The sequence below is a fragment of the Diadema antillarum genome, unplaced genomic scaffold (genome assembly GCF_040938485.1).
Source record: "Diadema antillarum isolate AM-2024a unplaced genomic scaffold, OU_Dant_1.0 seq00000908_RagTag, whole genome shotgun sequence".
Lineage (NCBI taxonomy): Eukaryota > Metazoa > Echinodermata > Echinoidea > Diadematoida > Diadematidae > Diadema > Diadema antillarum.
The window spans coordinates 6,865-67,812 of record NW_027271765.1 but is presented as its reverse complement, the minus strand read 5'-3'; the positions used below and the strand labels follow the sequence as shown (position 1 = coordinate 67,812).

Below are 60,948 nucleotides of genomic sequence, written 5' to 3'. Positions count from 1 at the left end.
TTCTGCTAAATTGCAGAATTTCTGCGCCTCTCCACCAACACTTATGTGTGTAATTTCATCGGCATATAATTATTATAAGCATAGATATTATAAAAGAAAAACTTCATCAAATCATATAGTAACATGCAGAAAACGCAGCATTACACAAAATGATCCATCATTCATCCGCATTTATACAATGAAGTCCAAATATTTTCAGATAGCTATACCTCTAGTTGTTGTAGGTGCCTTTTTTTGCCAACAGTGAAACGAATTCTCTTCTTTTCGTGCATAAAAGTTATATTGCACTCCTCTCAAAAATAAACGAACAGTTCTATCACTGTTATTAAGAATAACTTATGGGGGCAATTCTTCCCGTTTTCGTTCACACGGACATAATATGCAAGGCCTACCATGACTGTTTACATGCTAAATAAATTTCATTTATTTCCACACTTTGTCATAACAACCCTTTTAGATAACTTCAATCATACTATAAAAAGAGGACGTCCATTAAGATCACTCAGATCACCACGAAAATGTATGTTTTTTTTTCTTTATGTAGATGCATTGTGTGGCACTTTGTTACTCGACATACAACATACGCCAATCCCAGACATCTTATTAACAGGGTGGTGTGTTAGCTTTGTAGTCTTCAAACGCATCTTGCCAGGCAACCATGTCTACCGTCTTCCATTGTTCATAGTCTTCCCGCCACTGCTGTTCCAATTCCGGCATGTCCACTGAAACAAACAGACAGTATAAATGAAGCATTTTTCTCTCTGATCGTTGTTCAAGTCGTGAACTGCTAAAACTCGACAAAAGAACACAAACAAAGAAAACTGAAACACTAAAAAACAAAAATCACGCAAGATATCAATGAAAAAACAAACAAACGAACGAACGAACGAACGCACAGGTGATCGAACGAACGCACAGGTGATCATTACTGTTCAGGTCTCGGCACACCGAGCATGGTAACGGCAACAGTCCGTTTTTGTTTTTTGTTTGTTTGTTGTTGTTGTTTTTTGCTATATATATGATGCGCCAAAAGGAACTAGGTCTTAACAAACAAACAATAATTTGATACAAAATCACCACAAAAATTATTCTTATGTCAAAATCGAGAACAACAAAATCACCAGTTGAAGATTATTCCGTAACAAAGTTTTAAGCGGGGAAGTGATATTTTAACAGAACCAAACATGGTTTCTTTTGGCGCACCATAGCAACAAACCGGACCGTTGCCGTTACCGTGCTCGGTGTGCCGAGGCCTTTCCCCTGGTTTCAGTCATTACATTACCATTAGTGAAGGAAGTAGTCAGTGGAATATGACATTAGTTAAATCGTTTTTCACGAGTTAACTTGGCTTATTTTGGGATTGCTCTTTAATGCTTTCTTATCTAACTCGGAGAATGGCACGACATTGGAATGATGGATTTGTTTGTTATTTTTGTTTTATTTTCCATCTTACAAGATGGCTGGATAGTCCATACCAAGCTCCACTCATGGAGTCAATTGTTTTTAAGCTAAAAGATCAGACTGATCATTTTCACCATGATTAACGGTATACCCAGTATATAAGAAGAAATAAAACAAAGAAACTAAGATGCATTAGCAAGTCTGGATGGATTATCTTTCCAGACTAATTCGTTTCCTTTTGTTTGTTTTGTTTCAAGAGATATTGTCACTCTCGTACTTGTATGGCTAACTAGGCTCGGCAGGTATTCATTCCAGAAGTGGCACGTCTCAGCTTTCAAGGCGCGGCCATTGCTGAGGTTCAGGTCCAGGATCTTATACTCAAGGTCTGGGAGAGTAAACGCGGGCCAGGACTTGGAGGAGGTATCTGGTGTGCCGCCAGACATGTTAAGATTCGGGTTCCTTTAATGACAAGAAGAAAAAAAATCATCATGGAATTAAAGGTATGCATCTTGATAATGTACATTTAGAAAATGACGATTGAGCTTAGCTTTCAAAATTGAACTTTTTTTACTACCAGAAGCTCACTACCATCAAAACACTTTTTTATAGGATTCAGAAATCACAGTCATATACCACAGGCATTTAATGGATTTAAAAGAAATTATGTACGTGTGTCTCTTTGTGCTTATGTTTATACATTAATTGTACAGAGCGAAATGTTCTACGAATAATTAATATAAAGTGATGTAGGCCTATGCTCATAGAACAGACATTATGTAAATTGCTTTTCTCCAGCTATCATTGTAACGGGAACATAACAAAAGTTAAAAACAAAAGAAAACAAAGCCAAACCACTTAAAAGCGAAAACACGTTGAAAATGACGACGGACAGGTCAGGAGAGCCTCACCCAGTCTTGGCAAAGTTTGCGTAGTATCGGATGATGTCCAATGATAGCTCAATCTCCTTCTGTGGCATGTCGTCCCATCTATCGTATGCAGGGTTGAAGTGAAAACCAAATATGAATTGTAAGTCCTCTCCATGAGCCACACCCTTCCACGGCCACCCATCCCCACTCCAGGCGGATGTGTTCGGGTAATGGGTGAACTGGTAGTAGTACACGTCCTGGCCGATCTCGGCGTACGCCCTGGCCCAGCCATCGGCCGGGCAGGCGAAAGCCTCGTCTGTCTCGGCGTCCATGTAGTAGTAGAAGAAGTTTGCCTCGGGGTCGTCAGCAACGGTCCAGTCCACGTACTGCTGCATCATGGCGTCCACGATGACGTCATTGGAGTACGTGTAGGTGAATTGTAGAAATGACTCTCTCAACTCTGCCTCATCGATGGAGGGATCTTCGAAGGGGACCTTCGCCGGAAATGCCCTAGAGGCAACGAGGCTTCCGTCGTCTTTCGTCGTGCCCACCATGATCGGGCACATGTTAAACTCTCTCCGTCTGACGAGCTCGACGGGGTCGTCTGGCAGGAAAGCGCCATCAACGGTAGGCACCAATGGAATGACGTGAGTCGTCGTGAGCATGACCTGCGGAAACAAAATACGAGCAAGAGTACTGCCTGAATAGACGACTTTATAGTCCTATCTAAAGTTGTTGTAGCGCTGTGACATATTCTTATAAGCAATCAATGTTAGTGACCACAATATGATCCAATACAAAGAACGTACATTAAACTAATGAGTGAGGGAACTACCACGGTTCAAAATTTTACTCATGTACAGTGCTACTCGTATCCGCGTAATATTCTACACTATAACACGCGGTGAATTTTTGATAGCTAATACAGATAAGTCTCATACAGATAAGTTATGTAATATCGTTTTGATTCCCATAATCATCAACTTGGTGATTTGATCGCAAGCACACTTTTTCGAAGAACTCAATTCAGTAATGTAACATAACCAAGATCATTAAAAGGCATTAATATTGCGATGACAAGACTGATAACTATGATGACGGATGTTACGTAATTCTATTATGAATTGCAATAACAATAGTGATATTGATTATGACAATTATAAAACACAGACCATTATATGAATATGGAAAGGTGTCGTTACAATTGAAATACATCAGAATTAGAATTTTTCTATAAACCTTCCCTTCCACTCCTCTACAGGATCAAGTGGTAAATGGTAATTGTGAGTTCACTATGTTCAGGGTATTTTTCAGAGTTGTCGTGTCCGGATGGTTTGATTTGGTTTCGTACCGCGTTCATAGCCAGAACGAGATCCTCCTCCGGAACACCCCGTAGGCAGGTGACAAGCTCCTGGCTAGAAGACACGTCTCCGCAGTCCGCCCACCGTGACCTGCCGACAGCAAAGGCATCGTCCCGCGCCTTCTGCCCGTCGGTCTCAACCGCCCAAGGACTGGTAGCCGTACCGCTCTGAAAGAACCCGAGGAACAGCTCTTTGTCATATTTTCTTCTTTTTATATTATTGTTCATTGTCCCATATTCCACATTTCATAAAGGTATTTTACCTTCCATTTGATTTCATAGGAGAAGTATAGTTCAGTGACCCGCACCTCGTCATAGTTAATGTTTATGCATGTTTAAATCACATTATGTCACTGAAATTCTATGAAATCCCACTTAAGTACAGGAAAAATGCTGAAGATTCCAATGGACCGACAAGTTCGGTGATAGATACCGGTAATTTTTAGCTATCGTCGCCAAACGCGAACGATGCGGAATAGTTGTGCGCGAAGGAAGGGGCCCGTCTCGTCACCCCGCGCTCCCATAGACAAAGCACGTAAAAGACGTGTGCGGGTAGCCGTGATGATACTTATAACACGTATTCCCTATGTAAATTTAAGATTTTCAAGAAAAAGTCTTCGGTTTTCACCTCAGTTTGCATGGTTGTGGCAACCCTGCAAAGTTTCAAGTGTACTGAACACAGTCCCGGGCGTACTTTTGTTCAGTGCGCTTGTAGCAATTTTACGCAGGGTGACGGTATTAGGGCCCCTGATGAGGTGCGGGCACCTCACTATATACTAGTATGACACAAAATAGCCAATTTGAGATGGATATAAACAAATAAGCAAATATGAATACGCCTAATATGAGAAACCTTTATATTAAAACTATACAGGAGCTTGTAGAGTGTATAGGCTCCATAGTAATGACTTGTAATGAACCAAGTTTTGGTTTCAAGAATCCTGCTCACATGGTAGGGTGTGCACATGTCCCCCCCCCCCCCATGCTTGACCAGACATAGGGGAGGTCTCAAATTCCCACCCTCCTTGAATGTTGGTTGACAGATCTTCAAGCAGAAAGTTTCATAGTTTATCCGTCAGCATTAGAAGATAATTTACTTCACTGGCTTATTAGAACTTTCTTTTATGCGTTGATTTACATCTAAATTGAGATTCATCCCTGCTTCTCTGACAGCAATCGTATTTAAGAAGCGATGATTGCTTCCGAACATGATGAAAGCAAATTAACACAACAACAGCAACAACAACAACAACAACAACAACAACAACAACAACAACAACAACAACATGCAGCATTGGGATAACTTGCATGATTATAGAGATGCAATTGGAAACGAAATCAATGTCTGGGCCATTTAACATCACCAGATTTAGGTTCATGTTAGATTGATATAATCTTCCTTGTCTTAAGTTATCTTTATGACTGCATCCTAATGTATAATTACACAAAAGTCATGCCTTGTCAATCTTTTCCCGACATTAGTTGTTTGTAGTCGTATGTTTTGCTGTGTTCCCCATCAAGTTTTATTTACGTGCACTAAAAATTGGACTTTATCAGATCCCTAGACACGCAGGCACACACACACACACACACACACAGAAAGGTAGCAATAAACTCCGACTGATAACAATGTTACACTCGAATAAAACCTTATCAACATGCACTTTAGTTGATTGAGCATGGTTATCTAGATTCAAACACTTCTAATTGAGCACAGTTATCGATGAACAAGAAGTGGTGATCACAATCCGTGACCCAGTCTACTAATGACAATGTCCCGAACTTTTTTGCCGACACACCCTCCAGTCGCCCTTCAAATTTGGGAGAAATGATTGAATTATAAACTCATTTATTTGCGCTGCAGAATTCGAAACCCAATGAAATTAGCCACTTTCTTCTATGGTTGCATCGCCAAATTTCGATTTGGATGTCAATTTTCTATTTTTCAAATTTCGGAAGAAATTTTTTTTTCTGCAATGTATGGTAAAGATATAAATATGACAATACATTGAAATAATAGGAAAAGATACGCACAAATCAAAATTTGGGAAGGGTAATACGATCATGAAAATCTATATCATGCGATACCAAAATGACAAAAAATGGTATGTGATTTCTTTTAATCTTTGTCTATAGATGCTGTTTCTGTCAATATCCCGTGTTAGCAGAGGGGCATGTGTGCAATACCATTATTCAGCATCATATTTCATGCTCTCAGACAGTTGCAATTAAAAGAGAGAAAAAGGGGAATACAATTCATTTCTGACATAATATACTGTTATCAGCAATGCCACAGTCTCCTTATACATTGACATTTAAAAGTTAAACTTGAACGAGACTAATTTTATTTACGAACATACGATTAGGATTGCTCGGTTGAAGTATTCCGCGCTCTCAGGCGACAGCAAGTGCAGACCCACGCTGCCGCCACCGGCGCTCTGTCCAAAAATAGTCACCTCGTCGGGATTACCGCCAAAAGCTAGAAGTGAAGAATCGGGGCATGTCTTTGGATTATCTTTGTCAAGCACCTATTGCTTTTGGCATTGCTCTTGTGGATTTCTATTACACTTAGATTTGTTTGATTTGTCTCTTCAACGGCAGGTACGTGAAATTTTATAATGCATAAAAATGACACCTGCACGTCTTCATTTTTTATTATCAAAAAAAAAAAAAAAAACCAATGCTGTACATTTAAGTCAATCATTTACCTGTTTCCAAGTGCTTCCACTACTATAGATTCAAATATTTCTCAATACATTTGTTCAACTGACTTTGTGTTTTATTCTTATATGAAAAAGGAATGCAGCAATGATATCAACAAAAAAGCGCACATCCAGATTCAAGAATCCTTAAGTGACACCGTTGGCGAATTTAAAATGTATATACAAAGTTAAAATATTCTTCCCTGATGACTGTAAAAAGCTCTTAAAAACAACAACACTTTCTTACTGGACACAATACATGGATTACTTGCCGACAGTTTGTTGTTGCTGTGTGTGAAAAAACAAAACAAAACCTTGAGCAAGTTTTTTTTTTTTTCCATTGACGGGAACAACATTTGTCTTCAAAGTATACAAACAGATACAATTTGCATGATGTGATAGCAAACATAATTATTCTACAGACTAATGTCGGTGAGGAAGTCAATACACGCAATTGGATTTTGTAAAGTAATCAAATCTATGCCAGAGCAGAGGACATTTTTTTTTTATTCCTGCAACCACGAAGCACGCCCATCCTTGTCCACTACCTAGTAACAACCAGTGGACTCAAGTTGGATCAGACGCAGGTTCCAACTACAGATTTGCTAGAAAATTTACAAACAAGCGTAAAAACAAAAGAAAAACATCGGAGCATCTATAAAGGGTGCAAGTCACGAGTTCGACACCCACAAATCATATGATACAGCCCATGAATCATCAATACAGCCTATGAATTCGACACTGAGCAAACATGGCCCAGTACCTGACGAGACAGACACATTAAGCCCCGTGTTATAATGTCGAACTCGTGGGCTGTTTTTACCTAGTGTCGAACTCATGGTCCATTTTTACTTAAAGTGTCGAATTCATTGGTATAGTGTAGAACTCATGGGTTGTTTATGTGACTCGTCTGCTGTATGACTCATGGACCTTTTCTTTTCAATGTCGAACTCATGGGCTACATGACTCGTGGGTGTCGGTCTCGTGGGATGACTCCTCCATAAAACGCGAACGGATGAGGAGTGAAAGTGAGCAAGCATGCAAAGTGAAATAGAAAACAAAAACGAACTATACAAAACACAGAATTACAAAGGAGAAATTTGTTCTCACCGTGAATGTTGCGTTTCACCCACTTCAACGCCTCCAGCTGGTCGAACATACCGTACATACCAGGAAGAACAGCATCACCTGCAGCAAATAGGAAGACAACGACAGTAGCGTAATAAAGAGCAAAGTATATAATATTGATAAACGCGGTATTAATCATTCTAATAGCAACCGTCATCAACACACATAATGTGATATCAAAGGAAACTTAGAATGATAACATGTTGCATGTAATCATGCTGTTCTCATATAGGCCTACTGTTGAAAAATTAATATTTCAGTGCATTCCAAAGATTAACGAAGATAACAAATCATATTCAACATAGAGATCTAGTCTTGTGACAAATGATGAAACAAATGGGGATACTTGAAGTAGTGGCAAATACAGCGTAGTAATTTAAGTGAAGTCAATTTGGTATCGTCGATAAGATTGTAAACGTTTTAACAAGAAATCATTAGTTCGAATCGCTCACACCTTTCAAACAAATACCGGGTAAATTTGATGTCCCTCTGGATCTGGGTGTAGTCAGTGGCTACCCTGCAATTCTAGATTAGTCACACCGGTCGTTAGGAGTGACGATATGCTAAGACTGAAGAGGCAACCATGTTATCACTGTAGTAAGAGCTCGACATTTAATGGTGGCCCGGTCACTCGGGGCCACTAAGAATTGATGTCGGGTCACCAAAGATCCAAAAAGGTTATCTCATGATGGCGCGATCGGTCATTTAGAATTCAAAATGAAATTATGTCCTTTTATTTCGGGCTACCTCATTTCTTTTTTCGGGCCACCAACATGTCAACTTCAAAGATTCGGGCCCCTGAAGGAAAAGAGGATAGTTTAGATTCCAGCTATAACTATAATAGTTTTACTGTTTTGTTACATTCTTTTTTACCATCATTACTATCGCAACAGACACTAATCTGAAGATATGAAAACACAAACAAAGAAACAAGAGCAAAGGGTATAATATACCAGTAGAGAGGAAACCGAAACCGTTAAGTCTGTAATTGATGGCGACGAAGATAATGCCATGTTCGGCACAGTACATGTGACCGTCATAACCAGTACTGGAACCAGAACCAAAGAGGAAGGCACCACCGTGAATCCACACCATGACAGGTGCGTCGGTTGGCTATCCAGTGAAAGAGCAAAGGAGGAAGGGGGGAGGGGAGAGAAATGTATATTAAATATATATAAATATATATATTATACATGTACATGTATATGCAGGGGCGGATCCAGGAATTCCGTAAAGGGGGGGGGGGGGGCAAAGAGGGGCTCCCGTGCAATTTTGTCGTCACTTCCGGGTTTCAATTCAATTCAATTCAGATGATTTCATTCGAAATTTTCTGCATTAAATATATGTTACAAATGAAATACAGTCATTTGTTTTTGTTTTCAAGACAATAAAACATACAGTGTGTACATCCGAACGTAACTGAGATATACGTGTACAGATTAAAGAAAAGAATTGAGAACACGTCAATTGGGAACCACTCGGGACAAAGTGAATCAACTGATCTGACTGAATTATGGCGCATGTATTGGGAGTGTGAATGCAGAAGCATATAGCTTGAAGATACGACAGCCAATAGGCCTGACAAGCAAAAAAAAAAAAAAGAAAAAAGAAAAAGAAAAATGATTCTGGGCAATTTTCCTCTTTACGAAAGTTAAAGGGGTGTGCACGCGCCCCTTTCATTTTTAATTTTAGTTTCTTTTATTGAAAAAAAGGGGGCGCCCCATCGCCCCCTCCCCCCCGATCGGCCACTGATATGTGGTTTGGGTGAATACAGCAATATCAGTATAGATCCTTGAACTGCACCAGGTCCATGCTAGGACATATCCGTGAAGTTTGAGGAACATTTGACAAACCATTCGAAAGTTATGCAGTCTTTTAAGCCCCGGTCACACAGCACTCCACGTCTAAATCACGTACATAAAGTTATGAAAATCTGGTGGACGTGGTCGTAAGTGGTATTTATTTGGTCAATTTTGGTTTGACCGTGCTTTGTACGGGGTATGGCCGTTGGCGGCTGTTCCACTGCTGAAGCACTGCCTATAAAGCACGGCTAATCACGTCCAGCCACGTGTATGTACGCGGAAAAATCCATTTGTCAGTGATAAGCCGCTAAACACGCGCTATTTCCCGTGATACCAACGCGGAACACGCGTCAGATGACCGTGCTCTGCCCGTGACAGACCGCTAAACTTTCGCGTCTTACCGTATCTCTCTAAGTTTTAATTACTGCCAGAACACGGATTATCATGTATGTTTCACGTGTGTTGCACGTCTTTATCACGTGTGCCGCCCGTGGTTGTCCGCAGAATAAAATTTTGAGCAGTTCAAAACTTTTTACCGCGTCCGACGCCGTTCCGATTTTTTCCCCGCATCCTGCCACGTCTATAAATCGACCGTAGCTCGTCTTAAACTCGACATCAACGCGAACAACATCGTCTGCTTCACGGGAGACCACTTTTTGACGTGTTTTGGCCGTGATTAAGCCGTAAAGCGCTGTGTGACCGGGCTTTTTAGTTTTGGTTAAATGAATTTGCCTCCATAACTGGATGACAAGACTACGACCTAGACTACGACACAGATAATTCCACAAGATTTCATATTTTATGAAAAACACATAATATTAATTCCTTTAACTTATTACTACAATAATGTGAAGGAGTAATGTCATTTCTCTCACTTTCTGAGAGGCAAGTAAAGTGCCCTTTCATTATGCTAAAAAATGAACATGTATTGAATTCATATTTTCTTCATGATTTATCATCATAATTTACACACTAATGACAGACAGACTATGTCAGAGTAGTTACCATTGCTTCTCTCTTTTCATATTCGGAATGGTATCGTTTAACAGTGCAAGGAAAGAATAAACAACTTCTGACTTTCAAGACTATACGAGAGTATACAAGAGTAAGTCAGAAGACTATCTTCATGACAATGAATTAAAACTGTGAAACAGTGTGACACACATTTTTAAAAATGCCATTCTGAATATACTTTTTTTTTGTATTTTGCGTTTCTTTTGTTACGAGCTTGATGAAATGATTAAACGATTACAAGACGCGTGTCGTTCTATACTTAATAAATCAGTATTTAATATCTACAGCACGGGTGATTTTCGTTATTCCGAAGGTTTGATATGCTGAAACACATCAAGTCCATATACCTAGATGTTCGTTAATCCGTAAGTGAAATAGGGTTCGTCAATCCGAACATTTGTCGCGTTATTCCAAAGATTCGTCATCCCCTAGGTTCGTTAGTCCGAAATTGAAATTTGGAGGTGGAATTTCCATCTCCCTGGTTATTCAAAGGATTTGTTAATCTGGACCTGTTATAAGGTTCTTTATTCCAAACCATCCTTAATCCGAGAATGAAATAAAGGTCGTTCTTCCGAAAATGAACACAAGAAGCAAATTAAGAACCTATTTCGTTTTCGGATGAACGAAATTTGGAAATCACGAACCTTCGGAATAACGAACTGTGTCTTAACATAAGTGAAAAAGCCCTCGAACAACACAGCGATTTACCTGAGGACTGGGAGTCCAGACATCTAGAAACAAGCAATCTTCGCTTTGACCCGGAGTAGTCATATCGGGAAGTTGCCAGCACATACTTCCGGAAGTCGTTGCGTTTAAGACGCCATCGTCGAGAGTCAGCTTGGGCTCCGGCCTCATGAATCGGTAGTTGGAGGCGTTTTTGGCGTAGGGGATACCGCGATAGATGTTGACGTTTGTGTCGATGTCGGGGTAATCGTGGCGGTAGGGGACAGACTCGCCGTAGATTGTTCCGAAATCAGGTACGTCCACATAAGGTTGATTACCCATGGTATGTGGAAGAAAGGCCAGGAAAAGGCCAGAAGTTACAGTAACTGAAATATAGCATCTGAACATTTTGCTTTTTGTATAAAAAGATGGATGCAGACAACGTTTCTCTCACCGTGGACGCATATGATGCAGTGAAGATTATATTAATAACCTCACGTGCGTGAGTTTATCAAGTGCTCACTACACCTGATACTTTTCTTGGCATCCTCGATAGCTTAACGTTCTAAAATGACAGTATGGTATCTATTTACATCAAAAACACGCATAAGTCGTCTTGGAGTGTTCAGGGTTCAATAGGGTGGATTCTTGATTTATGTGATAGTATTTATGCCTCAGGGATCAGATACCGTAATCTTCTGTGCACAAACTTCCTTCGTTTTAAGACACACCGGTGGAAGTTTGTAAATACTTGAGGCTGATAAAGTTTCTCCAAAATGTCTTACTGCTTTCGTCACTCATAAATTGTCGTCGCCATGCGCACTCTTTACACCCTCGTCAACAGTTAAGCAATGTTTACCTCCCAGTCCATGGGGTTGATTATTCTTTGTGTCTTCCAAGCAACGAGGAGTGAAAAAAAATTGATGTGATGTGAAAAAATTATCAACGAATACAGTACTATGCCACTTCTTACCCTCATTCATTTTCCTACCGATGGCAAGGACATAAATAATGCTCATATAGGACGATCTAACTTTTCATGTCCGATTTCTGAGAGTAGCACAGGAGGGATATTCATTGGATATTCAGTTTAACATCAGGACCCTTTCTTACAGCGATGTTCTGAATACATACGCTAACCTAGCGACGTAAGACCACGTTGTCACTGTATCATCGTCATTATTATTATTATTATTATTATTATCATTATTATTATTATTGCTATTATTATTATTACTATTATTATTATTATTATTATTATTATTATTATCATTATCATCACCATCATCATTATCATTATTATTATTTCTATTATCATTATTATTTCAATACAGATACTACTATAGTCGTACCAGTATAGTAGTTATAATTTATATGTACATTGTATTATTTGGTATAGTATTTCGTCATAATCTATGATATGAACATTTATTATAATTTCCGAATTCGAAGTACTTGAAGGGATCGTATAGTTTTGGTTGAGACCAAACTTCAGGTTTCTAACATTTGTGTGTTTTTTTTTTTTTGAGATAATGAGAAACCTCTTATGCAATACTATGAAGGAGCGCGTAATTCCGAGAGGCACTCAACGTTTGTTTAATGAAAATTGGTTATGAAATGGCTGAGATATCCAAAACATAGCAATCCTAATAAAAGGTGGAATCCTAATAAAAGGTGGGACCCACCTTTTATTAGGATCGCTTTGTTTTACTTTGATTTTTGGATGTCTCAACCATTTCGAAACCGATTTTCATCAAATAAACTTTGAATTCCTCTTAGAATGGTATGCTCTGTATTATTTCATATGTGGTTTCTTGGTATCTCGCAAAAAGTTAAAAGCCCAATCCTTATCTCCACCAGAACTATACCATCCCTTTAAAACGTGTAAAAGTTTTTTGATAACTCGTATTTTGTTAAAAAAATACTGACTTGGAGATCCACTGATTTCATACTAAGAACATCAAAAGCAAACAAGGAGCGGAATAGGGGGCGTGGGGGGGGGGGTGGTTGTTGAGTGGGCGTGGAAGTGGTTGTCAGTGATTGGTGGATTTGATGTCAATCAACACATTAACTTCCTGTGCCTACCACGTTTCAATGCACGTTTTAATCTAAATAACTTTTTTACAATGTTGATATTTCTATAGATATGTTATTAAGAAAATTACCTCTGAAATCATTCTTATGATTCATGATGTGAAAATAACTCGTGCACGTGATTATATTCTCATGTTTATATTGCTCTATTCCACTAATTCTGCTGGTTCTAATTATCTCTTTTTATGCCACTAGAGCATAGACCTACAAGCCATATAGACTTTCTTGTGTACATTTCATTCTCATCATTTTTATTGTCAGCTATAATGATATTGAGTAATTTGCACTGGTTTTTATAATATTATCAATATCTTGTGTCATTCTATCCATTCATTCTATTCGTTTTGCTTGTCATAAATGTCTGTGGGTTTCGTCTTTGTTCTTCTTGAATGTTCAAAATGACACAAATGAAATTGAATGAAATGATAAGTTTAAAAACTTACCATAATATCCCCCTCCGAAAAAAGAGAACACCCCCCCCCCCAAAAAAAAATGACATAAACTAGAGAGGAAAAAGATAAGTGCAGCAGATCAACAGAGAGACAAAAGGCAAAACGATACACATAATATAATGATTAAATACCCGAAAGTCATGGTAATATAATGATTAAATACCCTTAAGTCATGGTAATATATCGTGTAAACTTCTGAAAAAATAATGTATCAATGTATCTTCATTAGTGTCTTCTGGGTTATAAGAGAAGGGGAGAAAGTTATTGAACGTCACTTTCCAGGAGTTCTTCGGAAAAGCAAACATGTCCTACGTTAACGTTGCATGAAAATGTGATATTGACCTGAAACGTTATCAAAATCATGCTGAAAATTGTATTACAAATAAACCTAATAATGTATATGTGACCGTGAATCACAAAACGAACACAAAGTCGCAGCACTATATTTTGCGTGAGGACCTCAAAAGGGTGAAACAGGTCAACCGAGTCAATCATGAGTTTTTCATACTTTCTGTAAGAGCTATTCTTCGTCTACATTATTCATAAGTTTGGGGTCACAAAACAAACAGGAAAGTGTGTTTTCAACAGTTTCTCTACAACCATTTTTTTATTTGTAGAGTAGTGCGATTAGGTACGTCTTCAGAGGTCCCTTTTCATTTCTCTAAAATCCTTTACACACCCTTCAGCTTCAGCTTCAGCTCTAATAAATTTTGAATAGATAGTGCTACCACCTTGAAAGTTGGCATTTATTATGGACAGAATGTGATACTTGAGCATGCTTGATTTCAGCTTAAACTAATAATCCCTTCATTGTTGTTGCTACGGTGGTTTACATCTTGTTTTTTGTCCCATTCATTGCACAGCCAGTACGGTTTCTAAAGATTAAGCGCTTGAATAGACCCTTTACTTCAGAGCCTCTTTTCTCAGTTGACACTTTCCAGAGTGTGTGCTTTCTTTCCAATATTTAGATAGGTTAGGAGAGTCCATTTGAATTGAGTTATACATCATTTTAAAGCTTAGAACCTGCTCTTTTAATATCAGCCCTTAACTAAAAATCCATGTCTGGCGACTTTTTGTTGGTTTTGTGATGCAGGGTCTCATATATATATATATATATATATATATATATATACATACATATATATATATATATATATATATATATATATATACATTTCTACAATAGAAAATACAATACACTATTGTGATAATGCTGATATTGATAACAGTGATAATTTTGGTTATTGTCGTCATTGCTGCTTTCGTTTCATATAAGGTCCTAACGAAGAAAAATGGTACGCGAAGTAGGCAGCTTAGGACATAAATTTCACATTAGTTAGAATTTATTCCACTTTCAAAACAACCGCGACAACGTTTTATGACAACAAAATACAATAAAGAAAAACAACACACAAATATTTAACCAACTATCATATTTTTTTTTGTTCTAAAACAAACGGACAATAGAATTTCAAGATTTAGAATGTTGATGTTGACAATACGTTTACGCTGTCTGCGCATCTTCTTTTTTCACGGCTGTGTGTGTATAAGGGTCCACTCGATTCGAAGTTAAGTGTCTAAAATCGCCGTGCGAATTCGAAACATGAACATGGACAAAAATGTCAGTGAAGACAGTCTTTTAATAAAAATTCTGTATCAGAATATCATAAAATCGGAGCTTGTGTGACTGCCAAATATGCTTATGTGATATGTATCATATATATATATATATATATATATGCAATACGTATATGCGATACGTATATACATATGTATTATATACATGTACATATATATATATATATATATATATATATATGCAATACGTATATGCGATACGTATATACATATGTATTATATACATGTACATATATATATATATATTATATATATATATATATATATATATATATATATATATATATACTACATGTATATACGTATTGCATATTGCAAAATTTCATATGTATATTGCAAAATTTCATATGCATTGATTAAAACAGTATTAAAAATTGACCTGCTGTGTTCTCGAAATTTTCGAGTTTCCAATCGTTTTTCGCTAAGTCTTGTGAATTTTCGTCGACCATAACGCTTTTTACTCGTCTAACAAACCATGGTATGTCATTCCTTTCGCGCTTTGATAAGCAGTTTGGACGTATTCCACGTAAACATCACTTTTCTTTGTGTTTCCAAATTTCACATGGGCAAGTTCAAATCAACTTATTACAACAAAAAAATTGCTTAAAACAAATACACACAAACAAATTGACCATGATCACATTTTTTTTAATAGTCTCGTAGCACTCTTAAAATGAAATACACTTGTATCTAATCGCAAGGTTGTGTCGTCTGCTTGTAGTCGTCGAAAGCCGCCTGCCAAGCGACCATGTCCTCAGTCTTCCATTGATTGTAGTCTTCCCGCCATTGCTCTTCTAGGTCAGACATGTCCACTGTAAAACAAAAGGTGTAAGACAAGAAATATAATATGCTGTTAACGATATTTCAGTCAACTTTAGAGCCATCACGCCACATCCCATTTTCACTGCAATTCAACACCATGTACAGACTAGCTGTTATAAAGAGCGTACTTTAAGACAAACAGAAAGGTGTAGTTGTTGAATCAAAATCGAACTTCAAATTAGCAAAATGTGGTAGAACATTTAAGTTTTTCCATGGTTTCACGAAACAGTGATATAAGTAAGAACAAACTCAGAAGGTGGCAAAGGGTATCATGTCATCACTGTACCATTAGTGTTTCATTGCACTGTACAAAAATCTTTACTAAATCTTCATTTTTCATATGACAGTAAGGAATATAAGGTTAGTAATTCATATGAAATCATTGTATTCTTGTAATAACCTCGTGACGATGACCTTCATGGGAAAGAAGTTACAGTCACCAAATTAGAGAGGAAAACATGATTTTCATTATGTGTTTTGTTTACAATACCCCAGACAATAGGACAGTTTTAGGTGAATACTTATTTATTCAACGTGGGTGTATTCTTTGTAAACATTCAAAGTATACATTTGAGTAAAAAAGATACATTTAGATTTAGTGTAAACTTTTAATACTTACTTTATTTTATGTCGGACTTTATGAGATGGTATTTCATTCTTCAAATCAAACTTTGATGAAAATGGAATTGCTTCATATTCTTCTATATGGCAGGAAGTTGTAAGATATATACAAGATACTTCGATATGAAAACGTAAATTTATTTCTGCACACTAGTGTTTCTTTTTCTGTAAGATATCTGTAGATAACATTCACTTCGGTTTTTCTTCCAAATCTTTCTTCAGCATGGAACGACAAACATTGCACAGACCATACAAAATAAAACGTTATGAGAATTCATGCTGTAGCTTACTGGTTCTTTGGACTAAAGACGGTAGGTATTCGTTCCAGAAATTGCACTCCCTCGATTTTAAAGCACGGCCATTTTCCATGGCGGGATCCATAATCTTGTACGCCAGTTCGGGAACCTCAAATTTTGGCCACGCCTTCTCCGATGTATCTGGCTGTCCGCCCGGTGTTTCTAGGTTTGGATTTCTGAATTTCATCCAGAGAAAAGTAAATGGTTATAGTTCGTTATTCCCAAGGTAAGTTGATCCCAAACTGAACTGAACTGAAATTCGGTTCGTTGGCACATACTATCTTTTTATTTTCTGATTATTGAACTTTCAGATTAACGAATCCTATTTCATTTTCGGCGCATTATATTCCTGTCAGCAGGTTCCTTGCGTGTGATTTGAGGGACTTACAGTTTAACAAAGTGTCTTGCAACAGGGTTTTTGTCAAAATGTAAAGAGACTCATGAAAAACCCGAACATTCCTTATATATCTTATATATAAGGGTTTAAAAGCATGGGCGCTGTCAATGATGTAAACATAAAGACGAAACAAACACTATTCTTTTTTTTGAAGGTTGTGCATAATTATGTTAAATGTTTGCGACTCTATACAGACACAACAAAACATTCCCTTTAATCCACTTCTACAGTTTCAAGAACATGGTATTCTTGCATGGGGGCGTTATTTGTAGCTGGAGAGAAAGAGAGAGAGAGAGAGAGAGAGAGAGAGAGAGAGGAGGAGGAGGAGGAGGAGTGCAGTTATCAGTATAGTATCATCAAATCGGTTGCGAGTAGCATTGATGACGCTGAGCTTACCCCGTCTTAGCAAAATTCGTGTAGTACTGCATAACGTCAAGAGTCAAGTCGACCTCCTCTCGCGGCATATCGTGCCATCGCGTCAAGGCCGGATTGAAGTGATAGCCGAAGATGAACTGCAAGTCTTCGGCGTGGGCCACCCCTTTCCAGGCCGGCGACAGGTTTTCCGACGTCCACACGGTCTGATTCGGCAAGTGCGTGAACTGGTAGAGATACACGTCTTGGTCACTTTCGGCGTAAACCCTGGCCCAGCCGTCGGTGGGACAGGCGAAGGCCTCGTCGGTCTCCAGAGCGATGTAGTTGTAGAAGTAGTTCGCATCAGGATCATCTGCGAGGGTCCAGTCGACGTATTCCTGCATCATAGCGTCGACGACGATGTCGTTGACGTACGTGTAAGTGAAGCGCTCCAGGGAATCGCGGAACTGCGTACTGTTGACATGTGGATCGTCGTCGGGAATGGCGCGGAGGAAGGCCCGGGCCGCTATGAGACTTCCGTCGTCTTTCGTAGAGCCCAACATCACCGGACATTTGTTGAAGCGCCCACTGGCGAGGAGCTCCAGAGGCTTGTCTGGGAGAAATTCGCCATCTACGGTAGGTACCAGTGGGATCACGTTCGTTGTCTCAAGCAGTACCTGCCAATAAGATTCAGCACGAAACTTTCAAATCTCGAAAACAGACTCCTTTTCACACACGCCCATCTCCTTCTCCTGGATCTTCTTCGGATTTCGATTATGAGCAAGAATATAAACTGTATTCGTTCCATTACATGTCTGCATGCAAGTGATACATTTTTACACGGGCAATTTTAGCCATACATAACACCAAGAGGTACCTCCTTGATTACACTGAACAATCATAGAGTAATGATAATGATAATGATAATGAATAACATTTATATAGCGCTTAATACTGATGTTTCTAGGCGCATAGTGTAACACTTTTACAAACAATAAAAAACCCCTAGAAAGCAATAACCTGATGTGTATCAGTTTTATGAACAAAGAGCAGTCTTCAGCCGTATATCAGTGGCATAACCATCAGCTTATCTACAAGGATATACTCAACACACTGTAACGCTATCATGGATACTCGGATAACTGAATGAATTAATGTAACCGTAGCATAATATGTTGTTAAATGACTAAACAACGATTATTTTTTCACCAAAGAGTTCAAGTTCGACATACTCTGTCGATGGCGAACGTCAGCTGTTGTTCGGGTAGTTCTCTCAGGCAGTCGGCCAGAGCTTGGCTGGTAGTGAGATCATCGCACCGGGCCGCCTCCCCGACGCCAAACGCATCGTCTCGAGCCTTTTGAGCGTCAGTTTCCACCGACCAAGGACTCGAAGCTGTCCCACTCTGGGATAAACAAACAAACAAGCAAACATTAACACCTTATTTCGACTACTCGTACTGTTAACTGAACAAGATTCAGCAGCTACTTTGTGTGGTTAGGTGCTGTACCTCCTGCTCAGCTACCTTGGAAGGCTGAGAATCACCTCAAGGTGAGTCAGTTATGAAACTGGTGTATCACTTTGCATATTTTAGGTTATGATGGCACGCATACTTTACGTCTCTCAGTTAATAATAAACACGCAGAAAGACTTCAAATGATCTATTACATACTTGGCTACTTAAGCCTATAACTCTTGAATTATGGGTCAGACATGGGGGTACATGATGGGCGACACTCGCAGAAAAAAAGAAAATGATAGAAACAATACTTTATAACAAAAAGTGCGCATGTTTAGAGCACTGCATGAAATTACACGCATGTGCCTGTATTATGTAGATGACAGGGGGAAACTGGTGACAGCCAAACCTCACATGAGTTGTTGTTGTTGTTGTTGTTATTTTAAAGATCAAAAGAAAAGAGAGAGAGAGAGAAATGGGGCAGTATACAAATAATTTGCCCCAGACAGCACATGAGTTCATGAATAAATCTTTTCGCAACAGTGAAATTTGCACTCGGTTATCTTCCATTACCAGTTGAAAAAAAAAAGTCGAAATTTGCTGGTTTTTTGTGTGGACATCAAATGCTATCAAATTTTTGCATAAGTAACTGATTGCAAATATGTTTAATTAGGGTTTTTTATGAGCATATCTTGGAGTATTGCAGCCCGTCACTTCGGTTTATGCTCGCAATCATTCTTTAAGTTTTTGAATGGTTTTTATCGGGACGTGATGCTTACTTGTATAATTTGTAGAAATGGTCAACCTATTACTCTGCTCGTGTTATGTAAGAATATGGACGCCAGGGAAAAAACAGCTGGGCCAAGTTGTTACAACTGATGCTGGGGCATATCCAGCTGTTTTCCCTTTCTAGCTTCTCGCTCGTTATATATGTTTATGTGCATTTTATTCTTTTTTACATTATGATATAGTGAGAAAATAAACGCTATTATTACTCGTGCTGCAACTGCTGCTACTAATTCAGCTTCAACTTTGCCAAACGCTTTACTCTATTCGCTCCTCCTCACGCCTCATTAAACCTACTTCATCTCCATGAAACATACTGATATATATATACATGAAGAGCTTTATTGCAACAAAAAAAAAATGAGCTAAGCGCCATTTTTAAACATTTCAAAGTAAGTCCATCATCAGATAGAGCAAAATAAAACATTTCCAGTAATACCTCACTAGTAACATGACAAGGGATCTTCTACATGTTCTAGAAGTTATGATTAAAAATATCCTGCATTTTTATTATTTTCTTTGTTTTTTACCAGCTTTAATCATTCGACGTAACAAGAATGGAGTTAGCTCGTTTTACGATAAAACTCTTTGTGTAGTCAAAATGTTTCCGTTCTGTTAATATATCTGTATTAGTTTTCTACCTCTCTCTTCTACCATTAGGCAACATCCAACAGAAACTGGCAGCCGCAATGATTAACAATATTGATTTAACCTTCGCTGAAACTAATCAAATCTATACGGTATCTTTCGGAGAGATAACGCGCACTCATTTACGAAGTGGAAAGCCAAACAAGTCAGTCAGTTATCACTACTTGCTGATAGCGTGTTAGTTTTGCCGTCTGCAGAAGTCATTAGCCAATCAGGAAGGCCACATAAGTTCATATTTCTCTTTTCTTTGAGAAATGATAATTATTCTTATCACGATCGATATTTCACCGAGTCACCCCCCAAAAATCGATTTGGACCTTTATCGGCACGGCATCCTCCGCGTACACATCAAAGGTATACTATTGAAAAAAACTGCTTAAACTTGGACTATGACAGAAGTTGAGTTTAGCGATATGATTATTATCTACAGAAATATTGCCCGAGAGAGCAAGGCGCCGTATATAATGAGAATGCTTCCGTGCAAAGGCATTTCAGCTTCATGAAGTCAAAGGTCCTCATTATGAATTTGATTTTGCATAAGAAACACATTTTCATATGCTCATGCCTCCCATTTATTCATTTATGTATTTATTGTTGTCGTCGTTGTTGACATGTTATTTATTACTAGCAAAGGATGCCATTGCAAACAAAAGAACGACAGCACAATATTACCAGGCTATCCCTGGTTTCCAGGTTCATCGTGTCACCGCCGGTAACCAGGGATATCCTGGTGGTAGTGTCGCTGCCCGGAAAGCAGCAGATGGCAGGTTCGAGTCCCATGGTTCCTTTTCTTCCCGACATGATTGTTAAATTACAGATCAGCAGTTGCGATATCTTACACATGTCATTTGCAGAAGGAGACAAATTGAAGAAAATTCAGACCTCAACCATCACCCCTCTGATTAATAATTTTCTCTTGCTTTCATTGATATCTTGTCCGCCTTGGCGACTACTTAACATAACAATAACGGAATTTCAGAGCTTGGGTATTTGTTCCGGGTTCATTGTGTCACTGCCAGTGACTGCCGGTAACCAGGGATAGTCAGGTGGTAGTTTCGCTGCCCGGAAAGCAGTAGATGACCGGTACGACTCCCGTAGTTCCTTTTTTCCCGACATGTTTGTTAAATTACTGATCAGCAGTTGCGATCTTGTAAATTTAATTTGTAGAGAGAGAGAAATTGAAGAAAACTCACACCTCAAAATGTCATAAGATTGTACAGTCCTTCAAAAAAGCACAAACATTATGATAAAAAAAAAATAAATTGCAAATTTGTGTGAACTCACAACGAGGATTGCTCTGTTGAAGTAGCCGGCACTCTCGGGCGACAGGAGATGAAGACCAACGCTACCTCCTCCTGCACTCTGCCCAAAGATCGTAACTTCGTTTGGATCGCCACCGAATGCTTGAATCAGAAGGGTAAAAATCAGGTCATCGTAGCTCACATTAAAAGATAAAGGAAGAATTCAGGTACAATTTCACCTAAAAGATAAATATCAGCAAGTTTTGACAGGTAGTTACATCAGAAATTGCTGCCTCTTGTCTGAGTATCCGCTCGGTCCTTTCCTCTTATGGAGCGCATAAATTCAAGAATGAAAAGAAAACCACACTTTAAAAATGCATCTTTCGATGTTTTTTGTAATGCGGCATCACCTCTACAGTGCCTATCAAAAAAAAAAAAAGGTTATCCAACTTTGGAGGGCTACTATATATTTCATAATTGTCAGCTATGGAGAGTGCAATGTTAGTCGTGAGTAAAGTGGAACTCTTCCTCTTTCCATTGTTACCTATTATGTTGACAAACATCATGCATGACTGAGCACACAAACTTTAAAGGCAACAATGACAAAATGCACTTTTTCCAAGTTGCGTGTTATTGTGAAGGAACAATGCATGTCTCACTGCGTGGATGAGATCTATCAATGAAAGTGGTCAAATCATCAGGCCAGCCAGCACGACTGCAGGTTCGTGTTTAGAGTTTCTTCTAATCTTATGTGGTTCATAACCTTCAACATGGCCACATTGTCGATAACTTGGTCCTTCCCATAAACGCTAAACCATCATCCATTTTCTCTCTTCATATTCAAGACATAGTTTGTCGCTGCGAGATATGTGTTGAATATGAACATAGAAAAATGGACTGTGTGGGTTGGCTTTGTGGGAGTGACCAATTTATTGAACTGGTGACCATGTTAAAGGTTACGAACCATAAAATGTTAGGAGAAAACCGAAACACAAACCCTAAACACAAACCTGCATTCATACAGGGTGGCCTATTTGGCCACTTTGTGACATAACAAATAAGATTGAAAATCATCTGATATAAAGATGCAATATGATTACTATCTTAAGTGCATCTCGATTTACTTCCTGCGACATTTGTACCAGATACATACACCACACAGTATAACAATATATTTACATATAATTCTGTATGATGTAATATAATATAATATGATATGATATAATATTATATAATGTAATAAAATATAATATAATATAATATAATATAATATAATATAATATGACATGATATAATATAACATAATATAATATAATACAATATCATATTATATTATATTATATCATATTATATTATATTATATTACATTATATATTATATTATATTATATTATATTATATTATATTACATTATATAGAATGATATTATATGATATAATGTAACGCAACACAATATCATATCATATAATACAATACGATATGATATGATATGATAAATATAATAATAGTACCTTGGATATTACGATTGACCCATTTCAGAGCCTCCAATTGATCGTACATCCCGTACATGCCCGGTAGTACATCATCTCCTGAATGATTTGAGGGGGTAGTGAAGCAGGGTGGAGGAGGAGGAGGAGGAGTAGGAGAGAGAGAGAGAGAGAGCAGTTGGTTGCATTGAACATGCAGTGTGCAGTAGTTGCTGGAGAATTAAACTTCTCTTTGTATTAAGTTCAAACATGTACTGCGATGGAGACCTACTAGGATACCGGTTCACTTTATCTCCCGCCAGCCGGTTTCCTAACTTAAAACTAACTAAAGTTAGATGAAAATTTGCTATACCTTGAAAACATTTTAGATGACAAAGGCATATTTGAAAAACATTTCGATTATTTTTGATATTCTCAATACAGTTAAGAATATCGTTAATAATGTATGATTAATCATTATGTTATATATATATATATATATATATATATATATAAGTAAACGAATCAGTAGAAAAAGAACGACGTAAAAAATAATAATAAATCCTAGATCTTGAAGATCTTAAAAACGGAGCATAGCTCTCAAATACATACATATATATATATATATATATATATGTGTGTGTGTGTGTGTGTGTGTGTAAGCGTATGTCTATACACACATATGTACAACTTTTTGTTGGCATATTTTGGCCTATATATTACAATTCATGAGTTATTTTTCTTTTGCAAGAAGCAAACTATGATGCTTTAACCACAATTTTTATATTTGAACTGTACCTTGGTAATATTGTCTTCATTGTCTTACTTTCCATTTGAAAGACAGGAAAATAAATAGAATAAAATGAAGTCATTTCACTTCAATTCAATTGAATTCGATTCTGTTTAGTTCGATTCAATTCAATCATCATTTAGATCCATCCCACAAAAGAGTGAAACAAAATACCATTTATACTCCATCACAAAAATCATAATCGTTTTATCAATTTGTAATAAATACATAATGCATAACTACATAAGTCAAATTTAATAAATCGACAGTTTTCTTTTGTTGTTTTTTTTTTTGTTTATTACTCTGACCTAGTCTTTTTTGTGCCTATGATAAGTTAATGTCATATCTACCCGTGGACAAGAATCCGAAGCCGTTCAGCCTGTAGTTGGCAGTCACGTGGACAACTCCATGGATGGCACACAGGGCGTGGCCCTCATAACTCCAAGACGACCCCGCCCCCAGAACAAATGCTCCGCCATGAAACCAAACCATGACCGGTGCATTTTGCGGCTGAGTAGCATTGAAAGGAACGTTCAAAACACAGCGAGTAGCCAAGATGTGATGTTTGTTTTGGGATTTTGTTGTTGTTGTTGCAGTATCCAATAATCAGAAATGTTTTGATCTTTCTACAGAAATCCATGTAACATGAGAATGACACTGTCATTAACGAGATGATCAGGTAGATGGATAACGGGCAACTACTAGTAGAAGGCAGATCGCATATTTTGACATTGTTGCCTTTTTATTTAAATATACACCAAAAAGTAAGCTGTCAGCGGTAACTGGTCACCCTGTCGATCTCCTTATTGCTCCTTTTCTCTCTCACTCTCTCTTTCTCTCTCTCTCTCTCTGGATATATATAATATACATATACATAAATACATACATACATAATGTTGATATTATCACGCGTAATATCTTCAAGAAGCGACAAATACAACCGTATGTCAGTGTATGGTAACGTTAGAAACCCGAAGAATGCCAATTTCTTGGACTTGACAACACTGTGCATGTGTATACATTGTGCTGACAGTGCCAATTGGGACTATGAAATTTGAAATGACATGACAAGCTTTCGACGGCTTCTGATCCAATATTTTAGTTTTTTAAGTCCTTGAAATCAGTCTATCACTTGAAACAAGGCAGTCCCAGAAAATTAGTAACAACAACAAACATGAGTAAAAGGATGGAGTAATGAACTACCACTTTGTCGATATGTGACAGTTTGTCGCTTTCTTTGTCAACGTTTAACCAAAGCACATTGAAGAAAGGTAGAATATCTCAAGAAGAACCTTACTCTCAATTCCATTTAATTCAATTCAATACTTTGAATCAATTCAATGGTATAATTGTAATTACAACAATTGGACACTGATGAGGTTGAACGTTCATCTTTGCTTTTACCTTCTCACTAATAAATTTTCCTTTCGTTATTCCGAAGTCAAACATCCAATTTGAGTATTGAAAAATACAGGTTGCACACTGAAAGCCCATTTCAAAGGGAAGAAAACATAAAAGATCGGGTAGATGTTATTTATACTTGTTGGCTCGCAGTAAAGCTCACCTGAGGATTTGGAGTCCACACATTGAGGTAGAGGCAATCCTCGCTCTGTTCCCGGCTCTCTAGTCTTTCCGGTAGCTGCCAGCAAATTGTTCTGTACTCGGTGGCATTGAGCACCCCGCCTTCGAGCTCCGTCATCGATTCGGGCTTCATGAACCTGTAGTTGGACGCGTTCTTGGCGAACGGTATTCCGCGGTACACGTTCACGCTCGTGTTATAGGACGGGTAATCGTGTTTGAACGGGATCGTCTCCCCGTAGATCTGTCCGAAGTTCGGCACGTCGACCACCGGCTGGTCACCTACGACGTCGACGACGAGAAGGACCAGACCCAGGAAAGAAGCCAGTGGGAAAAAATCAAACTTGTGCATCCTGCCTTGCATTCCCCCTTTCCCGCAACGACGAAATTTGAAATTAGTCTCCAGAAGTCCCCGCACTCAAATACAGAGTACTATACTTGAACGTCGCCAACGATAAGGGGCTCTGATTCGTTCACTTGTTCAAAATGTTAGTTCATCCTCGCACTGTTTATTAATAAACCAATTTTGATCGAAGAACTCTCAAGGTATGGAGAGCCCTTGATGAGATAAACGTTTATCAAATACTGCCTGGACTTGTGTCTATTTCAACAGCCCGGCTCTACGTCGAAGAGTGCTTCATTAATTATAGCAGAGCTAGTTCTGTTTTTATCTTGGTAAGCAAATATTGCAAAGAAAGATCGACCTATAGCAACAGAGCGCCTAAGGGGCCTTCTCAGATATCAAGATGTAAAGAGACCGCTGCCAAGTGTGACTTGTTACATCTCTGCCGGTAATGTGTGGGCATTAGCGATTAGCTCGGGTTGTTATTTGAATGGTGAAGTGTGACACCTCAATTCTTGACCGCCTGTGTTTGACACAATGCAATTAAATCTAATTTTAAACGCTTATCTATGCAAATTGAAGTGGGTGTGGCTCAGATTGTACCGTCTCTTTTATGGAGGCTGTCAAAACGTGCTTTTGTTTCCCCCAAATCAGAGGATCATGAGGGGATAAAACAACAGTAGACACTTTTTTGTTTTTGAACTTCCTGAAATCACAGATTAGGATGTCGTCCCCCTAGTAGCGGAATCTGTTTGGAGACACACCAAACACTACAAAGCGGAATCGTTCATTGCCATGGTAAAGAAGGAAAAAGACAACAGACGACGTATTCTTGTAAATAGCAATAGAAGAACACTTGTTATGTAATGAACTCCCATACTACTGGTTTACTTACCTACACACACACACACACACACACACACACACACACACACACACACACACACACACACACATATATATATATATATATATATATATATATATATATATATATGCGTGTGTGTGTGTGTGTGTGTTTGTTTGCCTCTAAAGTTTTTGCGTGGATATCACTATCAGCTTTGCTTTCTTGAACAATCCATCAATGAGATTTTTTTTTTTTCGTTTTGTTTTGTTTTGTTTGCTGATCCTAACTGAAAACATCTCGCCAGATTCGGACATTGATGTGACATGAAGTGCGAAAAACCCCTGAGAACAATGGACAGAGATTTCAAAGAAGTGGCGGTCTCAAAATCTCCCTTATATATGAAGACGATTCACAGCAACACGTGACTGGAAACACGTGACTACCGCAGTCACCGTAGCAGACCTTTGGAAAGCAGCAAAAGAGTATCATTTTATAAAAACAGTCACAGCATAAACAGGCTACTGTGACTTAATCCACTGCTTGGGTAGTGAGCGTCTTCTCATCCTGATACGTTTGTTGGTCCTACATAATTTTTAGAGGTGCGAATTAACCCACAATGCTTTTTCTGCTTCATAACTTTCTGGAAGTTAGTTTTTGATAGAATACATCTTTTTTTTTTTAATGTGAAATGAAGCTCATTTCCTGATGAATTCGTCTGTTCACTATAACACCGATGTGGATGCAGATCAGGGCCCTGTTGCTTAAAAAGCTGCAATCAAACATAAGTCCGTTGGCAGCCAATCAGAATTTAGTATTCAAAGACTTACGTTTGATTTTCTGACTTATATTTGATTTCAACTTTCATGCAACAGGGCCCAGGATTCGTTAAACAAACATGACAGATTCTGTTCTGTCTCGTATCATGGAATTAAGGAGAGGTAGAAGTTAGTAAAGTGTGTATGTTGTTCAAGTTGCCAAACAATGAGCCGGGAACGAATGGTAAAAGAGGGCAGGAGTAAATATCGTTGACAATCCTTTGTGGTTTAGGTGAGAAAAGATATCTTGCCATCAAAGGGGGAAGAATTTTTATTATGTCTTTGAGTGGGTATTTATTCAGATGAGATCAGGTCAATGGACTTTCTGTCTTTGGGAGAAAAGAAACCCCATGTCAATCAGACCCAGAACCAGTGGACAACGCCCTCAGCGTGCAGGTCAGGAGAGGCATTTTCACTTTGGATACGTTGTGATTTCATTACTTCATTGCATATGACATAATTGATTAGTCTATTATAGACGATGACATTCTTCATGCGATTTTGTTTAAATTCTTTTCTTAAACAGTGACGCATTTCCTTGTGACCATGAGAACAATGACAACTGAACATAACATGCATCCAGAAACCTGCTCAATTTGCAAATAAAAAACACAATAGGTTATATATATATATATATATATATATATATATATATATATATATAATACATATATGTAATTTATTTTTTCTATAAGTGAAAATTGGGCAAAGAAAATGGGATTCTTTGCTTAATTTTTTTACTTATCAATTGTATACATTTCTAGTCAATTCTCCTTTGTTTTCGTTTACTATATATATATATATATATATATATATATATATATATATTCATTTATTTATTTATTTATTTATAAATATATTGGTACATCTCAAACAACAGCTCTCTTCTTGCTTTTGTGTCAACTTCTTCTTTATCAGCGAAAGTCTGTTAAGGCGGTTTTTCCCATCAATGTTCTGATAAGAATTTCATCCTATTCTCGTTCAACTTCGTGCATCACGATTACAAGTAGAACTTCATAAACGGATGGGCTTTTAAACTGTCACCGTACCTACTGCTTTACATTGTGACATTTTCATTCCTATGATTCCTTACTATTTATAATGAATTCATCCGTGAAAATGTCACCATTGTGAGTGTTATTTGCTCTGGAAAAAGGAAAGAATTCAAGTCAAAACTTTGACAAAAAAGATCAGCTTGAAACAGCCATTTTAAAACACTCGGACAACTGTAGTACATTACAGACTCAGTCGTTGATGCTTGTCTTTATTCAACAACACTAGTATGTACATTTATTGTGAAAATATATTCAAAGGTACACTGCCTATGATATGAAAGTATCGAATATCACATAATTAGTTACATTCAGAAAACTACTTCTAGAATTTATCCGAAAACTTGCCTGCGCTACAAACGGGAGATTTTGTCAGAGATTAGAATTTGAACAATGCGCCCCTGGGCTCCATAGTTAGGTTGCAAGGCTCTAGACGTGCATTTGAATCTTTATTACTTTCGATTAAATCTAGTGTAAAGAGTATTGGTATGATTTATTCTTTAGCGGCTAATCCGCGCATCGGACAAACTTATATAACTAATCGAGGAACTACAAGAGTGCATACCTTCTCCCAGTCTGTTCAGAAAAGAGATCACAAAGTCCAAAAAACACGACACGTAGATAAAACCCTGCGATCTGCAAATGACAAGTCACACCATTTCCTTTTTATTTGTATCTCCTAATACTTTAGGCCAACTGTATATTATCTAAGTGTTTAGTAGTGCCTCAGCGACAGTTCCTTGTACGCTCTTATACAATATTGAATGTGGAACTGCTTTTGTGATATTAAAAGATATCTCATCTTCAAAAGCTTTATGGTAAAAATATTGATATGTTTAGGAGTAGGTATACTGTAAGTAGCAAGAGGGCAAGAGAACATATGTTTTATATGTCATTTGAATGCTGCTCATGTAATTGTGTATGGTATATTTTTTGTTTTGTAAAAAAACATGTGAACAAAACAAATGTCCATGATATGGACAATAAAGACTGGAATGAAATGAAATGAAATGAAATGAAATGAAATGAAATGAAATGAAATGAAATGAAATGAAATGAAATGAAATTAAGCATGAGGGGTGAAGGTTGAGGTGTGAGATTTCTCCAATTTGTCTCCCTCTACAAATGAAATTTGTAATATCGCAACTGCTGATCTTTAACTAAATTGTCGCAAAAAAGGAACAACGGGACTCGAACCTCTTATATACTGCTTTTCGGGAAGCGACACTATCTTCAGGCTATCCCTAGTTGTCGACAGTGACGCAATGAACTTGGGAAAAAAAAATACCCCGGAACCAATACCTTGGAACAAATGTTGTAAGTAGTTTTTTTTTTCTTCTTGATATTGTTACCAAGATAATTCTGAAATTCTATCCAATCTTCTTTTCACGTTCCTCAAAATCACTGTAAACAGGGGAATGTGCTTTGCAGCCGAGTAGCAAGAAAACCAGCAACTTCAAGTATATCGAGAATTAAGTGTAAGAGCCCTAAACTCTTTCGAAACGATAAATAACTTGATTGTTTTTTCAAATCAGCAGCCAGATAGTTTCTTAGCAGAGTTGAATTTTATATAACTAATTAATCATACCATGCATCACCGCAATGCATGAATGTTTAAGCGTAGATTTATAAGGACAGTTTTCTGAAATATTGGCTGGCGGACAGAGAATTTTTGTATCTTCCAAATTGATGCTGTTTGTCGCCATATTCGGTATACATGTTTACTAAGTAAGGGTAAGTGGGGGTCATATGAGCTTGGTTGGGGTTGACGGAAATAGTCAAAACCGTCCATAGTTACCTGAGATTACTTATATGACTCGCAAGTTAGCATGTCCCGATTGTCATTTAAAAAAAAGGTAACAGAAAAGAGTAAAATGCAATCAATGCAACATGAAATTTTCATTCTGTTCGTCTGAATCTCAAATCAAGGCAATCTGTAAACTTTAGAAATGGAGAAACCCATTTGAATGAAAACGTTAGTTTTCAGATCCCTCTGACAACAAGAAAAACAAAAGAAGAACATTGTGTTATCACCACAATAGGAGAGAAGAGATGGAGAATTAAAAAAAGAAGAAGAATATTTTGGGTCTATTGATTCATGTATTGTGCCTCTGACATCGTATAGAAAAATCCACTAACGTGCAATGTAAGCGATGGCTATAGTGGACAACGACAATTACATGAAGATATGTTCCATGCAATATTGTATTTAGAATTGTTCAAGGAAGAATTTATCCTGTCAATTATTTTTTGCTTTTAAACCAAGACCCTCGTCCAATGGGTGGTCCAGCCATTTGACTTATACCTGGCTAAATGATTGTAAAAGATACAGTGTGGATATTGACAATCTTTCTAATTTGTCATGGAGCTAAATTGTTTTGGTGCATAGATGAATTATTCATTATTCCTTCATTTCATTTCATTTATGAAGTTTCCACACAAATTATTCAGCGTTGTATTTGTAAGACACGTCCATGACAATGAAAAGTAACACATAATTTGTAAATTCAGGGTGTGAGAAGACAAAAAATATGGACTATGACCCACTCTATGCTCTGAAATCGGGGATCAACGCTAATAACATTGGCAGTGGTTCAATAAAGCATAATAGAGCTATCACATGCAGCGACAGGAGGACTACTATTTCTGCGTAATTAGAAAACCGACAAAGATTAACTGAGGTCAAGTGTTCCAACTTTTATCTCATCTCCTTCCTCCCTTCCGTGTATACTTCTGCCAAGCAGTACCCATCTGAACTTTAATTTGCCTGTTACGCTATTTTTTTTTTATTTTATTTATTTATTTATCTATTTGTTTATTTATTTAATTATTTTTATTTTTATTTTTATTTCATTTATCTATTTATTTATTCATTTATTTATTTTTATTTATTTATTTATTTATTTTTTTTTTTTTTGGGGGGGGTTAACATCAATACTTTTTTTCTTGGCTAGTTCCATACCCTGATTTCTTTGTAGATGTTGCCCTACTTTTCTGCGTTATACCCCAATTCCACAGAGATTTTCTCTCTTCGCTCACTCATCGGAAGCAAAGTTTATCGCTTCCGGCTACCCACCGAAATGTATCGAACCACAGTCCGAGGAATCCCACTTGTGTTGGTCGACTATTAGGTCAGAGCATGTCTGACATGTCGGGCGGTGATCCAATGAGGCAAGATCGTCAGATGTAGTTCGCTGCATGTCTGACACTCGCCTATAATAGTTGACCAACCAAGTCGGATTCATCAGACTGCTATCCAAGACACTCCGATAAGTGGCCTATGAAAAAACAACAACAGGGTATTAGCGAGTGACTTCAAAATGGTTACACATAACTGGCTCATACAACTGAGAAATCAGGACTTGTCGCAGGCTGGTAAGAAATTTCAGAATAAGAACACACAAGCGAATGCATAGTACTGTGCAACATTCCGTCTCCCGCTGGACTGTCGTATTATTCACACCGGCCTGTTACTCCGCGACTTGATCCGACAACGTACCACAAATGTTAGTAATGCGACAACGTACCACAAGTAATGCACATGTCGCTAATACTTACGAACGAATAATTGCTACCATCTTCACCAAATTGTGCCCGACGCAATATCTAAAACATGATATGAAAAAAAAAATGTTACAAATCTATTTAGACACGATGGTTTTATACAAAAAGGGGAATGGAAATTACTACTCAAACTTAATAGTGAAGAGAGAGAGAAAGTTGCATTTCATGATTTGAAAAGCGATTTTATGTGCTTTTTTATTCCAGTCGATCGTACCGTGGGCCGACTGCACAAGCGTTTATAAAGCATGAAAGTTACTCGCAAATTACCGCTGTGGTGATACATGTTTACTGGGAGTAGTCAAATATTGGTGAGTTTAACATAGAATGACAGCAAACACAGAGACAAAAAAAAAATCCTTCACAATCACATAAAGGTTATCACAATGATCATTACAACCACTTGATCAAGTTGTTTTTTTTTTTTTTTACTCAGGCTACAGTACAAATTTCTCATATTCACAAAGTTTAAGACACTTCGACAACATTTTTGAAGTTTCCGATACGAACTACGCATTCTTCATGCTATTCCATCCACGGAAGTCCTATACATAGCTTGATGAGACACAACATGTCATGTTGTTTGAGAATTGTAGATTCTACTCCACGGATAAAATGTTTTGCAAGTTACCAATAACCACACCTCTGGTTCTCGCTCCGGAATAATGCACCATCTGTTCAGAGAGGTTCAGCAGGATCGAAGTTGCAGAAGAAAATCTACAACCACGGTATATGTCAGTCTTTGTGGAATACCAAGCCTTCCTGTGAGTGACTTTTGATGGTGTTTTATTGTTTGTTTGTCCGTTTGTTTGTCGCTTCTTCAGTCAGTAGTCGCGCTCACTGTCGGCACTTGTTGGTTCCTCCGCTGTGGCCCCACATCCTCGCTACCTGTCTCCGGTCCTACACGCGTGTGCATGCGGTTTTCCTTAACTCGAATGACGATATCGCGCACCTCCGTTACCACGGGGACGACTATGATGAAGATGCCGGCCACGAAGGCCCACGTCTCGGCGAAGTAGATCCAGCCCCTGAACTGCCCTTTGGAGAGGATGCCCAAGGCGCTCATGACGGCCGGCCAGATGATAACGATGCCGCCAGTCAGGCAACAGCCCAGGATGAGTGCCGTCATGTTCGCCTGTCGGAATTCTGTCAGCATTTGGACCAGCGACGGTCGGTTGTATACCAGTTTAACCTCGGATACACCGAACTCTCTGTGGTTTAACAAAAAACAGACAGGAATCTCTGAAATCGATGAATATCAAGTTCACTCTTGGGCTACTTTTCCTACTGGTATATCTCCTTGTCTTTTTTCCCCTGACGATGTGTCTTGTTGTTGCATGGAATACTCCTGTTTCGACACTTGTAACGACCTGAATTCCCATGTTATACAGAAATGATATGCCTACAAACAGCAATTACATTGTGCCCAGGAAAACAAATGTTAACATCAACATATCAGTAAAATGAATGTGGGGAGGGGGTTCGCAAAGTGAAATTGCGCGTTCTTTCTTACTTGACATATAGTTCGGGCCACGGGGAGAGTGGGTTGTCGATATCGCGTGTCTTCTCCCAGATCTCGGCCTTCTGCTCTTCGGAGATATTCCTGTTGGTGACGAGACTGATGAAGATGCAGAGTAGGGCGCCCGAAAAGATCGACCCGAGGTTTCCAATTAGCATACTCACCGAGAAATACTCCCCTACCCACGTCAAGATGAGACAGAAGAGAAAGGGGGAGGAGGGTGGGGAAAGAATAAGAAGAAATGACAATAACTATCCGTGGAGATATTTATAGATGTACGATATCTCATTTTCATGCCAAACTCCAATACCAGTGCATGAGAGATTCAATTTTCTGAAGAAGATTGAAATATCTCTCTTGTCATTTTCTATCTCTCTTGTCATTTGAAAGTGTGCATCTCGACTACCGTTATCATTATTACTTTGTATATGTGTGTATGTGTGTGTGTGTGTGTGTGTGTGTGTGCATGCAAAAGTTCTGACGCACAGATCATGAGGGTCATAGGCTCTCAGTACTTACTGGGGATGAAAAGTTGGTATTTAACCATCGATATCCATGATCCAACATAAATGACAAAACATGACCCGCAATGGTGACAGGAAATTAACTCCTTCAAAGTTAGCTAACGCAATAGCCATTAAACGCAAGTAATAAAAGCTTTCCGGAATTGAATCAAATCTTGACTTTATGAAAGTGGGGAATAACGCGTTGATTAAAGTGTCATAACAACGTACCAACGGTCATACACGTGAGATTGGTATATAAGCAGCGAACGGGGCTTTTGAATGACTTACATGAACTGTCCAGGAACGTGGCGAACGACACGCCCCTATTGAGCACTGACGAGGCGACGAACCACGTGATCAGACCGCATATTACACCAGTGATGGCGCCCGTCATCATAGCCACGCCTGTCAGTCTGGTCCAAAACATACTCAGCACAATGGGCACGACGGACGAACCGATCAGGATACCCATGAAGTTATACACCACGTTCAGATTCAGCTTTACACAAGAGAGACAGCCCAGAAATATTGTGAGTTAAAAGGTATTACAAGTTTTACAAAAAGTTCAGGGCGACTAGTCGTATGCTAAGGTAGGCATGCACATCCTTGGCCAAAATAGGTCCTATTAAAAAAAAAACGAACTGAAAAAGAAATTCGTTTTCGAGTACGATGCTTGTCAACTAATGATTGTTTGTTTGTCTCATTTTCCATCTGACATGATGGCTGGATAGCCCACACTCAGTTGCACTAACTGGTCTTCCATGGGGGTCTAGTTGTGTTATATACGACGTTACTAATATCTATCAGAGAGACAGTCTTTATGGCTACGATATGTTCAGTGTTGTGCACCTACAGTAGATTTCTAACAGCATTAATAGAATTAGAAACGGTTGTACAATGCAGGTCTGAATCTGTCCATTATTTCTTTTCCTCTTTATAAATGATAATAACTCTTGTACGTATACCTGCAGGTAGTCGAATATGAGAGTGAGAGGCACGAATGAGATCGAGACCCAGACCAAGCCCCAGTCCCTCTTGTCCAAGAGCAGCTCCAGGTAGGTCCGGTAGGTGCCGTGGGTGGGACACTTGAAGTTGGGTTTTAGCGCCCTCTTTGTCTGCTCTGCTCGAGCCCTGCGTCATCGAGAATGTGTGCGTGAAAAAATATTAATGACATATTCATTCTTCCGTACTTTGTTGCGTGCGTGGGGGGGGGGGGGGTGGGGGGATGAAAGGAGGCACTTTCCCCCACTGTAACCTCGTCCCTTTTTTCCTTTCCCTTTCTTTTTCAAGAAGGCTATTATCTGGTTTATAGCCTAGCACTACATGCAAACATGATGCATAATTTATCTACAGTCAATAACCATAGCATTGAAACTCCATTATGATAATTGTCTCCATCTCCCTGATTATGCTTTTGTAAATTTGATTGATTATTATGATTATATTACGGCTGTTATGGCAACAGGGGTCATAGCCCTGAAAGGGAAGAAAAGTATCGCTAATGCGTGAAAAAGAAAATACTGAAAAGAAGGTCGAAGGTCTTCCGGTATTCTAATTGCTTGAGTCTGTTGAAATAACTTTCCTCTGTACGCCTCCCTTCTCAAATGGTGCAATGAGAAATATTTAGCGTGTAATGCAATAATGCAACGATGTAATATGATGGCAGTTCACGCACCGAGGCTTGGTTGATCGTCACAAAAGAAGTTATGATTACAATTGCTGTGTTATTACAATGTATGTATTTTTTTTTGTTGGTAATTGTTGACAAGGTAGTAAGAATTTTTGATGTAATATTTATTTCGAAGAAGTATGAAATAAATTGAAATTGAAATTGAAATTGAAATGAAGAGATGAAGTGCCTCATTGACATCTGGTATTATAATGACGATGCAAAGCGTCATGTGCATATTGCGAACAAAGTCATTAAACATATAATGATCAGAAATGGCGCGCGAATGACTCAGACGTGCTTGCATAGAACGCTCAGCGTAATCAATGTTGGCAATGTTCTTCGTCATAGCAATATGACTAGTTATGATTCTCACCAAGAGTGCAAACACAGTCATGTACGATCAAGGTGAAACGAACTCTTGTTTTGTATTCCCTCAACAATTTCTCCTTCTTCTTCTTCTTTTTTTTTTTTACTAGAAAATGTACATCCTGTCCCCTTACCCAATAATTCATCGTGGGTGGAAGGATTGTAAAATGCGTATCTCACGTCTGGGGCGCGCACATTGCCCAAACGACCGTGTAATTTCTGGGAAGGATGTCAAGCATGTATGGCGTTGGACTAAAATGTGATGCATCAATGTGCCACCCTATCATCACGCGAACATCGCCGCCTATTGATGTATATGGGGATCGGGGTGACATAATCGAAACAAATTTCCATGCCAACCGCATCATTCATAAGCTTGTACGGCATGCATTTTGTGGTGCCTCCTGTACTGACGTCTTATGTTGATTTTTTTCCACATCTGGGCGAATGGAAGAGTCGGAATTTCTTCTTCTTCCTTTTTGGTTGTGGCGTACATACAGCAAGTAACAAGTAACAGCCTTTGTCATTTCTATTAACGTGTGCACATATATATTGTTTCCCCCTACTATTCTCTAAAACGAAACAAAACAAAATAAAACAAATATTCCTGTTGTTTTCGATATTTTTCATCGTGTCATGCATCTTACATTGCTGGTGACCGCATAATCATTATGATCATAATACCATCATGCAGATATCTCGTCATATTAATAGACACAATTAATGCAATGTAAAATTCTCACCAGTATTAGCCTACTGAAGCACTTTCTTATTTCCTACCCAAGTTGGAATGGAGATATATGATTAAGCGATGCTGTAAAACATCCCAGTTTAATCAACATAATTCCGCGGAATGAATTACGGCTCAAATAGCACTCCAAGAGCGACGAAAAACCGCAATTCCTCATGAGATTCCATAACCCTTAATGTGACGTACAGAAAAGTTGATTAGCTATAGTTTCATTTTGTGCGGTCAAAAAAAGGTCGTTACCCTCTGCTGATTACGCATTAGATGATTATCATCTGGTGTTTGAGGTAGGCCTATCGCTACGACTGTATTCATATGCTTCGATACCGTTCAATTGACAGTAGCACCAACCAGACTTTAAACAAAAGCAAAAACATGAAAACAAACACAGCAATAGCAATAACCATCAATCATGCACCGGAGCTTTTTGAGGAATTAAAAAAAAAAACAACGATGTGAAAGTGTCTGCGACACCATGCCCTGTCGGCGTTCCACCATAACACGATGTGTGACTAAAACGGATGATGCCATTGAATGACAACCACTGCATGGTGACAAGCATGGTTTGTACAGCACGCATTGGGGTGATTCATCAAGTACATTGTCAAGTACTCTGATTCTTATCTCTTTTTTCTTTAAGCCTCCTATCTCTTAATATGTATTACATACCTATCATTTGTTTTGCTTTAATATTAAACCTTATTCTCTGTTACCAAAGAAACTGAAATGTCCATGCCCTTTTCGAAAAATTAAATAGAATTTGAACTGAACTGAACTGAATTGAATTGAATTGAATTGAATTGAATTGAATTGAATTGCTGTCACGCTCTCTGAATCCGTCATTAGCAACTCCGCCCTCTATCTCGTCTCCTTCTCTCTACCTCTTTCTCACTTTCCACCCAGAGATTGACGGCATGCAACAAATGACTTCATAGCTGTATATATCACTTTTGTGATCTGTTGAACACAACCTTGTGATAGTTTTAATGCAATAACAGTGAAGTGTATATTCAAGTAGGCCTTATATGTAAACCATGTCCTATATATTTTGGAAACAAGTGATAGCTTGGTCACAATTATGGTTTGCATTATATAGTTTTTTTTTCTTGTATTTCTTAATCATACAGGCATACCCCGCTTCCCTTATTTAGTACCATTAAATCACCTGGTCTGAACTTGCTTTTTCTTGAGAAAAAGAAACGTTCTCCGTTTCTTTTTCACAAACACTGACTATCCGGGTATTACAGCCAAACAAGCTTGTTTTCATGTAGTTCCCATCATACTTCCCTTTGTACAACCCCACTTCGATTTCGACCAGTTATCATTATAATTATTGTGTTATTATCATAAATTATATGTATTTTTTGTATATTGTTGACAAGGTAAATAAAAAAGAACTTGTGCTATTACTTTTGATGTATTTTTGACATACGAAAAGGGCGAAAATGAATTGAAATTGAAATTGAATACTCACATATTCATAATATGCATACATGACATACATGACCTATTGTATATACACCACCATAATGTTTTTTTTTTTTTTTGTATAATGAATGCATAAATTGTTGGCTTTGATTGAAGTAGTATGCTGAAAAGGGACATAGAATACGATGATTAAGAATAGATGGAGTGTGAAAGCCAGAAAAATTGTATATAATAGAAATGAGATTCATGGATATATACATTCTTCAAATTTACTAGTAATTCATTCATAGTCTTGTAAAGATACCACATTCTGTTTTTAATATAAATGTATTGCAGATATGCATTCCGTGTTTCATTTTATACACCATCTATCTTATTTTAGATGTTCTTTTGCTTTCAAACAGATCACTCAAAATACATGAACATACATACGTATTATTGTGTATACATGTGTTGATGAATTTAGAATTTTGGAAGAAGCACATAATTACAAATGAGTAAATACAAGAAAAGAGCCGCGAATGAGAAATGCATTCAGAAATATCTTCACGTATATGCACACACATGCTTGTAAACAGGCATGATACCACACGCACAAATAAACACACACACACAGCATGGCATTAACGATGAGTTGCCATGTGTGTAAGATGGCGCCATGTACTCAACACTGATCTTTATCATGTTTATGGGAAGTAAATGTATCCGGATTTCCCATAGGCCAATCGCTTTGAAGCCACCGCGCCGCCATCTTACCACGCACATCGCAGATACAATAATGATTATTGCGAACGGATCGAGCTTACGACGTCACGTGATCGGTTTCTGCTGGAAAATGCGTGCAAGTATCCATAGAGTGTGCCCGGTAATATGGCGGCGCGGCGGCTTCACTTGTTTGTACAGCGTGAATGGGTCAATAGGGTATCCAGATACGCCTTAGAGAGATCTGGGAGGGGGGGGGGGGGGTGTTTCACGCAGAATCTTAATAAGTCGAACTTAAATGTTAAGATCTACTTAAAATTATGGTAGGTCGTTTGTTTCTCTTTTCAGTTGTATCTAATATCTTTAGAATCCACTTCAAATTGTTAGCAAAATTTATACAAAAAATATGTTGTTCCTCATCCTATTTTGTTAATTAATGCCTGTACATGAATAAGTCTACAACATTTCCATTCTTATATGAAAGTTCGAATATTGTTGAAGTCACACACAGCCTACCATGATTTCAAGTTGATCTTACGATTTCAGATCGACTTAAATTCTTTGTGAAACATCCCCAGTGGTACTCACCTATCGTCCGCGTGACAGCTGCCACAGTTGGTCATGCTCTGGCAGTCACATTGGTCCCTCAGCGACGCCATCCTCCCGCGGGACTTGCCGCACAGGATGCAGGCGTTGCTGTCGGTCATCCGCCGGAACGGCTTCAGGTGGATCTGGTAGCAGTCGTAGACGAGGATGGACGTGATCGCCATGACCTCCGCCGACCCCGTGGTCGTGACAGCCATGAGGATGAGGATCACCATGAGGATCTCACCGCTCGTTCCCAGCAGCTCGTGGGCAACTCTCGGCGAGACAAGACCTGCAATGACGAATTTTACATTTTCTTGAATAATAGAAATTAGTGTTGTAGGCCTATATATAGCAACTCAATCATAATAATTGCACAGTTCAACAAGAATACAGGCCTATACGAAACATAAGTGTTTTGCGCATTGAGTGCGAGCTTGATCAAATACATGCTGGTAACAATTAAACAAGCGTACATTTTCTGTTACGCAATGGTTCTACGTGACCATGATTGTAATGATTATGATCATGATCAAATAATCATATGCTACATCTGTGTATATAAAGGGAAAGTAGAATATTGCCCAAAATAAATGTTTAACAATTACCACGTGTCACTTCAATGTATGCAAAATGGTGAGACTAATGTCTACTTTTTTAACAATTACAAGTACATCTCTTAATAAACAATTACGTTCTTGAATTATCAAGATTACTGACAACAGTATTTTTAATGGGTAGAATTTTGGCAGTGAAAAATGCTTCATGTAACTATCACTTGAATCATTTAATGAGGGGTGAACGTTATGTAATTCTTATTCTCTTATGTAGTCCTTTTTTCAGTTTTCCTTTGTTCCAAACCTGTATGTAGGATTAGAGCGTCCGACACGGAGAGGTATAGATGAACCTATACTCAATCATTTAGTCACAATTACCCTGCATCAATATTGACATACAAATTGGCAGACATAATCATCATGCGATGTTTATACTAGTTTTACTTAGTTTTTTACTGGTCACGTGACTCGACGTGTGATACCAACCTTCCGCGATTTCTGACGGCGAGAGAAGCTCCGTCCCGTAGTGGGTGTTGAGGGAGAGGTAGCTCAGACCCATGGTCGAGGCGAAGGTGAACGGGATGGAGAACCAGACCAGCCCGCCGAGCAGGAAACCCCACATGCCTTCCCGAGGCTTGGCCGCCACGCTGCTCTGCCAATACGACTGGTCCACGAACACCGTGCCGAAATTTCCTAGCGATGGATTCGATTGGAAATTTCAGTGATGAGATTAAACGTGTTAAAGCATGGATTTGCTAGGGGTTGCGGAGTTGAAAAACAACAACAATAACAAGTTCTTTTCACCGAGAACAGTGATTGACAAAAGTGTTTAGCTATGCATCACCTGATACGAACCTAATCAAAATCACTGATGTATTGCTTGTCAAAAACAACCAAACAAATTTGCAATTCAGATCAGCTGAGTCTAGCCATTTTGATAAAACCTTTTCATTGATATACCTGGCACTTCTCTGACGAGACGGTATATTGTTCTAAAAATTGAAATCAGTGTAGAATCTTAATTTGTCATCTTTTTTTTTTTTTGGTCTAAAATTAATAGTCAGCACATGCATGATGAGAATCAGTGTACGCCACAGCTCCAGTTATGGTATTGTATCGCAGACACCAGAGAAATCTTCAATCTTGCCATGAAGCCTATATACAGACGTTTCAGTATCTGGATGAAATCGTTGTTGTGGGTTTCCCACCATAAATCGATTCCAAGACGCATGAATTATGGAGTCATGATATAACTCACCGACCAAGTTAATGACGCCAAACATGATTCCTTGTGGAGAATTGAATGTTAGGTAACTCCTGCCAAGATTCGCCTGTGGTCCCACAGTACAGTTAAGTAAATCGTAAACTGCATCAGTTGTCCCTGTCGAGAGAGAAAAAAAGCAGACAAACATAGAAATAGAGAGAGAGAAATAACACCAACACAAACCGCAAAAAAAAAAAAAAAACAGAGGAAAAAGAGAGAAAGATGGAAGGACGAGAAAGAAAACAAAATAGAAAGAACAAATATTGCAGAGAGACATTAATTTTTTGAACAAGTATGACATAATTTGTCGTCTGTGGTGTGTGTGTGTGTGTGTGTGTGTGTGTTTGTGTTTTTGCATTGTTCATAGATGACTTCGATGTAGAACAGTTAACTGATCGTTTTATCCTGTATGAATAATGTTCATATATGTGACACATTCTATGGTGTGTACATCACGCAGAACATTTTCCTGTTTCACCATGCGCATTGATCCTTGAAAAAGACTTTGGGGAATGAAAGAGAAGCGATGAGTGGTACGTTTAGAGAGAGGGGGAGGGAGAGAGAAAAAAAGGAGCAGCAGTTTGCCCTCGCACCATTCCGTCCTTGTGCTTTTATGCTGTTGCTATTGCGTGTATATGTTAAGGGGGGGGGGGTATTTTCCCGTCTTGTATGGTGTTAATTGAAGCACGTGTGCGTACGCATGTATTTGTATAATTATACTCCCAAAATGCAAGCAAATGAGCAAGTATTTAGCATACGGCCGAGTAATCTAACCGAATTTCCAAAACATCAGAATAAAGGGGCATAATTGGGTTGAGAAGACCGAATTAAGGCTTAACAGAACTAAAGGGATTTTCCCCCTCAATCGTAAATAAATCAAATTTGCTGTCCTCATTTTCACTATGGCAAACACGAATGCCCTGTTACTCTGTCTTTCAGTATGCACGCACAACTCGCTCAAAGACTGTAATTGCAGCCTACTGAGTGTAATTTGAAAGTAGAAAAAGCACGTATTCATATCAGGCATTGTTCCATCGTTTGGAGTGAGTGTCTCACGTAGTGCTCTCAATCGTGTTTATACAAAATGGCTGTTTACCCAGCGGGGAGTCGCTCTGGCCCCCGACACCGTTGAAGGTGATGAGGAGGAAGACGATCATGATGATGAAGATGATGCTGGTGTTGAAGTAGGAGAGGTAGAAGGTGGCTCCGAGCCCGCCGATACTCGTGCTCGCCCCGATGATCGCCGCGAGACACATCGCCGACATCTCCAGCGAAAGTTCTTTCACCAGCGAGCTTAGCACAGCGCATCCTCCTGCCGGAGGAAAGAAGACGATTGAAGTTAAAGTTTCACAGAGGATATATAGAGGACTCATTCAGACACTCTTACTTGAAATGAAATACAAATTTGTTCAATAGAGGGGCACTTAATGGCGTCAGACCCACAGTAGTCTGTTTATAAGCGTTTAAGTGATTCCTTATTGGCCACGTACCATTCGAGCTGGACATTGAAAAAAGGTCCACGACCTATACACTCACGAGTCATACAGTCCACGAGCAAGACACCTTGTATAAACAGGCCCACGAGTTAGACACTTGGCAGAGAAGGGCTAACGCATAGCTCGTGGACTGTATAGCTCGTGATGGTAGTATTTTACTTCGTGTTTGAGCTCGTGAGCGCTGTAGCTTAAATAAATACATGGGCAATCTGGTTGTTTGAAGAGTATTACTGGGGAATCGTTTTGACAAAAAAAAAAACAACAACTCTCATCATACAGACTAAACATAACGCCTATTCAATTCAATTCAATAGTTTATTTATTTCCATCATCACAAAGAAAAGAAAAGAAAAAAGTTGACATAATCCAAAGTGATACAATTTTTTTTTTCATTTCTCTTCATTTCACTTACTATCTAGCCGAGGGCTGTATGACTTGTGAGCTGTATAACTCGTGGAATGTATTATTCGTGGGTGTTTAGCTCGTGACGTGCACCCGTAGAATGAATTCCCACACAAACAAGCAAACAGCAGATCTTGTCTATTTTTTTAAAACAATTATAATTGTATGTTATAACAGTATGTTATTTATACTTTTATGTAGGTGAGGAGTATTTTCATTATTCCAATGATGGTAACAGAAAGAAATATGATTCGACGGTTATATTGATGACAATAGAGGTTGTAATGATTACTATGTTTTTGAACTTCAATCACCATCATCACCGTAGTTGTTTATTTCATTCATTTAATTTTATTTCATTTCCGACAATAGAATAAAATACAAATGACATTTGCATATAAAAAAAATTGAGTATAATGTGACTTTTGCATATTCAAATGAAATTAATGCAGATCATTTTTTTTTACAATAATTAAGACAAAACATACTTGTAGCTTAAATAAATACATGGGCAATCTGGTTGTTTGAAGAGTATTACTGGGGAATCGTTTTGACAAAAAAAAACAACAACTCTCATCATACAGACTAAACATAACGCCTATTCAATTCAATTCAATAGTTTATTTATTTCCATCATCACAAAGAAAAGAAAAGAAAAAAGTTGACATAATCCAAAGTGATACAATTTTTTTTTCATTTCTCTTACACTCGTCTGATAAAGGATTTTTTTTTTCAATACAATATAAAGTATATTATACACGAATGATGTCGTAAAAAAAAACAATGCACTTTGTCGTGGCAACAAAAATAGTAAATAATCACAAGCTCCGAAAACAGTGTTCCACTAAAAAAGCCACGCTTGTAAGACGTGGAACACTGGAACAAAACAACAACAGCACCAATTTGTTATACCAATATATTCATTTTAAATTCTTCTATATACTATTGTACATTTTACTCATTGATATAATGATGCTGGTGTGCCAGGAATATTGAACGGAAAGGAAGATATGCAATCGGCCACAAAAAAAAACAACATAACGACGACAACAACAACAATAACACAATACACAGAAATAACATAGAAGTTACAGAGCACATCAGGTTGAAGATATTAATCTCTGTATCCCAGTTACCAAGGATTCTCTATCAAAGCGCCTGAAACGCACTACATACGATAAAGTAATCAGGGTAATGAATAAAGCATATATTCCAGTATAGTTACTTTCACCTTGCATGATCAAAGTGGGAGACACTTTATTAGAATTCCTGAAAACTGTATTTATGTATAAGTATGCTTATCTATTCATTTATATACACCGATATATATATATATATATATATATATATATATATATATATATATATATTATATGTATATATAATTATATATATATATATATATATAATTATAATCATATATATATATATATACATATATATATATATATATATATATATATATATATATATGTTGAGATTTCACGTACTGGCTCCTCGAAGAAATGAAGAAACAAACTGGTAATGCATTATGCATTTTCGGCCAATAAAGCGTGAGTTTATTCGACTCAAATTTTTGGCGTCCTACGCCTTCTTCAGGACTGTCAAGATTCTTGAAGAAGGCGTAGGACGCCGAAAATTTGAGTCGAATAAACTCATGCTTTATTGGCCGAAAATGCATTACCACGGTTTGTTTCTTCATTTTATATATATATATATATATATATATATATATATATGAGATATTAGGACAGAGAAAGCGGTGGGTAGATTTGAAATTATTTTTCCTCTTATTGTTCCTCCTTTTATTTGGAAAAAAGTGCAAGAGTTTATAGGTATATATATATATATATGTATATATATGCACATATATAATTATTATACTTTCATCAAAACTGACGTAATGAATTTGTATTGAATGCATGTAGTACTGGAATATATATTGAGTTCTTTCTGAGAAGCCTTTCATACTAATTCGTGGCAAACTTCTCGGTATCTTGTTGTGAAAGGACGTGCAGCCTTCTGCCTAAGTTTACTCTAGGTCGTGTGAAGTAGTTGTATACAGATAAATGAATAAAAGTTTAGTCCAATAACAGCAATTTCGACGCTGCCTGCAAATGTATATTAAATGTAGACTTGTAAACGGTATTTTTCCCATCTTCACCATCCGTCCTTATCAAAACACGCGATTAGTCATGGCAAGGTTCACACAGGGTTACTTTATCCTTGCAAGTACAATGTAGATCCTAATCTAAAGGCTGTTTGTCTTAGTAAAATAAGCATATATCTCTTGGGCATGATATAGCGGCAATCAACAAACACATACACCTCAAAATCCCAAACAAAATCTATCAGTCTCGCTTTTAACAAACCAGAATGTGATTGCATTAGTGTTGTTTGGTCTATCCGCCCGCTCTATCATTTAGACCCCTTAATCAGTTTAGCTGTAACTTCCACTGGGTGCACATTCACATTATACTTTCTGATCACGAATTCTTCACATAGAATTTAGTACCGTGTCCACCGTTCTGTACCTATAACGAGTAGTTACGGACTTTTTGACATTTACATGGACAAGATTTTAAAACACAAGCACACACATGCATCAATGTTTTAGAGATTGTAATTTTTTTGTGCTTTGGCTAAACACGTTTCATATAACCGTGTGTAATCCCTTTTGATGAAAATGTGGAAATCAAATTAATAAGATCGAGACAATCAAACAAGTATGTCAGTTGATAAGGATTAGAACGTATGGGATATAATGAGACAGAAAACAGTTTACAGATTATCACAATTTCTCTTTCATTTTGATTTGATTTTTATTTTATCTTATTCCTGCATTTGTAAAAGTACGACAAAAGTAGATAACAACGTAACAAACAATTTTCCAAAGTAAATCATATAATGGACAAAGAATGAATATATCATGTATAATCATGTACCTATCATAGAATACAATATACGTAAATTGTAGACATGCACGAACACCAGGAAAAAAATTTCGGTCATATAAATGGTCATTAAGATTGTGGCATGGACGCAAGTGTTCCTACTCAAGGTCAACACAGTGATTTTGCTAATTGCGGTTTGATTAAAAAAATCTGATATCAGATAATTATCATTACGCGTTTGATCTTTGTAAAATGAGGTCATTGCTGTCTCTGTGTGCTCTCGTGATAATCATATAGAATCCTGTCAAGAAATATATTGCAACCGAGTAAAAGCGTGCTCCGTCCATGCCAACATCTCCACAGATCCACCACTGCTATTAAGTGTTAGGTGTAAATGGGGGGGGGGGGGGGGGAGGGGGAGGGTGTATATTTCCTCACGTACTCTGTCTTTCTTACTGCTAAGGCAGACGTGCTTGTGAAATATGTGGATCAACATCATCTTACCAAAGGTCCCTCGCAACAAGATCCTTAATTACAAATAGTTTGCCGGATAAGGGTGCCCTTGATTGACGGTGTCGCATTGTTTTTTGTCATCCCCGACCCCCCCCCCCCTTTTTTCCCTTTTACTGCCAAGGTCGCGATGCACTTACACAGATTAATACTACTAGAGGTCTGTTGGTCCCCATAGGAGAGTGATAACAACATTTTGTTACCGCAGGTTGCCAGGTTAATACTCGACCACACCCTGATCCATTAAGCTTAGCTTGGGTATGTAACCACGTCATTGGCTAATTCGGTAGCATCCTATTATTATCCAAGTGGACTCATCAAGTATGAGACAAAACAATAATCATGTGAATATGCAAAATGTGCTTGCGTTATCTTTTATCAAAATAGCATGTGGAAATGTTTGCGTCACGTTCGGACAACACAAACAGTTCTGCAATTATTGCTTCCAAAACCCCCAATCAATCCATATTGGTCACTGTCAAAAAAAAGATTTTACTGGAGGAGTACGAATCTATATTTGTGCGTTCACTTTATGACTGCTCCACGTACTCTGCATCTGAACACAGAGAGAGAGAGAAATACGTGAACACACACACACACACACACACACACACACACACACACTAATATCATGTATATATATATATATATATATATATATATATATATATATATATATATATATATATATCGAAGAACTTCGCAGCCATTTCGTAAGACGCAAATACGACCCACAGACCGTAGATGATGCCATAACAAGAGCAAAACAAAAACCCAGACCTGAACTCCTCACCTACCACAAACGTAGAAAAACACAAAGACCAATCTTCACAGTCACGTACAACAGAGCCACGGAAAAAATTCCACGCATCATCCAACGGCACCTCTCAACACTACAGTCGTCATCATCACTTCAGAAAACTTTCCCCGAACCCCCTCTCATCTCATACCGCCGACCGAGATCACTCCGTGATATCTTAGTTAATGCAAAAGACCCGAAAACACAAACACACCACCAACACACAGACATCCACCCTCGCTCTGGCTTCTACAAATGCAAATCAAACAAATGCATCCTACACAAACACATTACAGAAACAAACTCATTCACAAGTACCACCACAAATCGCACATACCCCATCACAGACTACATCGATTGCAAATCAACCTGGGTCATCCATCTACTGACATGTACACTCTGCAAGAAGCAATACATTGGCAAAACAGAAACCACACTCTACACACGACTCAACAACACTCGCTCAGAAATACGAACATTCAACACACAATCAAAACACCTCCCATACACAAGGCACTTCAACCTCCCAGAACACAGCCTGAACTGCTTACAAATCACTGCCATTGAACTAATCAAGAAGAAGACCCGCCCTGTGATTCTAAATCGTGAATCCTACTGGATAGCCACACTAAAAACATTACAGCCAAACGGCATCAATGTTGATCCTTAACCAGCAGACCATTAACTGCACATGCGCAACAATGGGATGCGCATATGCAACCATACGCCAACTTACACATACACACACACACACACACGAACAGACACACTCAACCCACACGGACACCGCCGCAAGCCTTTATATCCGCCATTAATAAGGTAAATCCTTTTTTTATTATGTGAACCGTTCACATTCTGTACCTTATGTAATATTCTGTTATATGTTATAATACAACTGTATGTATATGAATGGTTGTGGTATATTAGTATTATTTACCTCATTATACGATAGCCAGAAGATGACGCGTGGATGTTGTACTGTATTATATAGCCACTTACGTCTTGCAATGCTGCCACATGCTATATTATCGTCGACAACATAAAAATGTCTAGTTTGATATTATTACAGTCGTCTGTCACACAACACATAAGATGAGGATACTGAATTGGTGTCTTTGTTATATACCTTCACCTCAATTAATAACACGAGTGTGATATGAAATGTATTCAATAATATGCAATTGATTATGTATATGATTATTGGAATATGTTATATACAGCTGTAATTACGGATTGATTGATTACACAGTCATTATAGACTCACGCCAGTTAGATTTATATTAGTATATATATATATGAATATATATTTGTTAGTGTAGCCATACGAGTGAGTCATTTTTGTATCGTTAGAGCCCTGATGAAGGTCCGTTTGGGACCGAAAGCTCGGCGGCAATAAACAGACACGTTGACCTAGCTACGTCCACCTGGCTCTTCTTTTCACACTGAATGCAAATAATGAAGGCCACACACTGGTACTGTAAATGGTCGATACCCCTTCTCACAGTCTATATATATATATATATATATAATACATGTATATACTACATGTGTGTGTGTGTATATGTAATCATATCCATTTATAAACAATGCATATACGACGTAAACAGGCTGCGAACTCTGAAACAAAATTATGAACTGAGATAATGTTAAACTGTATCAAAGGTAATATAGGTTTTCAAAGATTTATTATCAATTTCGTCCCGAGAAGCACGTGGAACGCAAATCCTAACTTCAATTTCGTCAATTGTCATTGTAATTCGTTTTTCGTCAAACATTTTCGAAACATAGCATTCAAAATCGTCAATTGTCATTCAAATTCATCCCTCCCGCTGACGGATCGCAGAGTGTGAAGATCAAATTCGTTTTTGTTCACACAAATTCAGGAATTTTTTATTCAAATTAGCCAGATGTTGTCGTATGCGAGACGGTACGTCTGTTTGTATCAGTATGTACTCGGATTGCTTGTGTGTGTGTCTGTATCTGTGGTTCTGTGTGTGTGTGTGTGGGGGGGGGGGGCACTTGTGTGTATGTTAACTCCTGAATGTAAAATGTGAACGGCTACAGAAAAAAAAAAACCAAACATGAATGACAGGGAAATCACACCGGATAGAGATATGAGACGAATATGAATGAGAATTTAACGAAAATGATTGACAAAAGACGAAATCGATCCTGCTGTTTTGAGTGCTGCGAGTGAGACTGCCGAATTTGAACTGTAAATGACGAAAATGTATGCCAAATGACTAAATTGAATGGACTTTGTTTGAAAATGAATGACGAAAGACGAATTTGAAAGTGAGATAAAAATGAATGGGAAAACCTATAGCTAACAACAAATGCTACCGAGATACGAATTGATGGACTATAATCATTCAAAGCATGGTAAGAAGGAATGCCGGCTAATATGGATACTGATATGATACCTATGGTATCTAGATAGTGGAAACTGGAGAAACTGACAGAGAAAGGGAGGGGGAGATAAATAATAGTATTGTTCAAACACATATAACAGAAGGAGATGTATTACTGTTGACTTTGTTCTATAACAAGGTAACTTTCAACTAACTTCACAAAGGGTTTCAGTGAAATTGATTTAATCGGTATATTTTACTCAGACCAGCGGGGATGCAGAGGAACAAAGCAAATTGATAACACAGGGACAGGCACACCCACGACCAGTGACGTAAACAATATCGGTTAGGTAGGAAGAAGTAAAAGAAAAAAAAATCGAGCGTCGAAGAATTTTTGATGCCGATTGTCTGACATTGCCAAAGGGAAATATTTCCGTTTCTCATAAATATTGCTGGTAACTCTGGATAAGAAAGGATGTACCATTCCAGAGAGGGGGGGGGGGGGGAGGTATAAAGACAAGAGAAACAACAGATAGAAACAAAGTGAAGGAGGAGAGATGGAGCTATTTGAGAACATTTCGGTTCGAAATCGGTATCATTTTGATTTATATCATGAAGCATTTCATTTTTCGTTGGGGCGCTGTGGCATGGTGGATAAGACTCCCGACTCCCGATAGGAGGACCCGAGTTCGAATCCCGCCCAGTGCTTACATCCTTGGACAAGATGTTTTACTCACCATGTCCTTCTCGACCCAGGTGTATAAATGGGTACCTGGCAAAGCTATGGTAATAATAATGGCAGGGTCCTCTGGTAGAGCAGTGGCAACACTGAAGAGGCTACCCTTGATAAATAAGACCTTATTATTATTATCATTATTATTATTATTATTGTTATTATTATTATTATTATCATTATTATTTGACATTTGACAGAAAGAGAGAGAGAGAGAGAGAGAGAGAGGGGGGGGGGGGGGGGGAGTGGGGGGGGGGGGAAGGCAGGCAGACAGACGGAATAAAGAGTAAGTGAACGAGAGATTATGAAAAGTCACCTAGCATGAGCATTGCCGTGACGATGATGTTGGTGAGAATGGCGAAGGCGCAGAAGACCAGATGGGTGCGGTTGCCGAAACGGGCTTGGATGACCTGCAGAAAAGTTTTGGCGCCGGGCGCGCGTGTCTTCATCTGCACCGACAGGCAGGCGAACAGCAAGATTGGGATGCTGGCCCCGGCCGCGTACCAGAAAGGCCCGCTTATGCCATTCTGCGTGAACGGGCGAAACAGGAGATAATGAAACAGAGATGGTTACCATAGTGATAGCAATATATATATATATATATATATATACATATATATATATATATATATATATATATATGAGGGAGGAATGTTTTATTGTAACATGCACACTGAGGGCTGATACTGTGCTTTGAGTGGATATAAGAAGTGTATCGACTACCATTCCTTATATTGATATATAAAATAGCATACATACTTATAATACAGGCCGGCAGTGCACGACAAAAGTTATAGTGCACGCAAAATATAACGATTGCAAACGATAACCCACTATCGATTTGATATCGGTTTTGCTCCCTCATTTTAATCATCGAGTACTTGAATCCCGCACCTTATCAACGCGATTGCGCCCCAGCCGCGATATGTTTTGCTCGATATTATCGTTATTCTCAATTCTCGCAGGCTGGCTATGCCAGCAACTTGTCTGTGTGATGGGACTTGACTTTCAGCGGTAGATTTAAACATGGAAGCTGAAATGAACAGGTTCGCTACTTTTAGAGAGACTGATCTATATAAACAGTATCTTAGACAATAAGGACACAAAGGATGCCATCAAATACGCCCTACGAATTTTGGACTCCTACTGTTCTGAAAAAGGAATCAATCCGACGGATATTAGGCCTACTGAGCAAGTCAACCCAAGATTTGTGCCGCTTTCTCCGTACATTCTACGTGGAAGTGCGCCGTGGAAATGGGCAGTGTGTGGTGTGTACAGTATACGCTAAGCGCTCTTTGATCACGCTACGCTATGAACTTTACTACGACATTCACAACACACTCTCGGAATCCGCATGTGCAGCAATGGGGCCTGGCACGAGCCTTGTGTTTAAATCCAGTAGATCCCTAATCCTACAAAACATCATCTAGTCCTGGTCCTGGACCCACAGTGCAGTAAGTAGGGCGTCTAACGTGTTACTGTTTGTTGACCTATTGTAGGGTCAAGTGTTAACTAGCTCTGTTTGCTCGTAAGTGACGTACAGTACAGTGTACGTAGATCTAGTATAAAAACGTTAGGCCAGGACCCCTAGGGCCCTAGGCCTAACCTATCGTAGGGCCTAGAAAACGTTAGATATAACCACGTAGACCCTAGACTCTATAGAGTCTAGTTGAATTTGGATCTTCAGGATTTTGTCTACACAGGTTCAAAGAAACTGGTATTGCTTGTGTAGACACGTGCAAGTGTTAGAAATGATCTAGGCTTATCTTGACTGGGTATGTATGCTATTTTATATATCACATAGTGCATGACATCTTATTGCACTATAACAAGTACCAAGCACCTCCAAATTCTGAATTTGTCGGTGCTTATATTGTTATAGTGCATTCAGCCTCATGCACTATATATATAATAATATGTACAGGGGAGGACTAGACAAATACTTTTTTTCTAATCTTGAATGACCTTTTACGTTTAAAAGCTACTGTATAAGTGAGAAAAGTATATTGTTTGATTGAATCAAGTACATTGGCAAAAGTCAGAAGGAAAACGTAATGACACAGATCAGCATTGATAAAGCATTTGAAACTCTCTTGAACGTAGCGTTAAAGACAATGATGGAGACAAAAATTAGCTTCTTTCTTTATTTTTTTGTCTCTATAATAAGCTTTGTGAGCTTTCACATACAAACAGGAGATACCCTTTAAACAAAACAAAACAAAAAAGTCACCGTGAACTCACCCAAAGATGCATTTTATCATTACAGTGCGTATCAAAAAAAAAAAGTATTTTGAAGGGCTACTATTTCATAATTGTCAGCTATGAAGAGCGCAAATGTTAGTTGTGAAGAAAGGGGAACTCTTCCTCTTTCCATTGATGCCTAATGATGTTGACAAAATAATGTCATGCATGACTGAGCACATGAGCTTTAAAGACAACAATAACAAATTACACTTTTTCCAAGTTTGAGTGTTATCGTGAAGGAACAATGAATGTCTCTCTGAATGGGTGAGATCTATGAAAGTGGTCACAATAACAGGCCAGGGCCCTGTTTTATGAAGAGTTAAAATTTATTATATAGTTGAGTTCAATTGTAAGTCTATGGCAACCTGTGTGATAAGGAAATTTAAAATCGATTTTATCTTTTGGTAAAACGGGGCCGAGCCCGCACAACTGCAAGTTTATGTTTTGTTTACCCTTTTATGGTCCACAACCTTCAATATGGCTACGTTGTCGATAACTTGGTGACTCGCACAAAGGCTACCCCATTAATCACTATTCTCTCTTCATATTCAAGACATGGTGTGTCGCTGCTAGCTGTGTGTTGACTATGAACAGAGCAAATGGACTGCATGGCCGGCGCCATTTCTATTTCTTACGCGCTTCCGGGGTAAAAAAAAAAAAAAAAAGGGGGGGGGGGCAAAGTGGTAACACCTTATGTAGTCCTTTGTATGGTGCAAATTGTACGCAGGGCTTTTTTTCTGGAGACGTAACAATCTATCGAGATGCATTGAGTGCGTATTACCCAATATGATACCGTAATTGAGATAGGGCAAAATCAAAGTTGAATAGAGCATAAGGAGGGTGGGAATGGGAAAATAATACTTAACTTTATTTATAACACCAATGTTACAAGATATTGTATGACAAATATTATCAATATGTGTCTTCCACGTAAGTTTATTATCAATTGTCAATCCTAAAAACTTCGTTGATGGCCTTAGTGGGAATGACCGACTTATCAAACAAGTGGCCATGTAAAAGGTTATGGACCATAAAATGTTGGAAAAAAACAAAAACAAACCTTAACACAAACCCTAACCCTGTAAACGCAAACCTGTAAACCTGTAAACACAAGGCTGGCCTATTTATTTGGCCATTTCCATTGACAGATCTCATCCATCCAGTGAGACATTCATTGTTCTCTCATGATGACACTCAAACTTGGAAATAAACTCAATTTGTTATTGTTGTCTTAAAAGTTCATGTTGTCAACATAATTAGGAATCAATGGAAAAAAGAATACTTTTTCTTTCCTCACAACCAACATTGTGCTCTCCATAGCTGACAATGATGAAACAGTAGCCCTCTAAAGTTGGATTACCTTTTTTTTCTGATACGCATTGCATATGACGCATCTTTGGCGGATCGACGACCTTAAAAGTAAATCATGTTAATTGGATGGCAAGGTATGACCTTCAAGGTGCATGTCAACACATAATCCAGTGTGTCACGTTTGCCCCGTTACCCGGCGATACCTGTTTATACAATACGTAGTTTGAATATATGGAATATCTGGAGAGAGTCCCCCAGCACGTTACAAAACTGCATTAGCATATTGTATGATGATATATAGTAAAACAAAACCAACAACATCAATCTTTTTCTTTTTCTATCTTCTCTTATGCGTGTGTGTATAACAAACTCAAAATTTCCCGATAAGCTTTTATTTGTATCTACTGGTCTCCCAGTCCCATTAGTTATCTCACAGCCTTAGCTCATATCGTGTATATTACTTCGTGTGCGTGCGCCCATGCATGTGTGTATGTGTGTGTGTGTGTGTGTTTGTGTGTGTGTGTATGATCAAGTTGATCAAGATAGCTTTTTTTTTGTATTATGAGATTTATGCAGAAATTCATGTCCCTTTTGTATACATGGTATGACTTGATTGTAAAAAAAAAGAACATGTAAAGCACAAGTGCATGATACAGCTGCTAGTTTTTGTTCATATTGGTTTCATTGTGAAAAAAAGATGATATTGAATGATACTGATATTGAATGAAATAAAGAATATCATTTAAAAAAAAAATGTGTGCACAAAACGTGTTTTCCCCCTTGGTTTGCTCGACCCCCACAGTATCTAATCACCCACATACGCTGTAGAGCACACAGATCCTATAGTCCTTACCAAACATATTCATTTTATAAACATTGTTAAGTCGTTAAGTCTTGCTTACTTGGAGCTGGTGTCAAGCTATGTGAGGATTTGCATTCATTGATTCCACATAATTATAAAACAAAAAATGTCACCGAGAAGAAATTCAAAACCACTTCTCATGGTAAAATCAGAAAAATAAAAATGAAAAATACACGTGCATGAGAATGGGATGTTGGGCCAAATTCCCTGCGTTATAATTTCAAAAAGCGGGTTATAGTCGCAAAGTATAGAATGACAACAGTCAACAATCTGAATGATATCGGGTTACAATCAAAACAAAAGTGGCAGATATTTGACATTCTGACGGACTAAGAAATTTGAATTTCGGTCTAATCTTAGCTGAGATCAAAGGCATTGGAAAAAATAATAAAAGATTTATGATGAAAATAATCAATCAATAAAATTAATGATGCATATAAGTACCAACAGGAATTGACGGATAATTAATCAAACTATTCAAAGTAAACAATTAGTAAAGTAATGTATTTTCTCCTCATTCCTAGATTTTCACTAAACAAAAGCCCAGCAATTAGGTCTGGGGTCTTATATGCTGCCTCGATATCTAATCTCACTGGGATGTCACATATCAAACTTCAGGTGATTGAAAAAAAAAGTAAACAGGTTTGATATAAGTAATTTGTTAGTGTCGAAGACCGAACAAGTTCTCCACTGATTTTAGTGCTGTGCGCACTTTCTCCAACAAAAGACGAGTCTTCATTGCGACTAAAAAAGTTTGCCAGAAGTTTACTTCAAGCATGCCCGACTTTTAATAGCAGCCACATCCCAACATTCCTCTCAGTATCGAGTTGAAAATGTCGATGAGGAATAAGGCAAATGAAATATATGATCGAGTGTAAGGATTGGAAACCTCTGTATAATGTCTGACTGCATCATATACAGCTGTCGCGATCATCCTCCTTTTCCAGCTCGGAGAAACGTTCACGTGTATCAGCAGGCGAGCGGATCCTTTTTTATAAAACATGCCTTCATGTTTTACCAATGTACACCCATTCAGGCTATCCTTCGCCGAAGCGGCTCTTGGCAAGGACTTTGTTTCAAGCGTGCATGTCAATGAACGCAGCATAGCAACAGCAGATGAATGCCATGAAGGTAAACCCCCACCGTCAGTGGTAGATTACAAGACATCGTTGGGAAAAAAAGACAAATTCAACAAACATCCATCATCATGCATTTAGTTTATCCCTGGAGTTGAAGATTTTTGTATCAATTCCTGCGTTTTGGGCAGGTGTCTGTGGTCACACCTTGTGACACTTTGCTTACATCGCACTAGGAAATCAGTATTCATGATTCTCCTACAGCATCTGCAATCCATGAAAGAAATGTGGTATATGGAGCGGTATGGTATGGTATGGTATGTCATGGTATGGTATGGTATGGTATGGTATGGTATGGTATGGTATGGTTATTCATGTTAATTTGTGGTATAGTATGATATAGTGTGGTATAGTAAAATATGGTATGGCATAGTATGATGTGGTGTGATATATTAATCATGGTATGAAGAGGTGTCTCTTTGAGACGCAATGCATTATCAGTCATTAGGATTGACTTTACAGCCATGTACGCAATGCGCTTTAGACAGACAAAAAATACAGTACGATACACTACAATGAAGAACGATAAAGTAAAACGCAATAGAGTAAGCTATTTATGCCTACTTCAAGTTTCAGAAACAAATTTACCACGAAAGCAAGGTATCATTAATAAAGATCATTTTTTTTAATTTCATTTTCACCATAATGAATGGTCCGTGTGCTTTGCAATGAACTCTCAATTCCCCTTGCTTCCACCGTTCCATGTTGATAATGTTATGAATGTATTTTCCACTTTTGGGTTGGAAGTTCTTTCAGCAGGTTTTGATTTTTCCAGGGGGTCCAGTATATTACATTAGAAACATACACTCCAGGTACACAGATAATAACAGTGTACAAAATGAAAAAAAAAAATAAACGCATAAATCGAGTCAAACGTATCGCATTGATTTACAAAGTCGAATTTGCAGTAATGTCCAAATGATACACACACATGGTGCTATTGGGAAGAAAAAGATAAAAAGGTCTCACGAGTATAAGGGATGTGATTGCAGATAAATTAACGGCGGCTGTGTAGCATAACCTCCATCGAAATTTGGGATATTGCATTGACCTCGAGAGTCCTTCCCGAAAGGAATAATGTATTATTCATACATGTTCATAAGTAAATTATGTTCATATAGTATATATATACCATTAGAATCAAACTTCATTTTCACACTTTTTTTTTTTCACCAGAATGTACAAAGAAATGAGTGAAATTTGACAAGCGTGTTGTTGAAAATGTACACAGCCAGCCAGGAATAACATGTTCATGTCTATATGATCAGTACCAATAAAAGAGACATACAATCGTATTTATACACTCTGCGAAAAGGTGGGAATACATAATGTATCAATAATTCATATGGAAGGCAGCCGAGTATGGCACGATATATCAACTCACCTGAGTAGCTACGGTGGTCGATTGCAAGAGAGTGGCGGCCCAGGTCCATTGCGATACGATCGTGGTAGCCGTTAGACCAACAGACACACGTCCTCCAGCGTCAAAACTGACGTCTAACATCGCCTTCAAAAGAAGAGAAGATATATATATATATATACAAATAGATATAAAGAAAAATAGACATACAAATAGATAGATAGAGAGAGAGAGAGAGAGAGGGGAGGGGGGAGAGAGAGAGAACGACAGGAAGAGACACAGGCATTTAGAAGGAAAAAGAACATAACAGCGTAAACGCGTCAGGCTTGGAAATGTAAGTTTTGCAATGTTCCGTGCGCTCACTTCTTTCAATTCGTCACTTTTTTCAATTCAGTTCATTTCAGCTATCATTTATTTCCATCCAACAAAATGGCAAAACAAAATAGAAGAAATACATCAAAAGAATATACTGTTTCATCAATTGTCAGAAAGACATAATGCTGTGTGGTTTGTAAAGTATATAATGGAATATGATCATGAATAATTAAGTTAGATCTTGATGCTAACAAGTTGTTAGTGCTGGGGATATTTAAAGGCCTGTTTAACATTGTCATGACTTTAATGATATTGCGTTCCTTTTTGGCATCTATCATCTCCTTCAGAAGAAGAATATAGTCAATACCTATCATAGATGCTAGTAAGGGGTATGGTTAAGAACAAAATGCGTTTGGAATTGTATACAATGCCTGATCACAATTCTTTCAAAAATACAAATTACGTGACTGAATATAATACAATATCGCCCTACATGCCTATAGATACTTGTGTAGGCAACTTTCAGAAGGCATTGTCTTTGGGACCGTTGAAGTGAGTTTATTCAGTGTAATTTTAGCTGCTGCATCACATCTACTTTGTTTTTGCACACACTTTGTATGTCGGTCGTGTATGAGCAATAATTATCATAAGCATATTGCTTGTTTGATTTCAAAGTGGTTCTAGCAATGTATCATTAAAGTTCAAAAACTCTACTACAGTGAAACCCCGTTATAACGAGGTCCGTGGGACCGGCGATATTACCTCGTTATAACCGGTACCTCGTTATAACCGTACGCATCAAAAACAAAGAAAAACATAAGCACGAAATCATACCCGTCAATCAAATTTATAAGAACCTCCTTTGCGTTGTTATTACACAATATGAATCGTTATTATTGAGACAATAAAGGGAAATTATTTGTGAATTGATTCATAAAAAAGACGGAAAAGTGGGGGTGAAATGCGATAATTGTTTATTTTTCTTCCAAAACTCTCTTCTCATTATAGTTCACATGTTCTTGAGAAGAAGGCCTACTCGGCAAGATCATATCATTCGGGATTCTTTCTACACCTATCTCTTCCTCTTGTATCGAACCATCCTGAAAGATTTTTTTTTTCGTTTGTGAAATACAGTGAACATCGTAAAATGACAACAAAATCAGATTGTATAAAATACGTTTGTTAAAATACGTTTGTTAAGTTTTTTTAAACACCAGCGCAAAATGAGTAACATACATTCGTTGTTTGTCGTAACTTGCGAGGTATGTTACGCTGTTGGTGCCCAGCGGGAATGCGATGATTTCATAAATCACTTCCGATGTAATCCTATACAATGTATAATGATCGTTGCGTCCGAAGGGATTAAAAAATGCGTTCTTTATTTTCTTTCAAAATTTTTTTTCGCGTTTTGTACACCAGTTCTTGAAAAATACGCTACAAGGTTGAATTTGGAATGTTGTGATCCTTTTGCGCAAATATACCTCATAGACCATTCTGGTCTTCATTGTGAAATGCAGTGTTAAATGATAATGAACAAACGCAGATCTCTTAAAACTGTTAAATGCGTTTGTTTCTTTTTCTGAACACCAACTCAATTAAGTAGATTAACATGCGCTATTCAACTATTTTTACGCTGCTGTCACTCGGCGGGATTGCGATGATTTCATTAATTATTTCGGCTTTAATCATACACACTCATATTTATATAATCATTTATTACATGATAGTGAACAATCCCAGATCTATTTAAACTGTTGAATGTGTTTGTTTCTTTTTCTAAACACCGACTCAAGTAGATTAACATGCGCTATTCAACTATTTTTACGCTACTGTCACTCGGCGGGATTGCGATGATTTCATTAATTATTTCGGCTTTAATCATACACACTCATATTTATATAATCATTTGTTACATGATAACGAACAAACGCAGATCTATTCAAACTGTTAAAAGCGTTTGTTTCTTTTTCTGAACACCGACTCAATTAAGCAGATTAACATGCGATATTCAACTATTTTTACGCTACTGTCGCCCGGCGGGATCGCTATGATTTCATTAATTATTTCGGCTTTAATCATATACACTCATAATAGTTACTAGCCAGCAAAACAACTGGAAGTCGGAACTAAAAATGGAAAGGGTACAATGATGAGTTGCACACGCATTTCAATGTTATTGTCCATTTTGGCCACGAGTGTCGCTACATGAAAAGTTTTTGAATGCGTTATATTTTTTTTTCTCTCGTTGCGCTGTGGTCTGACCTATCACGCACGCGTATCTCGCGAAATACAAAATCGAATGATTTTATTCAATAACTTAGTAGAAACATCGGAAGGTATTTCTGTGTCTTATGGCGTGGTTAAGAAGAAAACATGAACTACTCTGCAAAACGGGAAAGAGACATGGATAGCGTGAATTTGGTTTTCAATGTTCCCTTTGTCGCGTGTTTGAAAGCGGCAGTCAGGAAATGGAACCTCGCAAAAAAGAAAATGGAATGATTATGATTATGTTATGTGGTTTAACATGGAAAGAACTGTAGGCCCTATACTCGGTTATTCGTCACTGATAATGGGCGGTAAAGAAGGATAACGATGGGACTGAATCATGTTTGTTTCCGAGTCTTCTTGCTTCAGAGAGTACATGTAGAGATCGAGACGGGACGGGCACTTGTGCAGTGCATTACTGCATTCTACACATACGTAAAACGGGGATAGCGTGAAATCGCTTTTCAATGTTTCGTTCGTGGCGTGATTGATAGAGGCAGGTCTAAGAAATGGAACCTCGTTATATCCGATCAAATTGCTTATGTTTTTCTTTATCATGATGCACCGAAAATGTCCTCGTTATAACCGGAATCTCGTTATAACCGAACTCGTTATAACCGGTTCGTTCTGCCATAGGTTTACACGCAAAGGAAAACGGGACCGACGCGATCACCTCGTTATAAGCGGTTCCTCGTTATAACCGAACTCGTTATAACGGGGTTTCACTGTATAT

At 38.1% G+C, this 60,948-nt stretch overlaps 3 protein-coding genes across 3 annotated transcripts; all 3 read right to left on the bottom strand.

Moving 5' to 3' along the window:
* Positions 1-603: 603 nt before the first annotated feature.
* LOC139741177 (acetylcholinesterase-like) lies at positions 604-11,278 on the bottom strand. Its single transcript, XM_071651770.1, has 8 exons — positions 10,982-11,278; positions 8,411-8,570; positions 7,440-7,517; positions 5,988-6,106; positions 3,619-3,795; positions 2,310-2,935; positions 1,679-1,860; positions 604-722 (listed from the first exon to the last, which is right to left on the bottom strand). Exons 1-8 carry the CDS (start codon positions 11,276-11,278, stop codon positions 604-606), a joined length of 1,758 nt encoding a protein of 585 aa, XP_071507871.1.
* Positions 11,279-15,810: 4,532 nt separating this feature from the next.
* Positions 15,811-25,924, bottom strand: LOC139741165 (cholinesterase-like). Its single transcript, XM_071651758.1, has 8 exons — positions 25,559-25,924; positions 24,345-24,504; positions 23,250-23,327; positions 21,783-21,901; positions 18,840-19,010; positions 17,653-18,284; positions 16,854-17,035; positions 15,811-15,932 (listed from the first exon to the last, which is right to left on the bottom strand). Exons 1-8 carry the CDS (start codon positions 25,922-25,924, stop codon positions 15,811-15,813), a joined length of 1,830 nt encoding a protein of 609 aa, XP_071507859.1.
* A 7,086-nt stretch (positions 25,925-33,010) lies between these two features.
* LOC139741183 (uncharacterized) lies at positions 33,011-57,779 on the bottom strand. The gene is made up of 10 exons (XM_071651775.1): positions 57,660-57,779; positions 51,039-51,249; positions 42,634-42,849; positions 41,532-41,654; positions 40,760-40,966; positions 39,720-40,008; positions 35,181-35,346; positions 34,504-34,714; positions 33,704-33,887; positions 33,011-33,401 (listed from the first exon to the last, which is right to left on the bottom strand). Exons 1-10 carry the CDS (start codon positions 57,777-57,779, stop codon positions 33,011-33,013), a joined length of 2,118 nt encoding a protein of 705 aa, XP_071507876.1.
* Between the last annotated feature and the right edge of the window lie 3,169 nt (positions 57,780-60,948).

Coding starts and splice junctions, on each gene's coding strand:
- LOC139741177 (XM_071651770.1), bottom strand. CDS start 11,278: ATGGGTAATCAACCTTATGTGGACGTACCTGATTTCGGAACAATCTAC. Junction 6,107..7,439: donor GGTGAAACGCAACATTCACG/GTGAGAACAAAT, acceptor CTTCACTTCTAG/CTTTTGGCGGTAATCCCGAC. Junction 2,936..3,618: donor TCGTTCTGGCTATGAACGCG/GTACGAAACCAA, acceptor TTGTTTCCGCAG/GTCATGCTCACGACGACTCA.
- LOC139741165 (XM_071651758.1), bottom strand. CDS start 25,924: ATGCACAAGTTTGATTTTTTCCCACTGGCTTCTTTCCTGGGTCTGGTC. Junction 18,285..18,839: donor TGACGTTCGCCATCGACAGA/GTATGTCGAACT, acceptor TCTTATTGGCAG/GTACTGCTTGAGACAACGAA. Junction 17,036..17,652: donor ACGAATTTTGCTAAGACGGG/GTAAGCTCAGCG, acceptor GATGAAATTCAG/AAATCCAAACCTAGAAACAC.
- LOC139741183 (XM_071651775.1), bottom strand. CDS start 57,779: ATGTTAGACGTCAGTTTTGACGCTGGAGGACGTGTGTCTGTTGGTCTA. Junction 51,250..57,659: donor CGACCACCGTAGCTACTCAG/GTGAGTTGATAT, acceptor CCGTTCACGCAG/AATGGCATAAGCGGGCCTTT. Junction 35,347..39,719: donor AGCTGTCACGCGGACGATAG/GTGAGTACCACT, acceptor TCGATGACGCAG/GGCTCGAGCAGAGCAGACAA.